Below are 72,089 nucleotides of genomic sequence, written 5' to 3'. Positions count from 1 at the left end.
CTTAATAGAAAATCTGTACTAACCATACACTGAGTTCCAAGAGGGTTTACTGCTTCCCAGCAACATATGTAGCACTGCCGTTATAACTGTAAGGCCTAATAGGATCTTGTAATGTTTTTATGGAAAACAATTTATTTTTAGAGATTATAAATGATACAATGACTGTGTCAGTATAGGTGCAGTCAAACGGGTTTAGTATCATATCAAAATTTATTCTGAGTTTTCTTTTTGTGACTGGCATTCTGTTAAGCCAGATGTTTCTAATGAGTGGCCCTGTATGGTTAACATCCAAAATAAAGCACAGCACAACCTCCCAGGGATCAAGCACAGCTCTGAAATTCTAAGCAATACATGGTGGCCCAGAGATTGTATTCTAACTGCACCAAACCAATCAACACACTAGAGCCAATCTCATGAAACAGGGTTGAGCCAGAGAGCCTGAATTCAAATCTCCACACAGCTATGACCACAGCAAAATAGCTTGCAGGCATGGTAGGTGGGAAAATGAATGGGCATTTTGTCAATTATTCAAAAGCGAATAAAACACAGGAGGGATGTGGGGGCTTTCTAATACTGCCAGCCAGCTAGGCAAGATAGCGCAGGGATGACCACCTTGTTGGGGAGGGGCTTCATACCTGGACCCAGCTTTAACTGCGGCAGGCAAAATCACCAAGCTGAACCACTGGATTGGATTTAAAGCATTATTACAATACACCAGTCTTGTATTACACCAGTTGTATTGTAATTGTACAATACACCAGTCTTGTATTACAATACACCAACCTTGTGCCTTCCAGACACATTTGGACTGCAATACCTAGAATTCCCAGTAAGTGGCTCTGCTGGGTGGGAATTCTGGGAGATGCGGTCCAAATGCCTCTGAAGGCCACCAGGTTGAGGAAGGCTGAGTTACACAAAATTACAGCAAACATGATTTTCTCTTGACAAGGAGTCAGGAGCAAACTAAGTGTCTGCCCTTCTTACCTCAAAATGTTGATGCCTTAGGGCAAGATTCTCCAATATGGTAACCTGGAGAAGTTTAGACTACAACTCTCATTAGCCCCAATCAGCTTGGCTAGTGGCCAAAGATCATGGGACTTGTTGCCCAAAACATTTAGAAGGGATCAGGTTTTAGAATGCATTCTTAGGAGTTTTTGAATTGCACCCTTGATTTAAGATGCCCCAAGTAAACACATGGATATAATTTCAACATCATCAACAAAATTCAACACGGGCAAATGCAGTGCAGAATGCAATGGGACAATGAGCTAGAAATATCAATATCTGTATCTGATTGGAACAACTTATTTTTGTTAGCAATCATACCATCTTTGCTGTGCCTTATACTATGGCTAATACATACATACACATGCATAAACACACAAAATTACTTGGAATCGTTATTGCTGGACTTCATGTGACTGAAACACAAAAGCATTTGTGTTTTTGTGTTTGTATTTGAGTTTGCATTTTTTGTTTGTATTCCCTTCTAGTTGAATACATGGCAATGGCATTGGGACCTTCATTCAAACATTTTGTTTGTGATTGGTAATTCAGTTATTATGGCAGAGGGATGTAAAACAACAATGGGCTTGCTCTACAGCCTTTTGACAATCAATAGTGCATACAGGTGTATTTAACTCGTCGAAAAGCTCTTACTTGCATGGGATGCTGAGTAAAACCAGTGGTCCATTTAGCTCAGCATTTTCTACACTGACTGCAGGTGGCTCGTCAGGATTCTTCTGCTGACAACCTGAAAAGAAGACTCTTTACCAGCCATACCTGAAGCTTTAGGAAGCTGAACTTGAAGCCTCTTGTGTACACAGCAGTTGGTCTGCCACTGAGCTACAGCCTTTCCTCAAACATGAAAGAAAAGTCTGCCTCAACACAGCATTGAGAAGACAAAGAGTAATGACTAATTTTAACAGCAGAATGAAGTCACAGACTTCCTTTCTTTCTAGACAAAATATGAACAAAGAAATGTCTCCATAAGCACCTCCTTTGAAGACAGTGGTGGGCATCTATATGCCAGCTGTTGGGCATATAGAAGTGGAAAGGTGTGACTGCACTTGGTGGCTTCTGGTTGGCCACCATAGGAACACCATGTTGGGCTTGTTAGGCCGTTGGTTGGTCTGTTCCACCATAGTTATGCATAAGTTCTTATGATGCAATTATTGTTCACAACCTACAAAGAAAGGAATCTAATCACCAGCACTGGGACAACTTTGTGGTGTCACTTTTCAGTTGTGATCTTGCAGTTTATTGTCGCTTCTTGCTTATTTCTTCTCTTACCTCTTTCTTCTCCTCTTTCAGCATGCATTTCTTCCTTTAAACCTACTACCTACTCTCTTCTTCTTTGCTCCCCTTTCCCCTCCCCTCCCCTTGCTGGAGACTTCCTCATTCCCTAGGTGTGGGGCTGCTTGCCCATTTGTTTGATTAATAGCTTAGCAAGAACCGGTCACCTAGCAAGCTGCCTTGAGCAAAGTTTTAATGGAAATGCAAGATAGACATTTAAGACCCCAAAACTAGCTGATAGCATGAAATATTAACTAGAAACCTTGCTGCATGAGCCTAGTTATTGCCTTCAAACTATCAGCCACATGTTTCCCACCTCCCCAGTGACTGGCAGTGCTGGCAACCAGAGCGACAATGTCCTATTTTCAGGAGCAGCCCACATCCCTAGAATCCGTCCTTCTTATATTTTAGAATCACAGTTATGCCCCATACTGAAGCACTGTCACCTTTATACACTCACTGTTAAACAAGTTACATAGCAGCCTCCCCACTGATGGAACAGCCATGGAAGGAGTCTCATAAGCAGGGAGGTTCACCTAATGTTAGTTCACACTCATAGTGCTTATTTAGATAGGAAGTCCTACACCATTTCCCAACCAGCATCTCAGCAGCTACTGGTTAGATGACGCTTTTAGAAATTAGCCGTATCTTAAGACTGAGTATAGCCATGTGTCCCTTGGTGAATGTTCTAGAGCTTCTGAAAATGGATAGGGGAAGAAAGGAAAGCTACTCAGCATCCTCTCACTTCTCCCCAGACAAAGAACAGGAGCTCTCTTGGCCACTCTCCCACTATTACAAGCTTACAGATTCGATCTGCTATGTAAGAGGTACTGGGAGAAGTGCAGGGCTGCCCCGGTACGTATAAATGAAAAGGTATGTCTATGAGGGAGCACCTGAGGACTCCAGGCGGCTGTTTTGAAGACTTCAGAGGCTGGGAACTTCCTGGGTGTGTGCCCCACGAGCCCAGGGTAATGCACACACCACCATTCTGCATAGATCACTGATTGTGGGGCCTAACCTGTCTTGTTAGCCTGCAGCTATGAGGGTGCCCTCACTTCCAGATCTGCCCTTGCTTCCAGATGTGTTGGGCTTCAACTCTCGTCATTCCAGCCAGCATGGCTAGTAGTCATGTTGGGTTTTATAGCCCAAACTGCCTGGAGAACACAGGTTCAAATAAGGCTGTCATATAATAACGGTCTCAATTTTTCTAGGGTAATTTTGTAAAGTCACATGCTAGCTGCCAGAATTATTTGCAAAAAATATGAAATATCTTAAAATAGAACTCATTTCACTATTCTTAATTGCTTACAACATATATGGCCAGCTGCTTTTGTGTACAGTTCTATTCCAGAATAAATCTTAGAAACATCCATCGCAGGCTGCATAAATAAACAAACTCAGGAGGGTTTGTAACCATCAAAATGAATACCACCTCTATGGTTTCAAAGCACATGAATGGTGGCCAACTGTCTCTGCCAGAATGTAAAACGTATTCTTCCTCATCGTGAGGCTCTCTCTACCAGCATGAAATTCATGGTGACTGTTTCCACACTCCCACCTCAATGTTGTCAGCATTATTATGAATAGAAAATAAGTTTATTAAAATCAACTTGCAGCCATTTCCATCCAAAAGCTAGTCCTTTGGGAACCCTTGAAGCAAAGCCAGCCTGAGCTCTGAGAAACTGCTTTTGAACATATTCAGTCCATAGCTTTCCTTTCCAGGCCTTCTGTGGTTAACAGGCTGAACCCAAGCCAAGAATTAAAGCGCCATTTCTGCCTTCCATGTCAGATGTGTATTGAAAAACACATACTTTGTTGCGCAGGGTGTCATTCACCACATTGACCAACTTGTACAATCCTCTAACTATTTACTTTGGGATGAATTTAATATACCTTAAAACAGGTTTGCAGGATCTATTTTGTTTTTATCTAGAAACCTGAGATCTGCTGATCAAAGTCTGGTGCAAAAAGTATATACTGTAAAGTATTCTGAGCCCAGAACTGAGGTTTGAGTGCCAAAATGTGCATGGGACTCACATTATATTGTCATAAACATAATTTAGGGGCAATAGTCCTGCTATCATTAAATCATTTGGGTCAGGAATTCTTGCCAACCTACTTCTACCAGTAGATCCTTTTCTACCCTCCTCCTGTTCCTGTCTTGAAAGAGGATTTGATAGGTATTGTTACTATTTTTTGAAAAGTTGTAAATGAGAAATTACTTATCCACTGCAAGGAAGCAAGTCAGTCGAGACTTATTGTCATGTTATGTTTGTTTAAGGCACAATACAGCTTGAAAAACGTATGCTTTTGCTGAGTGTTTGTGCAAATGAATAGTGCATATGATTTGTTTCCTACAGAACTTGTAAACTTCTGGAATTCATCTTTCAGTCCTTGAAACTAAGTTTATTGCTGGAATCTACAACTTATGTAAAGAATCTGGTCTGTCTGATACAAGCCAACTACATAGAAGATAAGGACAAAAAATAAGTATTGCTATTACAAAATGCGTGATAAGAGAGAGTTGTCTATTGGGCAGGATAGAAATATAATGCATTAATATATGAAATAGCATCACAATGTTAATAAATATTTAGTTTATTCAGCTTTTGGAGGATGTTGTTCCAGAGGCTGATGTTTCAAAGCATAGGAAATTTATATCCAATATTATGTCAATTTCAGAGATAAAATAATTAATTTCTCTCTCAATTCTTTTAGTTCTTTTTAAAACAAACACACACACACACACACACACACACAATTTGTAGAAAACAAGTGTCATTCCAAATATTGACCACCTGTGTGACTTAAAAACTACTCACATTGGGAAGGATTTACTGTACAAAGGTAGGCATTTTTCAGGTTTGGAGAATGTGTCCTCATGTTAGTAGAACAGAGTAGCACAACAGAAACTAGTGGGTCCTAAGAATGGCAAGGCAGGGCGAGGCAAGGCAAGGGACAGATCAGTGGTGGAATTCCCAGAAAGGTGCCGCATTGATCTGCCTCTATTCTGGAAAATAGCATTGGCCCCTGTTTCCAAGCTTATTTTAGGAACTGCTAGTTCTATTTTTCTGACAAAACAGAACTAGTGGAAGTGCGGTGGCAGTACAGGATAGGCAAGGATGGAAAGGCAAAGACTCTTATGCCACAGGCTTTTGTGGACTAGAGTACACTCCATAACCAGAATGACTCTTCTGATAAAGTGGAGTCTAGCTCAATTCCATAACTTTTTTTGTTGCAATGAAAGTACAGAGCAACTTTCCAGAGCAGTTCCTCTGGAAATTTGTTCTAAATGTTCCTGTTATTGTTTTATGCTTTTCAAGGGCTTTCTTGCAATTATGTTTTGAACTGAAGACTGATTTGTGATGGATGGGATATGTAGATGATTCCATCATGCAGTACTGCAGTTGTGTTACCTGCCAGATGTTCAGCACCCCAAATCCTTCAGGTTAATGTGATCTGAACCTCAAAAATAGTTCTTTGGGATGTTAATGACAAGCTATAGATAGCTTTTTGGGCTAAGAAGGCCCAGCTGGCTAAAATGTTAAAAAGCAGGAAGGGGCAGTGGAGAATGCCTGTCTTTTTGACAGACCTAGAGGGCAGGGGAGAAGCTCAATGGAGCCACAGCTTCTCCTTCCTCACTTTCTTTGTGCCAAGTGTCCTGCTCCATTCCTTCCTCTCCAACTTTCATCTGACATTACTGCGTCAATGTCAGAAGAAAAGCTATCGCAGAGCATTCTACAGTGGCTGCAAGGAGTAGGAAAGTCCATATTAATATTTTTCCCTCATATCTGCTGCATCTTAAGCTTTCAAGAAGGTTCTCAGGGACTATAGGATTTCTCTGTTAGTGTGCTTTATTTCTTTTTCTTTTGAATTCTTCAGGTCAAATACTTCTGGCATACAGACAAAACTTTAAACACCTTATTCTTTCTTAAATACAAGCAAAGCAAATATGCTAAATTTGCTCACTCTGGGGCCTCAGAAAAAATTTCCAAGGCAAATCACCTCATGCAAATCACCCTCATTTTCATAGGAGCCCTTTCCAATTCAACACTTTCTGGAGAACCCACATTTCTTGAAGACATCATAACCAACCTATATGCATGGCATGAAGTACTGACTTTCCTCTGTTGTGATGCCACTTTCAAACAATGTAGTAAGATAACCTCGAGTTCTAGCCTAGCAGAGCAGCTGAACCTCTTTTGGCCAGAGGGCCAGAGAAGCTCTCAGAGGCCACAACCCAGTAGTGGGTGGGATGGAGGACAAACTGTAAAGGGCAAAAGTTGCCAGCAATACCAGCATACTTCTCCCAGTAATTAAATCTTAGGAGATGCATTTCAGCTTTGCAGAACTGGGGAGAGAGGATGCTGAAAAGCCACCAAATGATTGACAGCCAAGGCATAGGGGTATGGCCAGGGGAACCAAATGTGGCTGCTGGGCAGACCCCGGACCACTGCATGGAACCCCAGGTGGGTCAGACTTGGCTTATAGGCCCAAGGCTCAATCGGCCTCTAGCACGGTGACAAGGAGAAGTTCCCCTCTCACTCTCGGCCCTTTTTTTATTTGAGGCACTTCAATGCACTCCTGTTCTTGATGCAAAGTTGAATGGTTTCTCCATTGACATGAAATCAGAACACGATTTAAGGCCTGGCCCAGTACCATTGTTTTTAAAATACATTTTCAGGTAGTTAATATTTCTTAGGGTTGGCTCACATGTGCACCCATCTCTCTTATAGCTTGGGTGCTTGAGATGGGTGCTCCCATTAGCCAGCACACATCAAATCACAACAGAATGCAAAACTTTTCCTATTAAGGATTGTAATGAGATACTGTGCATGGATATGAACGTTGTGCAACTGGGAACAGTTCTGGGCTGCTTCATCCCCACAAGCAAGCCATCACTTCTTGTTCTGGACCCCTAGTGGCACTCTTGCCTGTGCAATCCGGCCAAACCTGCATTGCCAATCTCTTCTGCTGGCTTGCCATGGTGTAGCAGTTCTGACTTGCCAGTCATTCTGCTTTTTGACTGCAATGCTATTCATCATTCTCTGCTTTGTATTATGTTTCCTAAAATTGTTTTTCCACCTTGGAGTTGGCCGTAAGAATTTTATGCCTCCAAATATAAATCCCTCAGAAATCAACCTTTCCTTGCTGAATCCCTTTTCACTGATGTTACAAATTGTTCTTTGGGAAGAGTCTGACCTAAGGATAATATCCTAATGACTGTAATTAGATACTGGCAGATATGTTCCACCGGCTTGCATAAAAAATGGGCTTGATTTTCATTTGGGTCTCACATCTTCTGGCAAAGACAACACAGGTCATCAGCCTTATTTTTCTTTTCCTGATGGTCTAATATTGTAATGATTTGCATGTATGATTTCCACTATTATACAAAACTAATTTATTGGCTTTGCTTCTTTCCCATATATTTGATTCAACTGCCTTGCGGAAGAGCCCAACACAACTTTGGCTGGGATGACCGTGGTGTAGAAAGCATCCCCATCCATAGATTTATCATTCCACTGAAGATTTATTGTCTAATTCCATTTTTAGCTGTCTCAGACATTAACACAAGGCAGGAAAATTGCTGTTCAGCATTTCAAAAGCAAGCTAATTGGTAATGCAACGGCTCTGCTTTGATATGTATACTGAACTTCTTGTTAAAGTTGCTTCAGTGCGTTGTTCTAATAAGGTGCCGACATCTCCATTTTGACAGACGGCCTGCCTCACTGGCAGCATCGCATAATTAATGCCCTTCATTGATCTTGTTCCGGTAGGATCATTTCTGTGGATTTGATTTTTTGTGACATGTTCTGTGCTGTACCTTGATTATGAGAACAGGAAGCTGATACTGCATCAGACTAATGATCCATTCAGCCCAGCATTTTGTCTCCAAAAGTGGCAGAACTGTCTGGTTTTTAATGCTCTTATAGAAGTATCCAACAGCTCCTTCTCTTTGGGCCATTATGTTTTCTCACACAGAATGCCTTTTCTAAAAAGTATTTAAATTTGATTGGATTTCCTTATGGTGACCACCCAATTCTCATTTCCCATTGACCGCCTATCATGTCTGTCTCCACTTATCACAGTGTTAAACAGGGGAAAACACTCTCATATGATCAGCTGCTCTGGGGAGATATGAAGTTCTCCCCTGTCTGTGGGCACTTCGGCCATTGACTGGAATATCAAGTTATTTCAGCCATAACGTCTTAGCCTATTTCCAGTGTTATAGATGCACCTTTACTTATCTCATCCTGCCAGGTTACATCTTCCCTCTGTGACGGGGACTGAAGGGAGTGGTTGAGTGGTGGCGCCAAGCTAGGTTAAAGGATGCTGTAACTCACCCTGCTATTCACAAAAGGGACCGTTCATCTTAGGGATGGGTCTCTCTGTCAATTTCACTTCAATTTTTTAAAAGAATATTTGCAAGTTGATGGAGACATTTGCAAGGTCTGTAATTATGAAAACAACTCAAAATTCTCACCAATCTGCACCTACCAAATTCAATACATAAGATCTCCAGGATGGAAAAGACCCTGTTACACCTGTCTTTGATACCATTGTTAAATATAAGGAGCCTCTCAGGAAGGGGGGAAAAAAGATGTGACAAAGTGACAATGGCGGTGAGGTGGCCACATCGGTGTGTTTTTCCACTTTGGGCAGTGGAAGAGCTTGTGCCAGTGCTCTGGGAAGCAAAACTTATGCTATTTCCCAGAAGAGCCACTGGGGTTCTGTCAGGAGCCACTTCTGGGAAGGGTGATCCCCCTGCAAGGTCCTGTCCCTTAGCTCATGACATGCAGGGCCAGATGAGAACTCCGAGGCTTCCAGCCAAGGAAAAGGAATACAGTCGAGCAGGAAAGTGGTCCTGTGGATACCGTTTCCTCTTTCCTCACACTGGGAGGCCAGGTTGACCAAGTGATGCACAGGGTATCTTTCAAAAGAATTTCAAGGAACTGAGCAGGGACACAAAGCACATTTAAAGAGGAAGAGAGCCTTCCAAAAACAGGAAGGCTTACTTCCAAGTAATCAGACATAAGTAAAATGTAGTGTAAATGTCAGGATGTACTTAGGAGGACGCATAAATGGCCTTGTGCTATGCTCAGTCTCTTTTTGTTACAGTTGGCTAAGCCGCTTTGAGGCAGAATCTGATAATACTTAGCACCCGCATCAGCAACTTCTTCACAATGTATGCAAGAGGCTCCAATATTTTCTATAGGGAATAGCACAATACCATTGATGTCAGTAAATATGCAATTGGCAATGCTTTACGGGTAACCGCAATCCATTTCTTTGACAGATGAATAACCAATTGAATGTTTTCTTGGATCCATACCAATTAAATATCATAGCAACATAATCAAAACAGAGCAGCTTCATGGCTGCATATTCAACACAGCACAAAGGAAGTTTTGGCAAACAACAACCCTGAATTCAAAACTGTAGATACTTACCTTACTTCTTCGTACCATTGTAATAGTAATGTTGTGTCAAGCACATGCATTCACCCCTTCCAGTTCTGATTCTGCTGGGGAACATTTGATTCAGTTGTTAGTTTTGTTTGGATCCAGATTTTAGCCAGGGATTTTGATGGGTAACTATCTAGAGAATTAATTGTCCTCTTCTATTTCCAGAAAGAACCATGATAAAGCACTGTTAGGAATCCATTGATCCATTATTTGGGTCTTCAAGGGATGGAAATGGATATTTTTTACGCAAATTCCTTACTAATAGAAAGACCACGTCTTCCTTGTCAGACCATAGAATGAATGATAGAGCCCTGCTTTGGCATCCAAAGGGAAATTCGTCATGAAAAATGGTCTGGATCACATGCAGGAAATGCAGTACCCGTAGGTCCAGTACTCCCCTGGTTACCTTTCTTGACTCACAGAAATACGCCATAGTCTTCACCTATCTCTCACTCACATGCATGTACACACATTTGTTTCTGCTTGTTCTGAAAACTGCAGGTTCAAAGGTGTTGTTTGGGTGTGTTGGGGCTTAGATCGCACCTCTGCCTCACACACAGACTTTGGGCAGCTTCATAGTTCTTTGCTATGCCACTCATGGCAGCCATTTGGGAGGACACCCAAGATGGTTTCTCAAACCACCAAATGTGCCTGTCAGGAACCTCCATTTTCTGTAAGGCTCCATTTGGCTAGGGTCAAGTAGTACCTGGTAATGCAACCCCTTTGCTGAGGCTTATCTTGAGATATCTCTAGCTCCAAGCTCAGAGTAAAACTCAGTTAACTGGGCTGAATAATCTCACCTGCATTTTGTGGGAATTGCCCCCTGCTAGCAGAAATCTTGTTGGAGTTATAAGGGGCTTGAACATTAAAAAGGACACCTATAGCCACCTTTCATCTTCATCTACATCTTTGGTCTTGCTTCCAGCTTTAAGCATCACATTTTGGGGTACAGTTCTGTTAAAGACCTATGCCTAGGTGTGTAGTGATAGGTGTAGGTAAGCCTGGACCCTTTCTCCTTAATTCTTCCAAGTGACCTGTATGGTCTGAGTTTCTCCTGGATCAGGCTGATGTGGATGTAAGGGATGGTCCGGTTTAGTGCCTGTCCCTGCAACCCACTTCCTCTTTTCACAATCTCCATGGCCCCAACCTATTGCCTAACCCTGGTCTATCTGTGATATTCAGAGGTATACTTCCTGTCTTTGTAGCTTTTCTAGAATACCAGAAGCTGGAGCCATTCCAACCCAGTCTTTACTGAACACTCAAGTTCTCTCTACACAATATAGGCCTGGTTAGTCAGCCATGCCAGTTCTTCTGGACCTTGAATGAGACACTTGTTTAACAGTACATTTGCTGTGATGAAATAAAGGCATACTCATCTTAGCCAGTAACCCTATGAAGGGTTGCCAGTTCAATCCCAATGAAGCAGCATCTTCCTTATAGACCTCTCCTCTCAACATGGGAAGGTTGGGGATAGAGTGGAAACGTGGGCTGCTTATTGTGCCTTACCAAGTCTGAGTCCAAACACTGCAGGCTGACTGCTTGCACTGGGCTCATGTCTCTACCATGGATTCCTGGAGAACCTCACATACATACTTTCCCCAAGAAGGCGGAGATGCATTCTCCATTTTTCCCCATGGAACAATGAACTCATTTTTTAAATCAGAAATTCACTGAAAACTTTGATGTGAACTTCCAAAGTGATTTGAGCTTCTGAGACATATAATTCTGAATGGTCTGACTTAGGCTTTTTAAAAACCATGCCAAACAGCCCCGAGTTTAAAAAATGGCGTTAACATTCCTTCTAAATGTTATGTTCAGAAGGAATGACATGTTATGAAATTTCAGATGTGATACTCAAGTGTAGTGCAGACTGGGAGTAGGGGTGACACAGCACTACACAGAAGGAAGCTAAGAAAAGGGCCTTATGGGAAAAATAGGGTTACGCCCCTGACAGTCTTCCCAAAGACTGCTTGGTAAGTCTTGCTAGTTGCTTGTAAAAGCCTTTTTATTATAATTTGAGGTGTTGCCTCCTTTTCATGGTCTTCCCCTTCCCCTTCCTTTCTTAGGTTTTGCTTGTTTTTTCCTTCCGTAGTACACAACACTAACGAGAATTCTATTCACTTGTTCCTTTTTCCTATTAATAGTTTGTGGTAATTTAACAATTACCATTACAAATTTCCCTGTTAAGTTCAGTGGGGCTTACTCCCACTAAATGTTCTTAGGATTGCAATTTCAGGGACCCCTGAATCCAATGCCACTTCATTCTGGGTAGACAAGTATGGACTTCCATTGTTTGTTGATGTGCGGATGATATGCAGTGCGAGCAACGCATTTTATTTCCAGCATCTTATGGAACTTGATACTTCTTTTCAGTTCTAGACATGCAGCTGTGAAACAGCGTGTTTTAGGCAGCATCTGTTTCAAAGAAGAATGCAGGCCAGGAAATACCACCTTTCAAAGGCCAGTTTGAACATAGCACATTCATCAACCGCCTAAACAGTGACAAGTGCACTTGGCATTTGGAAAAAAGAGGGGAACTGATCATCACAAATGCAAACGGTGAGGAATCTTTCAGCTTTCAAAGAGATGATCCTTGCTTTATGCAATCTTTTGTTGAGTTCCAAGGTACACATACTGTTGCTGAGCATGTGTCTTTACTGCTGCATCTAGGCTGGGGGACACGTTCCTGAAGGGGTGAACTCCAGAGGTAAGGGAGGATTCAGTATCTCCATCCAATGCCCTTCTGCCATTTATCATCCCCACACTGCTCTGTCTTTGCATGGCAGCATCCCATGCTCCTCCTGTGACTCCACTAGCTCCATGGCCAGTGGAACCAGCGGTGAGCACGGCCATTCCTGAAATATCTCTGGAAATGAGAACTTTTCATTTGCAAATAGGACAGATCAGCAGAACACCACTGCCCCACCCCATACCAGAAATGGGAATGGCCACTTGTTTCTGGTTCTTTCAGGAAGCAGTTATTCCTTTTGCACTAGAAATCCCTTCTACTAGCTTAGAGATAGAATATTGTCCTCAGCAGCTGAAACAGGATATCCCCTAATTCTGCAGAGGATGAAGTCTGTAAGACAGCTGCAATTTAATTATTCTATGTGTTAAGATTGTGCTTCTCTTTCCTGTTAGGTATTGTTCTTAGAGATATGGAAAGCTCTTGATAAAATTAGGTTTTAAAAATAATACAAATGGAGCACAAGCCCCCATTTAAAGATAGAGGTCAGCTGCCATGACGTGACATTTAGGTCTCAATCATCCTTAAATACTGCGGGAGAAATTATGCATCTTGTGGTTCCTTTGCAGATACATGGACCGTAAGCAGCAACAAAGAAGAGAAAGGAAATTTGATTATCCTTAAAAGGGGGACTTTCAATGTGGCCCACTAATGGATAACAGCCTCTCAAGGATGATTCTCTATTTCTCCATTCATGCATTCTGAAGTACACTTTATTTAAGCTGAATTGTATTATTATTATTATTATTATTATTATTATTATTATTATTATTTTACTATGAACTCTGAAAATATAGCCGCAAACCTTGCACGCTGCTTTCTAGAAAGTCTTTCCTGATGAGTTTATTGCTACATATTGTTACCAATTGGTACAATTTTATTCAAACCCTTTTGCAGAATTGTGTTACTTTGCTAACTGCCTTGTGTGTGCTTGTCCTGGAAAGATGGCTTCTCTATGTTGAAACAAACACAGTTCTAATCTGATGCAGAATAGGGAAAATCCTATTCCTTGGTGGGAGAGGAGTGTTGAAAGAGACATGCTGGATCAAGCCACAGATCCATTTAGTTCAGACTTCTGTGGGAAGCCCATATACCGGGCACTGTGCCTATATGTAGGAAGCCTCCCACCCTTGCTATCGGTACCTCCAGAAACCAGTGCTGAGCATCGCACTGCCTCTGATACAGGAGGTGATAGGTAGCCGGCATGACTGGTATCCATGGATGGCCTTATGCTCTACAAATTTGTCTAATCCCCTTTTAAAGCCATCCACATTGGTGGCCATCCCTACATTCTGTGGTGGTGAACCCCACAGTTTAACTATGTGCTGTGTGAGGATGCATTTCTTTTATTGCTCTGTTTATGTATTCAGCTTCATGAGGTGACCCCTGGGTTCTGCTGGTACATTCTCCTTGGTCTGTGCAACCACTTGCTAGATTGACTTGGCCAGGAAAGGAGTTCATCCATCCCAAGAGCAAATGAACTAAGGCTGAAATCTCATTACCAGGGGAGAAGCTCTCATTTAATCCAGTAGGGCTTATGTTTGAATGAGCATTTTAAGATTGTGCTACAGATGATGAAGGGCTCCTTTGAGCCCAAAGCACCAATTCTTACAGAAGACCCTGCTGTTTCTTTACACCAGCCTCCCCCAGCTTGGTGTCATCCAGATGCCTTAGATTACAAATCCTATCATCTCTTTCCAGACCATGCAAGTAAGGGATGAAGGCAGCTGTAGTCCAACACATCTGAAGGGCCATGTGGACCAGGGCAGTCTGCTTTACATGATTCATGGTCCAGCCTTGTATCCTTCCAAGACAGCCTCTGGTATGAAAGTTAATATGGCTATATCAGATCCATCCGTCAGTCCTGGTGTTAAAGATACAGAAGAAATATCCTTAGAAGAAGCATGCTCCAGGCGGTTCAGCCAGGCCTGTGAAATCCAGAAGTGTACGTGTGAGAGAGCAAGAGCAAGCTGCTTCATGAGGGCAGTTTTATTTAAAAAAAATATATAAAGTAAGCTTTTCCAGTTACAACAATTAAACATGCATCAAATTTGAATTCGGGGATAGGGGTGGGGGAGAGATACCAGAGTTATCAGAAGTTTAGAAAATACTGCACTGTATCAGCACAATACATAGCAGGTTAAAGGCTTTGTTTTGTTGAAAAAAATCTTCAAATAAGAAAGGCGACAAAAAGAAAGGTATGCATCTCCATAAAAATAAAATAAAATCCTGTTACAGATCATTAGTTTCCCTAATTTTAAACAGACTTTTAATTGCATAACTCATGAAGACTCTTTATCCATCAGTGCCTCAGCTGTTATCATCACAGCTGCTTCTGGAATTTATTTTAGGGTGCCAAACCAAACATTAATCTCTCAATCTACAAAGGTTTCTCATTTGGCTGGTGACGTATTTCTGACACTTCCATGGTTTCATTTATTCTGGATTTGGCAGTAAAGGATCATTGAAAACACCATACCAAGAATCTGGAAAAGAAAGATGTTTATGGTATTATTTGGCAGCTTGAGATATCCCCCACATACAGTCAATGTGCAGCAAGAACATTTTGTTTGCAAACTTTTTGGATTTACATACAAATGAAATCTGTTATGCTGAAGACCGTTTCCAAAGTAATTTTTGAAAGTCAGACTCTCAAAAAGTGGGATTTAAATTAAACCCATATATACCACCCTAGGGGAAACTTAAATTTATTCATAAAAGATGGATTGCTCTAACTGGTGAAGACATCTCCTTCTATGGAGTTCTTGTTGCTACTATCCAGTGTATATTTTCCCAGCAGCTAAGAAAGTTTCTGCAGACTTTTTTGTCAAAGCTAGAACTGTCTCAGACTGAAACTGTTCAGCAAAAGTGACTCATGAACTTATTATAACTTCTTACAAAACAATAATAAGAGTTTCTTCAACTTTTGTGCAACAGTTTTAAACATGCAGGCTTGTAGCTTTGGGTTTAGCTGCTCCTCTCACTGCTCTTTCAAATTGGCTAGTAATCAAAGCAAGTTTGAATTAATTAATTCAGGTGTGTGCTTGCACTGAGTGCTACTTCTCAGCAAAGACTGGAAATAATTAATTTGTAAGCTACCAATGGTCCATGAAGAGCGACAAAGACAAGGAACTCTCTGAAAGGGTATGAATATTCTCTTCATAGCTACATGTATCTGAATGCCTGTAACCAATTGTGAAGGCAAAGGGTAGGTGAATCTATCCAAATTAAGAAAAAGCATGGATACAAGCAGTTACTAAGCTATGGGTGCCGTTCTAGGGTCCATAACATAGGCTTGCTGAATTGCAGTGCAAATCTAAATTGAAGTTTGAAGGCTCAAAGTGAAGAAAAAAATCTTCAAATACATAAAAATACATCAAAAACACTTCAGACTGAAGTTATGTATGACTAGCAGCCATAGAACTGTCCACGGAGCCAGTTTCTTACAAACAATTAGCGGTAGAGTTAGGGTGATCTCTCATGCATCTCTAGAAAAGAGGGCAGAATTTAGCACATGCTAAATTATATGTATAAAAGCAGCACTAAAAATATTCCTATTTCAATAGAAATGCAATACACCCCAGTGGGGGAGACTGTGGCTTGGAGAGATGCCTACTCAGTCTCCTGTCCATGTGCTAGCTCCTGGTGGGCGGCTATAAGACTCCTGGGCTCTCACTTCTCATTTATCTTTGGACCAGGCATGCAGAAGGCACACTCTCAGACATGGGCTGCCTCAGGTTGCCAGTGCTCTATGCTCAGATGCCAGGGAGGAGGGCTCATCGGCCTCCACAATATCTCTGTCAGGACTAATAGGCATGTCTCTGCTCATTCACTGGTCTACGCTAAAGCAACCACATTTGAACAGGCACAATGCAATTGTCTAAAACCTAAATGTCAATTAGCTCTTGCAAGAATATAACTCTTCACAGGGTAAAAAGGATAAAAATGGGACTTCCATCCTTAGCTCTTTAGAGAAAAGATGAAGGACAAATGTCAAGAATAGTATACCTACCTCAATGAATGCCAGTCCAAATGCTACTCCCATAACTATGATCATATTTTTCTTAATCAGCTCAAGTATTACTTCACTGCAAGGCTGAAAGACAACAGGGAAAAAGACAGAAAGAATAAAATTAATACAACAAATGCATTTGTTGGTGTTTCATTATCAGTAATGCATAGACTTCTAACATGAACACTGAGTAAGAATTAATGAAACTTTTGGAACCCCTTCTCTGGCCCTGTGACAAATGTTATGCAAAGCAGCACTCTGTGAAAATTTGTCATTTTAAAGGGTTAGTTCAAAGTGGTCTCCCTCTCTCCTTCCCTCTCTTTCTGGATGGGAGAGTGGTTTATTTCCTTTTTATATCCTACTTCTCTTTCATAGCAGAGTCCAAAGCAGGATGCAGAATCTTCCCAGGGAGTCTCCCAGACCAACACCATTTTAGCTTCAGCAAAGTGACACAAAGTGCCTTCAGACCATGCCCTGCGTAGTTCCTGGTTTCATCTGGGTTATTTTTTAATTTATTTGTTATTCTTTTTTTTTTAAGAGTAAACCACCTTGAAACTGAAGAATATAAATGCTTCCTGATGAACAAACAACAAGGGTAAGTTACTTAGTGCTCTATCAGAAAGATACAAGAGGATCAAACATATAAAATTAACCTGTGTCAGGAAGACCAGTATTTGTAAAGATAAGCCTGGTGGCAAACATTTTGACACCAGATGTCTTAAAGGGAAGTATAGGTCAAGATAATTATGTACAAAAAGTAACTGTTTTCTGCTCTGACATGTTCTGTTGCTGATCATCATAAAAAGCTAAACATATAAATTAGCTGTGCCTCATGACTGTGACAGCTGGTCCCAACTGGAGATGGGCTCACTCTTTATTGTTAGTGTGCACACACAATAAAGAGCTTTTTAGATATAGAACTATTTTCTGGTGTTTCCTGTCTGTCTTCCAATCAGACAATGAACAAGAGGGACCTTTTTGTCCTCACCAAAATCATTTTGATTTAAGAGGCAGTGTGCAAATTAAATAAATAGTAGTAGTACTACTAGCAGGAACTGCTTCCTTTGGACCTGAGATTGACCTAGACTATCCTACAAGATTCTGTCTTGTTCCAGGTATTCTTCAGTATCTGCATGGAGCCACTGGGAAAGGTGATTGACAAGTCTGGAATGAAGTGCCATCAATACTGAAGTGACACTTAGCCTTGCTGCTTTTTATCTCATAGCACTAAGGAAATGGCTGGTATTCCTGACTGCTGCCCAGAATCAGTAACAACTTAGATAAGATTGTACAGGTCAAGACTAAATCCAGACAAGGCTGAAATATGTTCTCCTCCTTGCAGGCAGGGGGGACTGAAGCACTGCCTGGATTTGGGGGGAGATGATGGAGGTGGGATCTTGTGCATCCCCTCCCTGCAAACATCACCCAGGGCTGCTCTGAGGACGGACTTCTGTCTCTATGTGTCAACCAGCCAGGAAAAAACTACTCTGGCTATGAGGTTAGAAAGAGTCCCTCTGAAGGTAGAGTTCTCACTTCAACATTGGAAGGCTTTTCCAAGGTTGCGGTGAGAACTGCATCTTTTCCTATGGCTAGCCATAAGGTTGTGCTCTTGATATTGTTATAATATGCTAATTAAGTTACAGGGATTTAGACCATAGGCATGTGATGAAGAGACACTGTGTTGTATCCAATGTTAGTCTAACTTAATACCTACATATTTCAATGACTCCTCTGCTTTAGGTAGGAAGTAGCCTTGATACAACCCAATGAGCTTTACTTCAAAGTTAAAGCTACTATTGTTTCATTCATATTTATTTGGATGCAAACATGTTTCATTTTATAGCAGATAAACATTTCCCCAAAGATTTATTTTTTTTCTTGCCTGAAAAAGTACTCTTATTTTAAGAATCAGCAACGTTGCTAGCTTAGTTCACTTCCCTAATTTAAAAAAAAGATGTTATAATGTCCATTTTCCTACCATCATCCTGGTTTTAACCGTCACATAATAGCTCAATAGTCTATGCACAGAGTCTTTCCTCTGATCAGTAGCTCACTGGACACAGCACTAGAGAAATCTCTCTCTGCAGTTTTTCCCCATAGACTTGCAGCTTCCGGAGATTCATGTTTTTCATCTTGCAAGATACAACCAGCTTCTTCTGAAATTTCCATTCAGGCCAAGAACTGGCTGTCAGGATTGCAGTACCTGCCTCAGCATCTGCACTCTAGAGCTGCCTTCTCTATACTGACTGAACCCTTTGTGACCACCCTTCTATACTTTTCAACAAGAGCACTTTCTGATAACATTTTCGCACTTGGCTACATACCTGGCCATTGGTCTATAATTGAGAGCTGATGAAAGTAAATAAAATATCAGTAAAGGACATATTGTAGCCTATGCTTTTTAAATTCCATCTGCCAGTAATCAAACAATGGGGCGCAGCTATAAACATTTGAAGACCTATAGCTGCATACTTAATAAGGGCAACAGTTACTGCTGACTTTTGACACATGACTCTTTTATCTTTGTTTTTGGTTCAGTTTTTGACTCAGAAACTCTGAATTAAAACAAAAATGAAAAGATGCCGACTCCCAGTCAGTGCAGCTTTTCACATTTAAATCACTAATCAAATAGTTTTTTTCGAACATAACAATATTTTTACTTATAAATGTGTGCCATATTTATATAACTTTACCTCAGAATGCACAGTTTTTCCATGCATTCCAAGAGTAATATGTGCTCTTACCCATCTCCACACATACCAAATTACTATGAGCTCTCTAGGTGAGAGAAGATGACAAGAGTTTAGAAAAGGAAATAGAGCAAACCTGTATCCATGTGTGATTTGCTTGCATTTCAAGCAATGCCTTGCTCAGTAACCCCTCTGCAGAAAATATGAAATGCGGTAATATTTTTCTTACCGTCTTATATTGAGAACCTTTACAGAAATCTGTCCCTTGGTCTTGCTTTTCGCATGCACAGCCTTGATATTCCTGTTTATTATTTCCCCAGTCTTCTACACCATTCAAAACACCACAACATTTGTTCTGTAAGAGAGGACAGAATCAAAAACATGACAGAGAAAATTGCTAAAGAGAAAAATAGAGTAAGATGATGAACATATCAGAGGGCTGGACTTTTGAGAAAGCAAACAGTGCAAAGAAGGATGCATACACTGAAGAGGGAAACTAGGAACAAAATGCATGAATAACATCAGCACCCAAACTGAATGACTGTTTATCACCCTTTTGCAGTTAAACAATATTCACTAGAAGAAATTTCAGTGGGAAAAAGAACTAAATTCAACATATCCACATGAATTGTCTAGAAAATCAGATATCTTGGAATAATAAGTATCCCTAACTTGTGTAATTCACATTATTTGCAAGGAAAAAATGTTGTCTACTAGACACATTTTTGCCCAAGGTGGATTATTTGGGGATTTATTTGGTGTGGGAAAGTGTGGAATTTAGCTTAATTGGAAAAATTGACCCAGCAAGTTAGGTATCTACGCGTAAAAGAACATCCAGGTATTGATACGTTTGAGCATACACAGTCAAAATTTATCAACTTTGTTGAACAAGAAGAAGATGGACTCCAGTCTGTTGTGGTGACACATGGCAAACTGTCTGGTCAGTGCTGGGTGCCAGGTACGGTAGTAGCTCCATTGCCTCGCCTCACTCCTGCTATTCAAGGCTTGCAACTGTACTGTACCCGTGGAAGCTCTGGACACCTAGAAAGCATTTGCTTTTAAAGCAATTCATATAATGTATGTGCCCCCCTCCCCGCCCAGACTTATTTAGGTTGCTTAGTATGTCCTCCCATTTCCTGCCATGGAAGCTCTTTTTTAGTTTTGCAGTCTCTCAATACTTGCTGAAAGAGGTGACTTAAGTCAAAGTTGCCTCTTCTCACAGTATATGCTGTGCTCAGGCTTAGAAAAAGATTCCCCAGTGGCACCAGAGAGAGGTTTCTTTCTGCTCCTGACTGAAGCACTGTGTGTTGGAGGAGGTGCTGTTTACCAAGACTGCAGCTTGGGGAAGAAGGTTTAAACCATCTCTTCAAACACACTGAGGTAGCAGTTACTATAAGCTAGCCAGCCTTGTATGCACCTGGTATTTATTTGAAAAAACAGTTGAGGGTAAGCATGTGCCCTCTTTTATGGAGGATAATCCTTTGTTTCAGGGGCTGCTTGAGTGCAGTCTTCTATTCAGAGATTTCTATTCATCCATTTCAGAAGGGCTCTCCAGTTTAAAGATCAAGAAACATAAGACATGGTGCCTATATCTGTTAGCACCTGAACTACAGGCTTAATTAGGTGGACCCACAGGCTACACAATCACAGTCTTTCACTTTAGGAGATGAACCACATTTCTATTCAATGTATAGCAATCATTTTATTTTTTTATCCATACACATATATTTATGTATATGTATGGATTTATGCTATTTAATATCTACATGAAACCGCTGGGAGAGGTCTTCGGGAGGTTGGGCTACGAAATCATCAGTACGCTGATGAAACCCAGCTCTACCTCTCTTTTTCAACTGATCCAGGTGAGGCAGTGGCTGTACTGAACCGGGCTGGATGAGGGCCAATAAACTGAAACTTAATCCAGACAAGACAGAAGTCCTGTTGGTGGGTGGATCGAGCTCCTGGGTAGGTGACTTGGGCCTTGCCCTGGATGGGGTTGCACTCCCTCTAAAGGACAGGGTCCGCAGCTTGGGAGTGCTCCTCGACCCGGAGCTGTCCTTGGAAGCCCAAGTGACTGCAGTGGCGAGGAACACTTTCCTTCAGCTTTGGCTAATCCATCAGCTGCGTCCCTACTTGGAGGAAGACTGCCTAGCAACAGTGACACACGCATTGGTTACTTCCCGGTTGGATTTCTGTAACGCGGTCTAAGTGGGGCTGCCCCTGAACACAGTCCGGATACTTCAGATGGTGCAAAATAGAGCAGCCAGGTTGCTGACGGGGACTGGGCGTTATTCTCATATAACCCCAGTCCTCTACCAGCTTCACTGGCTTCCCATTGAAGTCCAGGAGTGATTCAAGGTGCTGGTTATTACCTATAAAGCCCTTAATGGCTTGGGACCTGGATACCTGAAGGAATGCCTTCTTCCATATTTGCCCTCCTGCCCCTTGAGATCGGCAGCAGAGGCCCTCCTCCAGGAACCCTCCATGAAAGATATTAGGAGGCAAAGTACCCGGAGGAGGGCTTTCTCTGTGGTGGCGCCCTATCTATGGAATGCGCTCCCCAGAGAGGTCCGCCTGGCACCATCGTTATTTGTTTTTCGGTGCCAGGTTAAGACCTTTTTATTGCAGCAATATTTTAATAAGTTTTAATATTGTCTTTTCTATGTTTTTAACTGCAGCCAGTGTGAGTCGGGAATTTATTTATGTTATATTTTATGTTGTAAGCCGTCCTGAGGCTTTTTGCGACAGGACAGCATATAAATATTTTAAATAAATAAATAAATATTAAGATATCCTTTTAAAAAGAGACTGTCCTATTTTGACCTCTTTGGGGATACATTTATTCTGTTCCAGAAATTAATAAGCAGACACAGCATCACTGGAAAGCACAGCGCTGCAGCAAGTGGCAGTCATGCCCTTTGTTCGTCTCAGGCGTTTCTTGTATTCCTATTCACTGAGCTATGAAATTTTCCTTTAAATAAAAGGAAGCAGCACTGAAATGAATGGTTTGTTTAGTTAAAGTTAGAATACTGTGTTCTAAACGAACTCTTTTCCACTGGATAGAAAGTCACGCACTCACCTTTAAAACAAAGCAGAATTGAGATGTTTCAGGCACAACATAAGTAAGAAGCCAAGCCCTCAGTCTTGCCATAAGCTAAAGCAGATGCCTGATCCGAGCCATCACAGAGGGTGTGTTTGTGGGCCCATCAAAGCCAACTCAGCAGGTGCTTATTATTTTAGGCATTTCTTTAAGGTTCTTATTAAGCAGACAAACACGAACGTATGCTTTGCTCCTAACTCGGAGTTCAAGCCTTGTTTAAGATGCTTACATACAATCTGGCCATTTTCCTAAGAATTTCCACAATACCCCGCAATCAGAACCATTGCATTGGCTGGTTTGGTTGGGTAGCCAAGCCTTGCTTTGAGTTCACTGCAGATAAAGGCAGTGAACTTTGGGCTGCAGTTCAGGATGAGCCTTTGCTGCACTCAAGTTTCTAATACGGTAAGCTTAGCATGTTATCTCTTGTGTCAGGTATACTGAAGAAGCTTGGCCAGGTAGAAAATGGCTCCCTGCCACCTGCCCAAAAAAACCGTCACTCAAGATGGAAACTCTACAACTCTATGCTTTTGTCTTGGCTTGGTTGAGAATGGGATGGGATTCCTGATGCCCCAGTACACGCGCACACAGCCAAACTACCAGTTACGCTAATCACATAGTAGGTGACGGAAGCTTTTTAAAAAGTTTCTTTCCTTTTTTCACTCTGTCAGCATGCACAACCCAGCTTGTCTCAGGACCACTGCATCTTAGGAAGGGAACTTTCAACCTCTCCCCTTTTAGCTTCCTTCTAACTCTAAAGAAGTCTTTAAAATGAAAATTCTCCATGCCCTCTGAGAATGAGGGGACTTGTAGTCCAACATAACTGGAGTGGAGGGCAGGTTGGGGAAATCAGCTCTAGAAGTTTCCAAAGCACCTTCCGGGAAATAAGAGCACCAGCTTTCAAAGTCCTTAAAAACAAAACCCCCTCACAAACCCCTTAAGGACACCTCCCCCCCCCCCCATTCTATTGGCCCAGTCCTCTAAAACTGCAAAACTATATCTGAAAAGATGGGAACATCTAAAGTCTAGAAAAATCTCTTGAATAAACCACATTGTGTGGGGGTGGGTGGGGAAGAAACATAATAACCTTTCTGTGTTCCATTTCTACAACCTCAATGAGGTTGCCCAGTGCAGCATTTTTGGCAGAGAATGTTTGGATTATACTATTAAAGCAGAAAGAAAATCCTACCAGTTTTTCTTTTCTAAAATAGGGAAACTAGGAAGGAGCATTTTCTAAACACAGTTTTTCATTGTGAACTTCTGGAATAATGCAATTTTGAATGCAAGTAAAATTCTGATTTACCTCAATCTCAAATTTATGAAATTCCTCCCGAAACTGTTTATTGATGCCCGCAGAGCTCTGCAACAGTTTGATTTGTTCACTCAGGGCCTTTTTCATGGTGTCTTGTACCTGGAAAAGCAAGCAAAAGAAATCAGCATCTTTGATGCAACATATGGAACTGAGCCAGCAAGGCATGAAAAATGCAGTACCTGATTTTTATAGACTCCTCCCAAGACACCTGCTGCAATCTGAAGAAGCAGGATTATAAGAAGTCCAATGAAAAACTAATGGGAGGAAGAGAGAGAAAACAGAGAAAAATTAATCTGTGAAGGAACAGGCAAAATATATTACTATTACTGTGGCCATGAACAAATATTTGTATGACTGAAGTGCAGTCATTTGGAAAGCTACATTTCTTTTCATTCCATAGTTCTTGCTTTCAAAAAGATCAGAGAACTTCTTCTTGTGAATCTTTCGTAGTTGTGGAAAGGGGAGAATTCTGAATGCTGCAACTTCCCATGCAAGATGAAAAAATTCTATAGGCTAACAAACAATTCTCTGTGTATGCAGGTGCCATCACTGGGGTTGAAGGGGCTCCGGCAGCGTCTTGGGGATTCCATGTTTCCTGCACTTGTACTATGGCGTTCTGCAGCGCAGAGCCTTTTCCCATGTCACTTGTGCCACATAGCAGTGGACACGTGCCCAGAGACACACACATATTGCTTTCCTTCCAAGAAGCTGATGAACTGCTTCTTTCCAGTGACACATGACTGTGCACGTCACCAGCCTTGACGCTGTTGAGTCATTGACGGAGCTAGACCATAGGTATCAAATCGTGAACCAGAGGATTTAATGGATTGGAGCCACACTTCATAAAATAAAGAGTAGACCTACTGAAATCCCATTGATTTCAGTAGGTCAGTTCTCTGGAAAGGGTGGAGAATGAAGGATTATTGGAAGAAAACCATACTTTGATACCAACAAGCCACATACTTTTCTAGATCTTACTTGAATGTTTGGGGTCATCAAAACCAAGCAGAAAGGAATAAATAAAGAATACATTACTTTAATAAAGAAAGGGAACATTCCACATCACAGTTGGCTCAGCTACTTCAAGGTTACCATTGTGGTTTGCGTATGTCTATGATTTCAGTTGTTGTCAGAGCAAAGCTTCCAAAATAAATATAATTGCTAATTCTGAGCTCACTTCCCAGCTTGCTCTGTCGTACTGCTCTATCCTGTCCATGTGTTCAAATGTGCAGAAAAGAATTCACTGAGAGGGAAACAAGGTTACATGCACTGGCTCCGGCTAGCCCTCCATGCATTCAAGGGCCCCTATCTGTGCAGCACCTGTGATCAATTCCTTAGATAAATGGATGGTACAGACTGCACAGAGGGTAACCTGTGCAGGTTTGAGTGCATATGCATAAGTTGTGTCCAAATAGGGCCCTTAAACAGGGAGACGTCAGGTGTGAAGACAGAGGGAATGACCCCAATTCTTTTCCACGTGTGCTTTTCTAAAAGGGGCTCTAAAAATATCATTATAACACTTAGGCACAATTGCACTCTTTCTGTCTCTCAGTCTCCCAGGAGATTGGAAGCATGCAGGAAGAGGCTACTGCTAAATGGCTAGTAAAAAAACCCCTGTTTGCCTTGCGGACTTTCCTGCCAGTTCAACAGCAAATGTGAGTGGAAGCACTTGCTTGCATTTTGATTTCTGCCTGGTTCTTGTTCGGGATTGCCAGCAGGTCCTTCTGGGTACATCTATTAACTGAAGTATCTTTATTTGACTGTAGGCCTACCAAGCCATGCAGATAATTATTTTTGAACAATAGTAAGAATTAGAAGGCTGTTTTGGATCCAATACTGGTCAGCTGCAAACAAACAGAAGATACTAGCAGAATGGATTCCCCTCCCCACACGACCCGAGGGGCAGTCCCTGGGGAAGTTTCAGGACACATGAGCAGTACTGCAGGGGAGATGAAAGGATAGGAAAGTTCAATGCATTTGCAGACTTCCACTCACATTATGGTTCACCCCAACCCCTTGTCTGTATGCTTATAAATAGAATTGAAGAAGTACTCCCTTTCTCTTCTTTTTTAAACTGTTTTGCATGGAATGCTGCTCAAAATTATAAGTCAGTGCAAGGCAATTTACAATAAGGAAACTTTAAATGCAACAGGCTTTTGCTATATCATTACTGGCCATAAACTCAACCTTAAAAGTTCCCTGGTGTATGCAGTTATAAGAAATCTGCTGGTATACTAGGGCTATTCCATAGGTCAGTCTGGAAATATTGCATATGGAAATGTTTCTGGAGAGTCTCAAAAAATCAGAAATTCCATCTGATTGAAAGGTGCAAATTTTGTTGCACCTTTCCATCTCACGCTTTCTTCATTTATCAAAAAGTTCACATTGGCAAATATTGGAAATGTTTCCTTTTGCTTTGGAACATTTAAAGGCCTGTGGACAAAAATATCTCACTGCAAGTAATACCCCCAATCACCAGTCTGAACTTTGGTCTGGATGGCTTAGTGTACAAGGGTTAATACAGAAACCCTACCAGGAGGAGCATGCACTTGCTTTCCTTCATGGCACCACAGCAGCCCAGAAAACCAAGCACCATTATGATGGATCCCACAGCAATGAGGACGTCAACAGCGGAATACAGGCTGCTATCGATGTTGAATTGCTGTGAAGATGGAACACAAGACCACAAACAGACAACAAAGCAGTCAATAGGGATAGGAATATTCTTTTTGTTTGTTTGTTTCAAAGTTTTATTGTTTTCTACTCACTAAACAAATAATTATTCCAAAGACTTCAAACATACTGTATACGAAGTCTTATTAATCTCTACAAATGCTATGTATTTCAGCCCATATTAGAGTTCCAATTCTGTAGCCATTGATAGAAAAAGTCCCAAGTTTGGTAGTAAACTGTATCTTCTTAGGGATTGGAATATTCTGTTAAATGCACACACACACACACCTCTGAGATGTGATTAACAACTTAATCCACCAATCTGTTGTGGATGGAATCCATGGCAAGATGGAGGGGAAGAAAGTGCAGTTCTATCAACACCAAAGCCTATTCACATGACAGATCCACAGACAAGAACATGTCATGAGCAGAGAGCAGAAATGTGGTTGCTGCTACCATATCCATGGCCTCCACACCTTGACCTGGTTCACAGGACTCGAGGGTACTCAGCAAGCGCAATGGCTTCTTACCCGCCCTGCATGTGTCTGCTGGATTTACATCATTACCCCTCACAGTGATGACTTTTTGAGTTGTCTGAACTCGGTGTGGGTGAAGTGGCTAGCAAACCACCCAGAACCCATGGTTTGTTTTAGGGTTGCTGGATGGTTTGTTAACCACCCCAACTGCCCATCATTGCCTGGTTGCAATGACATCACAGTAGCACCAGTGAGGGGTAATCATGCAAATCCATCTGGCGCTTTCAGAGTGGTTAACAAGCCACCATGGTTTATTGACCACCCTGCAATCATGCGAAGTAGCCTTCTTTGAGTACAACTTTGAGTGGGATCAAGGGACCCCACTACCAGAAGGGGACAACCTATGTGCATAGGGTTGGTCCTACACAAAATGTATTATAACTGTCTGCTAATGAGCAGCGGTTCCAAGTGGGGCCAGTAGGCATGATCCTGCATGTCTCCATCCACATGTTCATATTCAGAGCAACATTGTGTGAACAGGGTCCAACAGAAGCAGGATCCCTTAGCAGGAACACACCATCTCAGAGCACAAAACTTTCCAACTAGGAATAGTGTCTATTTGACTTACATGAACCATTTATACCTTGAAAGTTTGATATAAATTTATGTTTCTAGGTGGCTAGCAGTCACCTAGTCAATAAATGTACAACAAAAGCAGAAAATAAGAAGCAAAGCACCCAAACAGGAAGCCCAGCTGTCCTTTCAAGTCAGATCAGGGGTGCTGCACCTCTTTTCACTGGAAGGCTACATTTCATTTCTTAGAGAACACATTCAGTGGTGAGTGGGGATAAAACACAAAAACTCAGCATATTTTGGCATAAAATTCTTCCTGCCAATAATTAAGCCCTAGAAGACACATGCTGCCCCTTTAGAATAGGGAAAAGCAGCACAAAAACTGGGAAGCCCCCAAATAACAAAGGGTTGGGGGAAAGGGATGGGGGCAGCGGAGGGGGTGTGGACATCTGGAAGAGAGCTAGATTGGGACCTGGGACCCAAGGTTCAGCCACCCTGAACTGGGGGGCGGGAGAATAAACACCAGCATTGCTTGAAGGAAAAAATAAAACCCTAGTATTAAAGCCCTTAACATCTAGGAAAACAGAAACCTTAGCAGGAGAACATGGCTACAGTACCATCACTGGTAGAGCTGAAGCAACAGTCCAGAGCTACAGTCCAGGATTTGGCTGAACATGAACATGTGCATCCAGCCTTTGTACTGAATCATTGTCATCACCATCATCCTCCACACTCTTTTCAGTGGGAACCAGGTAGGGATAGAGTGGACCCAATGAATAGAATGCCCAACATAATTTTGTCCCCCTCAAAGTTACACTCAACTCAACAGGATTCAAGTGCATAACTTTAAGAACTTAAGCCTGTAATCCTATGCACACATGTGAGGAGGTACCAGTGAATAAGGGTCATTTATTTCCAAATAACCATACATATTTGGTTGGATGTGTATGTACATTTTCAATCAACTCTAAAATACATTTCTTTTAGTTGAAATTGATTCAGGGAGTAAGCCAAGAGAAAGCTCATGCTATAAAAATAATGAGGTTTTATCACCACTTTAAAAGCATTCAGAAGCCCAACACATGGGCTCAAGCTTTGCTATTGCTCATATACCTTGATCCAGATAGGAAAAAATATAGCTATTATCTGAAACTAACTTTCTAAACTTAAAATGAGAAAAACTATTTCCTGCAAAATGTAACAAACTTTGGGATGGTATGTGTGCATGAGCCAAGTGCATAGTTTGAAATCAATAATACTAATATGTATAAAACACACTTACACCTTGAGCAGATTTGCTTACACGCAGCCATATGGAGACTCCTAGAATAATGCATCCACACACCTGGTTAGAAAAAGACATTGATCAGCACTCTAAAGGAACACATGACATTTTGCAAGAGATGCCTGCAAATTCATACACTTAAATAAGGTTGACATCATAATACCATATGATCCAACTGTGCTCATTTACTAGAAGCGTCTCTGTTTGCTGGTATCTGTTGCTGGCAAAATGCTGTCTTTACACACATTAGGCTGCATGTCCTAATATATATCCTGTATCTGTATCTTCTTTTGGTTTTGCTGCAGAACTGAGATCTGAGCATTCCACAAAGAGCATTTCATTTCCTGTTTTTCCACTGCATTACGTACCTTGCTAAGTAGCAGTATGGTGCAGCGTCATAACACAAAACTAGAGGTCATTCCATCATCTAAAGCTCCATAAATGACTGCAAGTAGCCGCCATACAACCTTATGTAAAAAAGCTCTTAGACACAACCTTTGGGTTCCTGCATTTTGCTGGACTACGATGTCCATCCTCCAGACAGCATTGCCATGGTTGGGGTTATCTGGAGTTGTGGCCCAACACTGTCTGGGGAGCTCAGTTGGGAAAAGGAGACTGAAGGCACAGTGCACTGCTCCTCTGCCTCTTCATCGCATGCATTCCGGTGACAGGTCAATCCCACATTATTTGGCATGCAAGAAGGATGTGGGCAAAAGGCTGCCACCGTGTGCAGTGCATGGCCAGGTATTCTCTTCTGCATGAGAGCAGAAGTGCTGCACAAACACACGTGCTTTCTAAGGCAGACAATGCAGGTGACTCAGTCTTGCCGAGTCTTCTCCTCCCATCTCCCTGCGTTACTCTACCAGCCTGCAGTGCTCCAGTTGCCTTCTGCTTCCTGATCATGAAGGGGAGACTGTTCTTTGATGCTCTGAGCTGTTGCAGGTCTTCTGCTGTGCACTGAAGTGCAGTATTTGGGAAGCTAACAGCACGTTGGAGATGTTAAAATGTGCTGTCTGGCATGAGAAGGATAAGAGGTGTTTCCAACCTCTGTCTCGCAACTGAAGAACATGCAAAACACACAAACAAAATTCCACAGGAAAAGGGAAATGTTTCCCCACTCCTTATTGAAATTATGATCAAATGCTTTCATATAAAATAAATGTGTGAACTCTATTCTATATTAATAGAATTGTTTTACTTTGAGAGTAGACTATCTAGAGAGAATACTTTGTTCCTTTCTTGGCACAAGACACAGGGAAGAGAAGGATGCATGCCTATGATTTCTGGGTTGGATTAATCATCAAATTAAAATGCCGACCAGCCAAAAGCCCTGCTCAGTGCAGTTCTTTGAGTGATAGAGTGCTACCTTTTATTGTGTTCCATTATAATTAGGAACACAGTGCCCATTTCCTCATCACATGGTAGGAAAGCAGCAAGCCCCTTTGTTTAAAACACTGGTAACCTGCCCAGGAGCATAATAGAATGGCAGGGCTCTCATTTGCATGGCAGATTTCAAGAGAGATTAGCAGGAGAAAGCAAGAGAAAGGGACCCCTTATCCTTACTCCTTTGTGGTGGTACTAGCATTGCTGAACAATTCAGGGCTGGCTCCTGGTTTTGGTGGACCCTGGCCAAGAGGACTGCAGTGAGCCTCCCTGGTCTTCACACAAGCACGTATTTTGCCACACGCACACAGCTTGTCTCTCCCTCTGGCTCCTTCTGGCAGAGGAGGCAATGAGCACTGAGCACAGTATTTCCTTAGAAAAACTGAAGGGAGGATGGAAAACTCCCCTGTAAATTCTTTTGTTCCTGCTCATTGTTTTCTTAATGGGATTAAGAAAACCACATAGTATTTACACTTGTAATATGCATAATATGTGTTTCCCCCTCCTCTCCCTCCCCAAAACACAAGAAAGTAGAAGTGTAATAAAAATATTAGAGTTAGATTAATGGAGGGAGCAAAAATAATAGAAAGTGAAGAGTGGATTTAGATAACAAGGAATAAGATTTTAAAGCGATTCAAAAGTTAACAGAAGAAACTCAGTCCTGATATGAAACTACCACCAAGACCTGAACCAAACTGGTCCTTAATTTTGTCATCCCATATACAGACAGTGGAAGGGAGCCCCAGAGGAGATGAAAGGTGCTGCCAAATTACCCTCCAGCAGCATCAGTATCCTTCGGAATCCTGGTGGCTAGTGTCTGCTATTTCCCTTCTCTCCATCATGTAGACTGATGGTGGAAAAGATGCCTAATAAGCTTCATGGCCGTGCAATGTCATCAAGCTGCCTCCCCATATAGCCCATGAAAGAGAACCCTACCTTTGTTCTACAGTAGAAGCGAACAACATGGGGCCTTCCAGATGTTTTGTCCTACAAGTCTTATCAGCCCTCGCCAGCATGAAAGGGGGTGAGAAGGGGTGAGAAGTCATCCTGCAGATGTTTTGGCTTACAAATTGCCCACCTCTGCCCTGTAGCAAGATGGAACCTTTAAAGGAGTTATCCATCGGGCTGAAGTGAAACCCCAAAATAGGTCCACCACCATGGAGCTCCACGATAGCTCCACTGGATGAAGAGCAGTCACCAGCCTCCCTTGATAATGGCAACAGCTGTGTTGGCAGCCTGGGCAACATGTTGCATCCTCCACAATTCTGAAGCCCTAGCTTCATTCCAGGGCACAGGGTGGGGGGAATATGGTCATGACCAATGAAATTACATTCTGAGAATGAGGACAGTCTTCTGGTCAGTTTTGTCCTTCTTCAGGGTTTAGCAGCTTCCCCAGGATCTCCCAGTCAATAAATATCTGAAGGAGGACTCTGGATACATACATCTCTAACACAGATGCTTATAATACTCCTTCAATGGACTGCCAATGCCCCTCTGTGGGGATCTGGATCAAAATCGTTACTGCATCCCATGAGTTCTTTGGCCAGGCTCCACAACATCTTGTCGTAATCTCATGGAATTCCCACAGCCACTCACAAGAGCAGCAAAGGTTATTGGGGAACAGGAGCTTGTGGTGGCAGAAAGCCAGGAGACATGGAAGGACGTACAGCAGCACACTGGCTCCGAGAGAGGCCTGCGTCCTCCACGTGACATGATAGCAGCTTAAGGGAGCAGGACAAGGTGCCTGCAACACCCAGTTCTGTCCTCGCACTGAGGGAAACAGTCAGGGACTGACCCTGCTGCTCCTTTCACACCAACCAGTACCTGCCACCTGAAACAACCATTCTTCTGAATGGTTTTGCCAGCCCTGAAAATGTTTATACAAGCATTTCAAATGCTCTACTTAACCTATATTTACTTCACAAGCTCTCAAGATTTAGTCTCCCTGAGAGGTAGCTATTTAACACAGGTATTTTCAAGCTAGCAAGAGGCCACAAATGGATTCTGTAACAGTATCCCTCTCTTTGTCTTGAACAGAAATTCTCCACCAAGCATTTCAGTGATGGGGACCTTCCTGTCTTCTCTGAAAACTCCACGTTATCAAAACTGATCCTCATTTTTAAAACAAGATCCAACTCCCAAAATGTTTTGCCAGAAACATTTGGATCATTTTTGAAGAGGGCAATGACAGAGTAGTGGAATACAGGGTAATAAAAACGAGCTGAAAGGGGGCTTGGAAATAGAAAGGCGCTCAAAGCGCAATTGCCCAAGTAACTGCTGGAAATTCAGCACATGTATGCACATATCTATATCTCCGTACCCTGCAGTCTATTTTGGTAAGAACCAATGAACACATTAGGAGGCAAACTTTTAATTATATCAGTACATTTTCAGCATTTGGATAAACCCACACATTATCCAGATTTTTACTAAATTATTCCCTGCATTATTCCCTGATGATTGTTGCCACATGTGTTTCTAACATTTATGCCCATATAAGGTGTCTGATTGCTACAATCCAGCAAAGACAAAGCTTGCACTGGAGCAGATTTCACTGTACATATCCCAAACTCAGCTGGAAACCAGGTATGTTGCAAAAGGAAAGCTGCATACAGTTGTCAGTGCTCAAGGTCCAACACTCAGAGCTGCCCCACTCTCTTCCCATACCAGTATTAAAAATAGTATTTTAATTGCACCCAAGTTCTTTGGAAGTCTAAGCTGTGTGTCTGATACAGCATGATGTACACCCACCAGAAAGCAAGGCAATCCTGTTAGTCTTCTGGACAGGTGATTGACATCTGACAGCCGAAAGGCTTCTGTATTGAATTACTGAAGCCAAATTTTGGTCACATTGATTTTAGTGGCCAAAATCCAAATTGCTGATTTAACCTGGTTTGGGGAATCTCACGGTTAGAATTCCATAAAATATTACATTTTTTGCTAAGCTACTGCTTCAGTGCCACTTGAATTTGCTCTGGTTCATGCAATGATCATTTCCAAATTCAGACTTACCCAAAACAAGAAGTTGAAGATGAACATAGTGTACTTCATGCAGCTACTCACACCAGCCATTTTCGTGTTTTAATCCAACAGCAGCAGGGACAGGCAAATGGAAGCAAAACCTCTTAGAAGACTGCCTCTCAAAATATCTATATTTCACAATCTTCAGGGAAACTCATAGACCACTTCCTTTACTTTGATTCCACAGAAGGAAGTCCTGAGGTAAAATGTTATTCTGCTGATTATGCAAGCCATTCATATCCTGTAGACAAATATTAACCAAGCTATTTAAAAAGTACCTGCTCAGGCCATCTCTGACTATGCCTGTTTTACGAACCAGCATTATCTACAGTTTTTCAGCTCTTGAGCCAAAGCCCTAAAAGTAAACATGCACAGAGGCATAGATATGACTGTAAGGGTGAGAAGAAGTATTGTAGACTGAAACTCCAATGAGCTCTACTATTAAATTCAGTGAATATGTTAAAGTTCATGTACCGGTTTTGAGATTTCCTGTCTTACATTCCATTTGGTTTGTTTGCAGAACTTCCTTCAGTTGAGTGGGACATTTAGTTTGCGTAATGGGATATTTGGTGTGTTCTCCAGAAAGAGAAAAGTCAAAAGCTAGAACGTATTGCTCTTGCCTCTGTTTCAGTATTTTTGTTCACTGTTCTCTAAATTACATCTGTTCTTATCCGCAAGCATTTGCAGTGTATATATCCCATTTTATCCCTTATTTTATAGTTCCAGAGCAGCAAAACAGACATTCTGCCGTCTTGGATACTGTCATAGCCCACTTAGAGCTATCTTTTTTTAGAGGAGCAGCTAGAGTTCCCAGGGACAAAGAAGCAGTCCATGCCAGAAGACAAGGAGGCACATGGACCCCCAGGGAAGATGGTCATGGGTCCATAGCCACAAATGGAAAGGAACACCACCCTGATACAGGAAATGAGCAACTCCTTAGCCCCCCAAGAGGCAGATCAGGGATCTGTGTGCAGGGAACTCTGGGACTTCTAGCCTATAAACTCCAGTCCTAGGGAGGGAAGATTACAGGAACAAAGTCTATTTCAACTCCTAGTATTCTGAGACCTTGCCAACATCAAAAGATCTTACATAGAGTAAACCTAAAGCAAAATGTGATAGTTATAGCTCACAGTCAAAACCACATGGGAGCGCATTGTGTATAGCTGGACTTACTTATTTAATAGATGTATATACAGCTGAACATATTTGAAACTATCTCAAGGATTATAATCTACATGAAAAAGCAGTTAATATAACACAAATTTCTAAATCATTAATAAAAACTGTTAATGGAATGTTAAGATCAATTGAAATTAATTAAACACGATAAACACAGACAGCCAGTGTGGAACACATTCAGTTAGGGAAGGCCTCATGAAAGAAAATTGGTGGCTGAAGCAGGCCATAGCAGGAGCCTCCCAAAAAACAGAGTATAGAGCATCCCGTAAGTTTTGTCCATCATGAAGAAGGTCCACTTCCTGGTTCCTGCAAGATGAAAGTCTGCAGATCACGGTACCACTTACAAGGCCTCCTCCACTGATCTTCATAGTTATGCAGATTTATATTGGGGAAGGAGATCCTCTGTGTTATATGCTTCTAGGCTGTTCAGGTGTTTATATGCTAACAGCAAGTCTTTGCATTTGACATGACAACAGAAAGGTTGTAAGTGCAGTTGCCTTGGTGCTGGTGTAATATGGGTTATACCAGCATCCACAGCACACTCCACTCAGCATCTAGGCTGCCGCCTTCTGTACCAGCTGCCACCACAAGACCAAGCAGAGTTACTCATACCATGGGCACATTTCTCGCCATGCAGCTGAACTTGGTCTCAGAAGGAATGTCTCAAGCTAGAGCAATATGGATTAGAATACAAAGTGCAGGAACATCCTGCAATAAAAACAGGCTTTTCTGGAAAGTAGGATGTACTGGTTGGATCGTCAGAAAGTTAGTGCGATAACAACAGAAGGAATGTACTAAATTAGAATATGGTGGGGGATTACCTAGTAATTAGTTAGCAGACTGGATCAGATAAACCCTCAGGAGCCATTGTCCCCTCTCTCTGATGTCATACAGGAGGGATGGAATCCAAGTACATTATAAAGAGAAAGAAAGTTTGGTGTACAACTGTACTTTCCCTGACAAGAGATTCTTCTAAGCAATAAGCTTGTAGTAAGAGCCCATGGCAGAAGTGGTCTCTTGAACGAATCCAAAGGAACTGGCTTCCTTTAACACCAAATGCTCAGGAGCTCCCATCACATTTCCCCTCTGTTCATTCACTGTATGAAGGGGAGGAGGAAGATTGTGTGAAATGTCAAAGGGGCTTTGCATACCGAAGCCATTTTGACACCTAGTGATCCCCTGGTCGCTTCCAACTCTGCTATTCTATATTCTATGTAAACAGACAGCAAGTGACCCAGATGAAGGAGGCAAACCAGTAGGCTCTTCCAGCTCCCCATAGGCACTTGTTCCATGAAAGCATGGGAAATATCTCATGGCAGAAGTACAGCATCTCAGGTCCTTGAGCCAAATCTGGCCCTCCTGAGGGCTTCAGATGACTATGCCCCCACCTCCCCAGGCAGTTTCCTGGTTTTGTGCAGTTCACCCCCACCCCCATCCCCCACTCACATTCTAAAAGATTGAAATGTTTCTCCTAAGTAAGACTTCAGGCTAAAAGCTTTAGCTGGTACTTGTGGCCTTCAGCCCCATCCACCACCGAGTCTCTCTTTTTGGCCCCTGGTCCAGAAAAGGTTCAACCCTCCTGAAATGATGTGCATACCAGAACTCAGAGGCTTGGAATACAAGCTCTCACAGCTCAGAAATAAATCCACAAGCCTCTTATATATGACAGTTTAAAACTCAAAACAAGGATATAATGGGGGGTGATTGCCAGTCAGTCTTTCACTTATTTATAAAACAAGAGTGTTGGGAAATAAGAGCAGGGAGAGCTCAATAGCTTCAGATGGTAACATCTGAGATGCTCAGAAATATATCAGAGACATGCTGTTCTCAGTCCCATCCAGTCCCATTCACTGGATCCAGAAATTAGCTTTTCTTGCATCACTCCACATTAAACTGTGCCATTGAGTATGCCCATGGTCCTATTCCACCACACATTCCATTGCCACTGGTAGGCAACAGAGGTAGCACCTGATAAAACAGTTGGCTGAAGTAAGCCTGGACAGAACTGTGGAGATGACCCTACGGACTCTGGGCTCAAATTCAGGACCACGGAGAGTGCTCCTGCAGCTAAGGTAACTGGTGGACTTTTAAGGCAAAGACCCTCTGGCAGTTCCACCTCCTCAGATCCTGTATTTAACCTTCAAGCAGTCTTTCATGTGGTTTCTTGCTTCTTCTGGGAAAATGAGGAACAGCTGGTTGGTGAATGCTGGCCATGACCCATGCTGGCTCTTGTAGGCCTTCAGAGACCCTTTCCTGCTGCCAATCCCCCCCCCCCCTTCACAAGTTTGCTCAGAATGTGAGCAGGGGTTGGGACATGACTTTGAGGTTTGGAAGGAGAAGCAGAAGCAATTGGGGAGAATCTTCCCCACGTTTGCCTTTTCTGCTTTGGGTTAAAATAAAAAGGACTCTTTTCTTTATCTTAAAAATTCTCTGGAAGGGTCTGAATATCTTCCATGGTGAGTCAGAGGGAAACTTGCCCATCAATAGGAAGGATAGAAATTTGTCTCTCTCACAGAAATCAAGGCCTCTGCTAAATGATTAACCAGAATTGTATCAAGTGTCATGTAAGAAACAATAGTATTTATTATAAGAGGCAAAGGTCGGCACTCCCCACAACTTCCACAATGCCGTTTCTGGGTCAGTTTCAACTGAATATATTTTTATTGTTTCTTCCCCAGCCAGTCATTGATTCTTGCTTTTTTAAAAATATACACACACCTTGTCATGTCATAGAACTGTTCACAAGAGGACATCATACCTCAGAATAGGAAAAGGTAGGAAAGAGAGCAGAGTTTGAAATCCAGACTGCCCTGCCCTGCTTCCCTCACAAGAAAACAGGCAGGGGTGTGGTGGTGGGGGAACTTTGCACTCGTATCTGTCCAAAAACTATCAAATGAAATTAGGGAAACAACTGAGAGAAAGAAAATATAAGACAGACAACTCAGCTTACAATCCCCAGTTTAAAAGTGGTCTGTTTTCTGGAACTGTGACTGGAAAAATTGTCAGGTGTAGGGTAGTGGTTACAGGGTTGTACTGGGACTCTGGATACATGGGTTCAAGTTCCAACCTGGCCATTAAGTTCACTGGGAGATTTTGAGCCGGTCACCAACTCTCAGTTAGAGTGGCTGTGGGGATAATATAGAGAGGAAAAAAGAGGATTATGCAAGACATCTTGGGTTCCTTGCAAGAAGGAAAAGGCTTTGATATAATAACAACAATAATGGTGGTGGTGGTGTCAGTACCAGCTGTATCTTCAGAACATATATGTCAAATCTCTTCTTACTTTTCTGTGCACAGGTCATCAGTAAGGAGCATATTAAATCTACCCTGATCCATGTGTTCCATAAAGTGCACCACACCAAGAAAGCACATAAAAATTACATAAAGATTCAGCCTTGTTATATGACTAGTCTTGGATCACTTTCGAATAATTTTCTTTGCAAATTATCATCAATAATTAGGGAATCAGTCCACTTTGGATCTTACAATGAAAGGGGTCTGGCTCTTTCACCCTTCCTACTTTGGCTTAAACCACAAATATCAACTCCCTCTCTTGAAGTTTGACATAGCCCTTTTCCTTCCAAAATGATGTCTTTTCCCACTTTGACTATGCTGGATTGGGGTTCAAAGTTTTTCTAGCAAGGTAGTGGTTCCCTCTATTCTGGGTGTGCTGGGAGAATAATTCAGATAAGTCTTCTCTAAAGTTCACATGTTACTTTCTCCTGACAGGTAGGTTTGGTGAGGCTGGGGTAAGCTCACCAACAAATACCCACCTGGGTATTGGTAGAGGCAGGGTGGTCAGTTTATGTGACACTAATACTGCCACTGCATTTGCAGGCCTGATTTAAGGTGTTGGTTTCAACCTTTCAATAGTTGGACCCAAGTTATTTGAAGGACCACCTCTTCCTGTATAGCCTGGCCACACTCTGGGATCATCAGCAGAGACCCTTCCCACCTATTAATCATGAGGAGCAGTTAGGTTAGGAAATACAATCTTGCTCAGTGGTGGTCCAGCACCTCTGGGACCTACTTTCACCAGGGGTTCATTAAGCCTCTTCGGGCTCTGAAGGTCTTCGGGCTCTGAAGAATTTGCTTGTTTTCACTGGTCTTTCCATATCATTGCTATCTCTTTCTAAAGCATTATTACTTAATATTTGTTGATTCATTTTATACTTATTTGTTCATCACAGCTATATATTGTTTAGTATGCCACTTCTAGAAGTTTCTGCCTAAAAGGCAGCCAAAAAGAAAATTATGGTGAACACGTCCCCCGCCTCTCCACCTGCCTTCCTCCTCTGTTTCTGCTCCTCTCCTTTTCTCTGTTTTGCTTCCCTTCCTCCTCCTTTCCATTCCCCATTTGGTGCTCCCCTTTTAGCTTCCCATTCCATAGTGACCTGCCACACCCTTCTACCACCACCCACTTGCAGCTGCAAGGCACCCGGTGGAACCTTATGGCCTGCAGAAGTACAAACTACTGAGAAATAAAATACAGTTCATAGTGTGCCAAGTTTTCAAAAAGTCCAAAAACACCTGGAAGAGAAGGTGTGCCTGTATACTATTGCAGGTAGAGGTATCTAGCGGTCATCCGCATGTTCCAAGTCTAATAACAGTTCTTTGTTCTGTGCTTTCCCACCCTTGTGACTCATACGGTTTGGACTGTTATCACGGGAAGATTAGATAGGAAGATACACATGTGAGGGAGTGTAGTGCCCTAGCAGGTACTGATGAGAAGCATTTCATTTTGCCTCTTCCAAGATAGGAGAAAAGCTTGTTTTTCAGAGCTCCTACAGAATGTTTGGCCTCATGGTGTCTGAATGCTGCATAACAGGAGAACTGAGGAGGGTTCTCAGGAGTGCTTCCAGATGAGGCTTTTAAGCACCGTTGCAATGTCTCATTCACAAAATTTGACAGAGAATCCTGATGTCATCATCTTCCACTTGTAGCCTTCCCATGTTCTCCTGCTGCTGCTTCCAGCTTTTATCTTTCTACGAACAAACACAAGCAAAACAAGTATCTGTTTTGCTTGGTAGTGCCTGTGGACCACCTCAGTTCTTCCTGACCAAGCAACATTCCTCCATCTTTTAAGCACCCATTGAAACTACAATTTCATTCCAGACATGATCCTGCTTGATAATGGCTGAAGCTGCAATCTGATATTTACTTGCCTGGGAGCAAGCCTAATGGAATTCAAGGGGGTTTACTTCGGAATAGACATATGTAGGTTTACACTATTAGTCATCTAGCTTCCTCAAAGGAACAAAAAAGTGCTAATTTTGTATAAACTATTGTCAATAATTTGTCTAGCATTCTAGGATAAGAATACTTGGTTCAATGCAGATTGATTCTCACACTCTGTTTCTCTACCTGGAGCATCAGCAACTTCAGCCAACAGTTGCCTGAACTATTTATTTTGGCTGGGTCTGCATGTGTATCAGTGTCACATATTATCTGCACTGGTGTGCTTGAGCAACAAAACTGATACCATAATGTACAGTTGGGCATTGTGAGAATTATGAATTCCCAGGAGTGCTAGGAAGTGTAGCTTTAAGGCTTGGGAAGCAGCACCCTGCACCCCTGGCAATTGGGTGCTTGTCAAAGCAGTACCATGTCTAGAAGAGAAAAGCTTCTGCTGGAGGCACAAGGTAGACAAACAGATGGAAAGGAAGCAGCAAGGTGGGAATTTGGTGGGTTTAAGACCTAACGGACCGGGAGGAGTAGATGACTATGGGCTAAACCCCGTTGGATTGCCAGAATAAATACAGCCATTATTCACATTTGAGGGAAATTAGAAAGGCCCAATTATTTATTTCATTCACTATATTTCTGTGTTGTCCAACAGCTAAAATTGATTTCAAGCCTGAGGAAGGTTCACCCATTCCTAATAACTTCTGGTGTCTCTTCCTGAAGCAAAGGATTACTTATAGGTCCAGAAAGGCCATATCCACTGTATCCTTGATGTGGTGTGGGGGCACAGATTCATTCTTGCCACTGTACACCCTGCCCAGACCATACCTGACAGATAACTCTGTCAGCAGTATATTCTTATTTGCACTGTGATTATTTGGACAATTCGCCATAAACACAAGCACTCAAGCATTCTTTTTTTTAAGAGCAAGGTTAGCGTTGGAGAAATTGCAAGGCCAGTTCACAGATTATGTTAACGCACACGAAAGAATAAGCATCCGTGGATTCATTGCTCTGTGAACAATCTGCACTTCTCCCAAGAGATGATTGGTTGCACATTGGGGTGGCCTCTTTCTTCATCGTTTCTCCAGTCCACTCCTTACACATATCCCAATGTTCTTTGCATGGCATTACATCCTCATCCCTACAGCAGGACCCTTCTCTCCACTAGTCACTACACCTTTCTGCAGCACCTCATTTACCCATTTTTTATCAGTGCTGTGGAAGTACACAAACAGGGTCATATTATTTTTTCCCAGCCCATTCTGAGTGATCATGTGGGCAATATTCACTTGTCCTCTATATCTTGTCCTGTCTTGTCACTTTCCTTGTATATTACAGTGCCAAATTTCAGTAGGAAATATACTGGAAAATTGACAACACAATATTGCACATAGACTAATATGCTTGTGCTTGCAAATAGAAATATACATCCATTTGCACAATTCGGAAGCAACAAAAAGAGTAAGAAAGTAATAGGGAAGGGTAATGGGATGAGAGAGAGTAAGCTGGTTATGCCACTGCTGGCATGTGGCCTGATGGCGATCTGACCCTTGGGCCGAAAAAGTTCCCCATCTCTGATTTAAATGACCATCTGAACTATTATGGTCATATAGCACTCTGTCCCCAAGGACTGGATCAACACCATGTCTTCTAGCTGAAATTTTTAATAGTCTATTTGAAAAAAAATATTTTTAATATTTATATGTAAGCAGCTTAAGAATTTTATTAAGTGGTATATAGGTATTATTAATAAACAAACCCATACTAACCAAGCCAGTTTTCTCTTTTGTAATGTATGTCCTTGTGTTAAAAATAAAAACTTGTAACTTCAGGCATTGTTTGAGCTGGTTTCCCCCCATTTTAGCAGTACCACTTTCCACCCTTGTTGACGGACAGTACATGCATCTGCAGTGTGAGCCACACCTCTGGCTTGGTCCCTTTAGTCCCACATCATTGTTTGCATGTATGTATTAATGGGGATGCCCAGCAACTGGGGAAGAAGTGGCATAATGGCCATGCAGCTGTATGGTCATGGCAAATTGCATCAAGTTGTGGAGAGATGGTCCGATTCACACTTCTCTATGCATGTAAGATTGCCCGATTCAGGAATGAGTTGCTTAGCCCTCAGCCACCTCATAACAAATCACTCCAGCTAAACACATTTAATACACAGGCTGTTTCATATATGAACAGATCAGCTACCCTAAAACTTTACCCCAAAATGCCCACACACACAGGGAAAAATGCACAAATCTTGATAAACATTTCACAAACAATGGTTTATGTGTGTGAAGGAACAAGCCTCACAAGTTGAAAATCAAGTAATGAGGAGAGAAATAATTGCCATTCAAAATAAGCGTGCATAAATGACATTCTCCCCACACACCCTTTGTTTAGTCAGTGATTGATTGTTTAGTTTGCATGGTCTCCGTATTTATGACAAGCAGTGCTTTGCCAAATATAACTGTTGATTAGGTATGTGCAACAATAAATAAAAATATTCCTGAGTCAGCTGGAAAAAATGTCTGGTTTCCACTTAACTAAACTATTGTGGTGAGAATAGAAAGTTCAGGCACTTGATGGAAAACTTTTATCGCCATAAAAATCTCTCATAGATACATTGCATGCTTTGCAGCTCACATCCATTCCTCGGACTCCTGAAAAACAAGCGAATTGGAACTGGAAAGTGCTAATTGGGGGAATCCAAATAAAGAGCTCTTTCACCAGGGTGGAATTATCTGAGAGAACAATAGCGCACATAAAGTAGTATCAATCACCTCGGAGTATGGTGGAGAGGGAAAAATTCAGAGGGGATGGGATGGTGGGGGTTATGTTATGAGGAAATGAAATGCAAGTAAAATTTAAATTCATCTGTGGAAAAAATGGGGCTGGTTATGTGGGGATGGGGGTTAGAAGAGTATGGTTGGCTCAGTGCCCCCTATTTGGCCTCTTCCACAGCAGAACTCACCCTCATGCTAGGTCATTCACTCATTTATTTATTTATTTATCAATTTATATCCTGCCTTTTCCTACAAAGGGCTCAAGACAGCTTACATCATTCTCCTCCTCCATCTTATCCCCACAACAACCACCCTGTGAGGTAGGTTGGGCTGAGAGTCTGTGACTGGCCCAAAGTCACCCAGTTGGCTCCATGGCTGAGCGGGGACTAGAACCCAGATCGTCTGAGTCCCAGTCCCATGCTCTTAACCACTATACCACACTGGCTCTCATCCCCCCTCTCTTGCAATGGGATTCTCCAGCTGCAGCAGCTGAGTCTGGGAAGCTGCCTGCCATTTCATTGTCCCATAATGCAGTGCCACATCAGCCACTGCCATAAGCCAACAGCAGGGGAACCAGGGAGGCCAAATCTGAAGACCTAATGTACCTCTGTGGGCAATTGGCCCCCAGCAGTTGCCTGAGGAAATTTTGTTCTGTTGTAGGGCCTGACAAGGAAAATATTAATTGTAGTAACACAACTAAATGAGTAAGTAGTAAGAAACATACAAGTCATCACATGAATGAAGCTAGAGCCCTGGAATGTGTGTGAGTGCCATGCATCAGGCCTGGACGTGTAGACTGGGAACAATGAAGAATAGCTGGCAGGAATGCAGAACCTTGGGCCTGGGGGTCAATGCCTTCCTAATGTTCCAATCTGGCCTGTCAAGGTCCCTCAGAGGGCCATTCTCCCTTCCCCTTCCCCTGGCCCTTCCCCTTTTCCTTGTTCCCTTTTCAGCTGGTGGTTTCCCAACTTTTGCGAAGTTTCTTCCTGATTTCTAAAAGGTTGAAATGCCTCTCTGAAGGCTTAGGTACTAGCAGGAAGGGCTTTAACTTGCTGTATGTTGGTATTCTAGCCCCATCCATTGGCTCTGGCCACCACTGGAACGTGGCCATGCAAGCTTCTTCATGGTGGCATTCTGTCCTTCCAGTGAAAGAGGTTCTGCATCTCTGCTGTTTAAAATGCTTTGTTTTCAAAGTGATAAATCTGAGATTAGAGAGAAGAAATTTACAGTTGGAATCTATTACTTTTGGAAAAGGAGGGACCCAAGAGTGCTAGAAATTAACCCTTGTCAACATGGCACAATTGCAAGGTTTTCCTTGAGGAGCATGTGGAAATGGATATGGAAAGTTCAGAAATATTACATTTACAATCATATTATGCATGCAAATACATTAAGCTCTGTGCATGTACTTTGCTTACAAACTGAGAACATGAATAAACTGTTCCTGGCATTATACCAATTTCTGGAAATACATCATTATTTCCTAGTTCTGTATCATGTCTTGAATCAAATTTACCCAAATAAGTTGTTACAAAAGCCCAGAGGGGAAGCAGCCCATTCACACCATTCAATGAATTTGTGTGCTTGAGAATAAGTGTTTTCCTAGACTCAAATACACACTGTTTATCAAAACAAAAAATGATGGGGAACTTTTTCATGCATCAGCTCAACAGATGTGCAAATCTACAGTTTGTGACTATACTTCAACCATCTCGAACTATAAATCATTATAACTTTGAAGGGAATTGTAATGAATTCAAGAGATTTGGGAAGGGAAGGGAAGGATCAACCACCATTAAAAAAGCACTATGCAGAAACAGGAATGACATTTGCAGACATTACAAACCTTGCCATCTGTGAGGCCTTCCTTGCGGATTCCTATTTTAAGGTTACAAGCAACCCAAAATAATGTCTCCTATTGATTTCTGATACCTGTATTAGTAAACCATGAATTAGTGCTCTCTTCTTTCAGAAATCCCTCTTGTGCAATTTTCCATCATGAGAAAGAATGTTTCCTGCACACACCCTGTACTTTTATTTCTTCTTTCAAACTTGCAAAACTTCCTTATGTGGCTTCCCCTACTTGATATAATTTGGTTAACCAGTTCAGAGACATCTGTAGGAGTCTCGTCTTTGACTCCTTATTTAATTTCCCTGCAAACCTAGTAATAAAATGGGTCTAACCCCATCAAATCAAACGATTTTCTCCAGGTGTTTATTTGCCTTAGCTCTCTCAACCCATTTCTTCAATATTGTCACTAACTTAATCCTAAACTCCTTATAATATTTCTCTCTTGTGAGAGTTGAACTTCTTTCATTAAAATATTCAGGCTCCAACCTGATCCTTTTACACACAGCATCTATTTATTCCAAATAAGTAACAGCACCCCCTTGAGGCATATTGTTATATATTCAAACAAATGCCCTTTGACCAGGTTTTGGATATATTTCATATAATCCTCTTCTAAAAGGCGTCACTTTTGTGCTGCTCTCTTGAACTTAGACAAAAACACCGGTGAGTCATCACCAGGAACAAAGGAATAGAGTCCTTGGAAGACATCTGCGCCAGCTGTCGCAACTTCAATTTCATCACCTCCATTTCATGTTTCATCTGCTCCTCGTCCAACTTTTGCTGTGCTCTCCTGTCTTCCAATTCCACCTTCGGCTGCTGCTGCTCCAGGCTGTGCAGCTTTGCTTTTCCTACAAAGTTGTTCCTTGTCACACTGTTCTGTTCTCTCAGCATCTGTGTGTGGAGTTCCTTTGCTGTCTCACAGTCTCTCTCTCAGTCCTTTATCATCTAGGTCCTCTCATGGAACTCCTGGGGCTTGATGTGCCCAGTAATCTCTACAGATTTGTTTATATAATTCTTGCTGTCACAGCTCTACTCTCACCTGTTCTTATGCAAACATCTAACCAAAAATTGGCACCCCACCCCCTGCCCTGGCTTTGTGGCTTTCAGATATACAAAGCCATGGCTTCTTCCAACAAGTGGTGCTGCCAGTGAAATCAAATCCCATCAGCCTTGAGAGTAGGAGGTCTGTTGTTGGTACTATCAGCCCACTACCGGCACCTGTGGGCTTTTCTTTTCTTCCCCTGCACCCTCAAGTATCCTAAGGTACTGAGAAAACTGTTAGTTCTGATCTCTTCATCCAAGCCCCACTGCCAATGTAGGTAAGTATTTAATCCTCCTTTTAAATAGCAACATCTTTTTCTCTCATAAAATCAAGTTACTAATAAATGTGGGCTAGACAGAGACCTCTCATTCCTTTTACCCTAAAGCCCCAACTTCCAACTATCTTAACTACTCCCTTCTCAAATTGACCAGTGTCCAAGAACCCCAGTCTCATGTCAGGAAAGAAGCCCAATCATAATGATGTAATATCAACATTACAATCAATTAAATCAGTATCTTTCTCCTATCTATAGCTACAGATTGATAGATATTTATTTGAACCCAAAATGTATTAAACTCATACTTTAATGAACTGAAAAAACCCTCAGTTTCAGAAAGAAACTGAGTTCTCAAGTTTTCCTGGCTGGGGGTCACACCAGAGCTATTCATATTTTTAAAAAGCAAATAACTCTTAGATGCTGAGCCCACTTCTGGATGCTGATGCAAGCATTTCATAATCATATTGTCCAGTGAAAGAGGACCTTGAAAGCTGGTGTGTCAAGGGGAAAGGACATCCTTCCCTTGAAGAACTTTAAAGGGAGGCAGTATTCAGAAGCTGGGACTCTTTCCATTATCCCGGAACAGCCCGAGACATTTTATTGTTTTACTGCCAGAGATAAAGAACAAAATTGTGCCTTTCCCCATTGCATGTACCGAAGCTCCCCAGACTGGTAGCGGAAGCTTACCTGCCTGAGGTCAGAAAGCACTACGGCACGGGGGTGGGGAGCAGCAGGCTAGCTGGGGGGCACTGGGCAAAAGGCACTTTGCTACCACTTCCGGTCCCTCAGCATTTGCTGCCTGAGCAGCTGTCTCACTCCGAGGAGTGGGAATCCAGCCTGGCCATTACCCCAAACAGTGAATCTTCCCTTGATCTCTTAGAAGGAAAGAGACTTGTCCCTCTTAGCACGCAGCCTCTTAAGTTCTGCCTGGCACAGTGAACACACTGTGTTGGAACAGCTAACCCTGCAGGCCTGATGGGATTGCATGCCTGTGGCAATTAGCAGTTCTTCACATGGTTTGAATTAACAGTGCTTGCTGCCTCTTTTTCGCTGGCCCAGGATACTACTCAGATACAGTAGATGGCAAGACAAAACACAAAAATGGTATTATTAGCACAGGTGTTCACTGAGTGCCAGGGTGCAAGGAAGCCAGAAGGTTGCCATCATTCCTGATCAGTTACTTTATACAAAGTTTAGCCAAGCAGGTGGCCTGGCATCCAGATGTTTTGGACCAGAACTCCCCGCATTCTTGACCACTGGTCATGCTGGACGGAGTGGATGGAATTATACAGCTTATTCCTGCTTTATTCTTGTGCTGTATCTTTGCTTCAGTAGATTATTGAAGTGGGATAGAATGTGTTTCAGCAGTTTAAAAAGATGTTTTAGGCTGTGTGCTTTTTAAGATACTTGTAGGATATCAATTATCCATAGGCACAATAATGTTGAAATAATATTAGACATAAACAAAGCAAAACAAAATATAATGTAGTAAAACACCAAGCAGATCCACGTACTGAAGACTCCCTATTCTGATCAACATTGTACTGGATGAAAGTTTTTCTTCTTGTCTGTTCTTAAATGAATAGGAGCCCTCTCAGGGTGTGGAACTATTAATCTTAACATTTAGTGACTGAGCATTTATCATTATCCTGGATTTCTCTGTGTATTACTTTAATAAATTACTTAAAACTCATTTTTTTCTACCATGCTTTTTTCAGTCTCAGTGTAGCATTTGACTTCCCTTTCTTTTTATTCTTAGGTTAATATTTGTATTCTTTGATTCTATTATTATTATTATTATTATTATTATTATTATTATTATTATAACATTTCTATGCCGCCCCTTGCCGAAACCTCGGGGCGGCTTACAACATGATAAAATACATTGAAATACAATAGTACATAATAAATTACCATTAAATATAAAAATACAAAAAATACATTGATTTACAAATACAAAATTAAAATTATCAGTATAAAATAAAAATATAGGAGGAGAAAGAGAAGGAAGAAGAAGTTGCCCTGGCCAGATCATATGTTTTAACAATTGAAATGATGTTTAAATAAAAAGGTCTTTACCTGGCGCCGAAAAACCAGTAACGACAGCGCCAGGCGGACCTCTTTGGGGAGTGAATTCCATAGGTTGGGCGCCACCGCAGAGAAAGTCCTCCTCCGGGTACTTACTCTCCTAATTTCTTTCATGGAGGGTTCCCGGAGAAGGGACTCTCCCGCAGATCTCAAAGGGCAGTCGGGCATATACGGATCCTCCTCTTGCGCAAAGCTTTCCATTTTCCCTCTAACCTCACTGTCCTCTTGTGCCTTTTATTTATTTAAGATTTGGAGTCTTCGGGCAGCATTTTGTGCCTTCTATTTTTGTTCAGTGCCTAACATGTGTATAAATATTTACTCCTCCTCCTCCTTGTCATGATAGATTTTCTTTTAATGTGGCAGTTTTAAGATAATTGGCAAAAACCCAACATTATGGTGGACAGTAAGTGGAGGTGATTTGCAAGATGTGTGTTGGACCTTCTTCCATCTTTCTGATTCATTTGATGAGCAGTGTTTCCCCACCTATTGTTGGGGTTGGGTCAGTACAATAGTACTCCAGATGTGTGGTCTGTTTTTACCCAATTTGAGTGAAAGATACCAATCACTGACAAGGGATTATCTGTTATTCTGTTGGGTGGGAGACTAAAATGTTCCCTGAAATTGAGAAGCCAGCCTCCTCCTTCTTGTGTGGAGCCTCACTCTATGTTGTAGGTAGTCTGTGACATACAGGTACAGGCAGTGCTTTTTTTGTAAAAAAAAAAAAAAGGTGCCGGAACTCACATCTTGTTCATCTTTTATTTAGGGTTTTTTAAGGGTAATCTTTTATTAGCAGGACTGGTGGTTGAGAAGTAAGTAGTAATTTTTTTCATTTTTAAATTTGGGGTCACACTTTTACACTAAAAATTAAAAAAAGTTTTTCAATTCACCAACTTTTTTTAAAATAAAGAAATTATTTACCTTTTGCACGTAGGCAGTCACTCTACACACACCAACACTGTGTAATGAAACACAATAGTTGCTGCCGGCAGTAAGCACTCAGTGCGCGACCACACGACCAATCACAAGCCGAGCAGCGCCATCACAACCAGCGCGGACACACAAGCAGCCTGCATGCACTATTTTAATGATTTTGCTGCCGACCTGCTACACCTGACAGGGCGATTCAAAATCACGTGGAAAAATCCATCAAAAAAAGGTGCCAGAACACCGTTCTGGTGCGTTCTATGACAAAAAAACGCCCTGGATACAGGTATATTTCCACTGAAGTGGTGAAGTGGCTTGTTAGATTTGAAGTAGTGAAGCCTTTTGCTTTGTAGAGATGTTGCCTCAGCCAGCTGTAACAATTTCAGAGTCATTAGTGTGGCTGTGCCGAGTTCTCTTGTCTGCAGTACAATTATTCATTGTTTCTTTTCTGTGGATCACAAACTTAATTGCATTTGTTAATTCCACTTTTCACAGGGCTTTGAAAGCCAATTCTAGAAGTGTTCCAGGGATGTTGGCCCCTACCAATATCACTTTAAATTGTTATTGAAACTGGAATGGAAACCTGCTCATGGAGTGCTCAGATCTCAGTTCTGTGACAAAAATGGAAATAGATACAGCAGATTAACAGCTGATAAACAGTCTCATGTAGAAAAAGTCTTAATGTTTTTAATATAGTTGCAGGGTTTTATTTTTTTAAATTGTTGTACACCTCCTTGATAGCTTTTTAATAAACAAGTCACTGTAGAAATATTAATAATAAGTCTCAGATAAAGAAATATCTGGGTCAAGTTTGCATGAAGTACAGTGTTCAGGCAACATGATGACACACACGCGAGGGTTGAGTGCCCTAGAGTTATTTGTCATTTGAACCTAGTCATCTGGTATCCTGGCTACCATAACAGAGCCTCTATACAAAGAAAAAAAGAAAACGAAGTGTTATCTCATTAACCAAAATTAAACAAAAGAATCAATAAACACAGCTATGTATATAATATAATAAAAACAGACCAACATAAACATACATACACAAAACTCAAATTCCAAGTTTACGATAATATTTTTTAAATACAAGCAATTTATTACATCACCCAAATGCTGAGCATGAACATAATCAATATAAAATACACTAAATGCATTTCAGTCGTAAGAACTTCCTCTCTAGAACCTTGCCCAGGAAAGGCATACCTGCTACCACCCTGTAGTTCTTCCAATTTTCCTGGTCACGAGATGGTTTCTTGAGAAATGGTCTCACCACCAGCTCTTCAAGGCACCATGAAAAGAAGCAAAGAAGCACTGTGGCCCAACCAGTTATCCCTTCCTTGCTACTTTACAAGCCAGGAGAGCAGGGATCCTTGACCTTGTCAAGCTGTTCTGACTGAAACCCACCCAATAAAACTGAACCAGACTGTGCTCTGGATACTTCCACTGATTCAGCTGCTATAACCGTGAAGTCCAAACCCTGGCAGATGCAACAGATTTTTTTTTTTCTTGGAAGTGCCCAGCGAGCAATTACTGTGGGCACGAGATGGTTCCAAGGAGTCCCTGTGGCCAGAGTATAATAAGTTTTTGTACAGATTCGATGGACTCATGCCAAACAAAAGTTGCTATCTTGGCTATAGAAAAAAAAAATCCAAAATCCATACAAAGGTAATATCTTGGATAGGCCAAGCAAAATGTCACAATATAGCATGGAAACTTTCAAGATCTCCATAGCTCTTCATCAGGCTAGATAAGCAGCAGAGAGAGGGGGAAATGGTAGCTTATGTTGAAGCCCCATATTCAGATGGGTTTTTCCTCTCCCTCTGACTCTTTGCTTTGTTTAATCCTCTCTGCATGCCCACCATGAACTCTATTGTGTTTACAAACATTTGTCTGTTATTTCAGTAATGCACACTTGCCATGTGATGAACTATTCTCTTAGTCCAGGCTAATCTACTTAAGTTACCCTCACCTACCAAGATCTAACTATTGGTAGTGCCCCTAGAACTAGAAAAGGCAGGTGACAATACTGCCAACAGTTGCATCTGGATAGGCCTTGCTGTTGTATAAGCTGTCGATCATACAAGTGCTGTAGTGGTACATTTTAAAATATGGTGCATCATGACAGTTCCTGTTGCAAAGATAACAGTTCTTGATTGCTCATTCAAGAACAGACCACCCCAAAACACTTTGAATTACAACAGAGAGAACTCAAAACTATATAATGTTGAAGGAAACTTCATTAATCTTCCAGGAACATGAGTTCAGGTGGGGGAAGCAGTGCAACCTAAGAAGTCTGATTGGGTTTAGACACAGAAAACCCATACTCAGAGGTTGTGTATGGATTGAAATGGGGTTTCACGTGTTGTCTGGACCCAGCTATGCTAACAAACCATGGCTTGTTAACCATGAACAAGCTTGTTAATCATGGTTTTTTAATGATATAGAAAACACATTCATTCCAAACATTTATTGCTACTCTGTTGTTAACTTTGGGTTGCTTGTCATGGTTTGTTATTTCAGCTGGGTGGAGACAACATGATAACCCATGTTTCAAGAACAAGCCATGGGGCAGCAACAATCTACACTTAATTCATACTCAGCTTTTGAGTGTGGGTTATCATGTTGTCTGAACATGGCTGGCTGGAGCATGCTGGGAGTTGTACAACTTTCTTTTCTTTTCTTTTCTTTTCTTTTTGCTTAAACATGCACCAGTATTCATTGTTAACCATTTGAAGATTTAATTTATTTTAAAGATTTGTGAAGTTTACTTTCCTTTAAAAGCATTTCAGTAGAAAGAGTTAGAAAGAAAAGGAGAGAACGGGGTAAGGAAAAGTATTTTTAATCTTCGAAAGAGGAATTAAGTAGGAGACATTAAAGAACAAAAGATCTGAAATAACTGGATGGTGTCTTTTCAAGTGAACATATGTGAGTTAAAACCACTTCCATATGCCCTACAGGTGCTTTACTACCCAACCAAATTACAAAGCAGGAGTGCATGGTTTTCTTCTCCTAGAAAGGTTTACTATAAAATGAGTTGAACAGGTTAGCTCTTTCTCATGAAAGTGAGCACACAAAACACTTGCTGTAATTCTTTTACTGCCAGAGCAAAATGAGATATAAAGCATGTAATTCTTAACACTGGCATTCCTGTAGCAACCATCACAAGCATGAAGAATTATTCAAAGCACCTTATAAACTGCTCTCTTGGATCTTTCAGGTTCACTCACAGTGCTTGGAGAATCTTGTTGACCTGACTCGAAAGGCAAATAGTAAGAATGTAAAAACTTAAAGGGAAAAGAACCAAGCAAGAAAATGAACAAAGAGCATGTGCTTCTTCCTTACCATAAGTCCAACACATGAGATTTTTATGTACTTGCCATGCAATAAGCTTAAAACATAAATAAAGGATCCTTGATCCTCATTGTGAAATTAATCTTTGGAAGACAATGGGGCTTCAAGCTGTAATATAACTGATTACTGGTAAAACTGGTAAGCTCTAGAAAGTTGTTACCAGAAGAGATTTACCAGAAAATGTCAGATAGTTGTTACGAGAAGAGATTTACCAGAAAATGTCAGAAATCATCTGCACCATGACATTTCTTTTGGATATGTCCAACTTGGCAAAGTAAATGCCCTCATTGACTTTTGTGTAATAAAACTAGGGATATTCGCCTTGCCAAAAGCACCTACTTGGCCTTGAGAGATTTCTTTCTGGCCAAGGGATAATAAGAACTACTGTCAATATTCAAAGTTTTTGACATTTATTGTAACATATAAACAAGCAGTATTTAAATTGCAGCTGAGAGAAATCAGGGGCATATTGTGACAAGATATTGAATTCACTGGCCAGGTTTTTGAAAGATGTATGCCAGAGACCCATATTTAAACACTGAATTGTTTTGCATGTTCAGTTCAGGTCACAAATACCTCCTCCTTTGGCCTCCATTTTGTACTTGACTAAGGACCTTGTTAAATTTTTACAGAGAAAACTCAACGGAACACCATGACCTTTCCAAATCTCCCTCTCCCACTTATTCTTTCTGACTCTTATTTTGCCAGTAAGACAAAAGCTAAACATAAAAAACCCTCCTCAGTGTTCCTCACTTCTCCCCTCCCCAAACTCTCACCTCCACCAGAGAAAGCACAGCTCATGAACGCTATCAGAGCCTTCCCTCCACATACTTTTTAGAAGTATGCACATATTTTCTCTTTTCTCGCCTTAGAGCTTTGAAATATATCGAAACCACTGATCACAACCACTTCCATGTCCATTCCTTAAGTTTTTAATATTGGCTCCTCCTGACGGCCTTTTCATCTTTTTTTATCCATCAGTATTGCTTTCAGAATGACTAATTTCGCTTTGTCTGACAAAAACATAAGGTTTTCTAACATTCCAGCTCCCTCATTGTGAGAGCGGGGAATGATTTGAGTGAAGGGCATCACACGGGCCCAAAGGTACTAATTCTGGAGAGCCAGTAGTGGCTCTTTCACATGACATGATGTTGACCCTTATATGGGTACCATGCATTGGTTCCCAGACCATTTTCAGGCCCAATTCATAACTTAGGATTTACCATTTAAAGCTCCAAAACAACTAGCTCTGTGCATGCCTCTTCTCATATCTACTTCCCAATACCTTACATTTTTCTCTGGAGTCTCTACTCCAAGTACCCTTGCCTAACGAAAAGCAACCACTGTGCAGACGCCTTTTGGTACTGACACCTGTTACAGATCATCCTCATGAAAGCTTTGCCTGGTGCTACCTTTCTGCTCTTTTCTTTAATTTTTTGTTCATTCAGGCCTTTTAAATATATTTTGTAGTCTAAGCTTCCAAGTTTTAAAATTGGTGCTTTAACTCTGGCATTGCTGTGAATTTTGATCTCTTTTGCTAGAGTAATTTTGTATTTGATTTTATGGTTTTATGTCACATTTTGTATCTAAATTGTTTTTATATCTATTTATTGCAAATTGCCCAAGAGAACATTATGCTCTGCGGCTAGTGTACAAATGGCATAAGCAAACAAACAGTGTGGTTTTCATCAAGGAAATCTAATGGGAATGAATGCAGAATTCATTTTGAACTTGATTAGTTCTAGGATACTGAGATGGAATTGCATTTTATGCTGAAGTGTATAAATGCACACACACACACACACACACACACTTTTCAATGTAGTTAAAAATCCTACTCAGACTCTACTGAGTAAAGTTCAGTTATAAAAGTTTATAGATCATTAACTTTTCTTTTTATTTACCCTCTGAAATATATCTTAGCAGCTGCTTGGTGTTTTTTTTTGTTTTGTTTTGTTTTGTTTTTTGCTTATGGAACCAATAAAACTGCACAGGCTTATTTTCAAAGGATGCTATGAAGTGCATTTTTCTATATAAAATTTGGCAGCCTGATCTTATGCATACTTACTCAGAAGCAACCCCTACATAATACAAAATATGGTTTATTCACATAACAAATCTAATCATAGACACGTCTGCTCCAAAGTAAGTCACTCTGAGTTTGATGGAGCATACTCCCAGGATGGTGGGCACCATGTTTCAGCAGCCTAGTAAGTGTGTATGAGGTTTTGGTGGCTTCTCAGCAGGATACCTTGTGCATTCACCAAACTTTTGGTGTCCACCAACAGGAAAATTTCCAAAGTAACAAAGTTAGTTCAGTATTGCGAAAGCAATTTTGCATAACAGTAAGCTACTGCCAAAGTTCAGGCATCTTTCAGTAATGTAATTGTAATATAATTCAAAAGAAGTGTGAAAGCCAACTCAACTCTTAGCCAATTGTTGACTCGTTGAACAGCAAAGAGCCCCTAGTGTTTTCCCTATCACTGGCTGGGGAGCCATATCGAACTTTTAAAATAAATGGAAGATAAAATTACTGTCCAAAATTCTTTACACTTGCTTCAAAAGACAACCGTCCATCTCTCATTACTGTCTTTGTTTCCTGCACTATTTTACATGGTCCCAGAAGTACTAGTTAGATTGTCCACAGGTTAGAATGGAAGAAGAGATTTACACAATGGTAAATCTGTGTCTTTCTATCACAGTGTGGTTTTCAGGCATACAGAGGTGCAGTTAGGTAGTTTTAGACTATGGACTCGGTGGTCTTATGGGGATCAGGCCTTCATTGCCTCAGCTGTGAGGCACACCACATGTCTCTTCTCCCCCTCCCCATTCTGTGCTTTTAAACTGCCTCTATTGTCCTAATATGTTAGAATGACCACCACAACAAAACTGTTTGCCAAACCTGCTTTTAAAAAATACTCTGACCACATGCAGTTTTGCATTCAGGATCAATAAGATCAAGACACCATCCTGGCCACAGAAAAAAATGACATTTACTTCTCCTGTCCAGGGGCTTTCCTCACCTGTCACTCTCGGGGAAATCATTTAGAGGACCCTTGAGCTGTGCATCGCTTGGGTTTGGCCCCAGGGTCCAGCCCTGACTGTACCACTGCAGACAAACATGAAATGATGAGATGTATTGCTTCTTTCCTGTAAAATAAAAAGAAAAGTGATGGCTTCCTTTTTCTTGGTGCTTGTTGCTTGTTCCTAGACATATCTATGAAAGGGAGCGCTTCATTTCTCACATCTGTACCTCTTTTGTGTGGCAAGGAGCATGAACTGGAAAGAAAGCGATGCACTTGTAAATCTTTCGTAAGATGACACTGTTTTTTCAAGCTTGGATCACCATAAAAACGTAACCATATAAGGTCCATTTAGAAAAGAACTTCTGCTTCCAACCTCACTCCGTACTGCTACTCTCCATGAATGCACATATCAGTTTCCTAGCAGCAAGGCTTGGTGGCTGGTCAGTTGCAACATCAGTAAACCTGCCCTGCCCCTGCACGTCCCCTAAGGAGAATTTTGGCATGCCAGCTCCAGGATCTGAGGGCCCTTGTGCAAGACATCTTCAATGCGTCCTCTCCCTCAGGGAGTTCTCCTTAGCACCTCCATTGTCACTGGCAGCTACTGCATCTTACTCTCTTTTTCACCACTTCTCCATATTCTTGCTTGGCAGGGCGAGAGCCAGCAGGCAAATAGGTAGTAGCATTTGCTCCACCAGTGTATGGATCAAAGCAAGAGGCAGGTGAAGAAACAAACTGCAATGGTGAAGAGGAGGAACAAATCCAGGCGCTCTTGTTGGTGGCCCCTGCTGGGCTGTGGCCTGGCAACATGTGCCCATTCATCTCTACCCTTGATACCAGCCTGAAGCGCACACACAGCACTAGACATACTTATTTCGAAGAGTGCAACCTCTTTTAAAAAATAGTATGGCATAGTAGCTATGCATTGTCCTATAAGCTGTTCGAGAACTGATGCAGACTTTAAGGCATATTACTGCAGGCTGCCTGGTACGGACATTTCTCCCCATGTTTGGATGGCAGAGTGTGGGAGCCAGCAGGGGACACAATGGTGATGGCCGGACCAGTTGGGAGTCCCCTTTCTCCCTCCTCTTACAACCACCACCATGTGGAGAACACTGGAAGAGTGATCTTCTCCCTAGGAGATTTGCAGAAAATCTGGATTGCACCTAGAGGAGCCACATGCAGTATCACTAATTTGTCCACGAGCAGCATCCGTGTATCATGTTTTCACTCTGTATAACCTTCAGAACAACCATCTTGGCCTGGTGATTAAGCAATAACTCTTTAGAACAGTTCACGACTTTTCAATTTATCTCCACTCTTGTAACAGATTGGGGTCGCATTATATTAGTTGAAACTTAAAACACATTGGTTTGTTTCAAAGTTAATATTTTCCAAGCCATGTCATTTTTGCTACCTAATGAGACTAACACCTGCTTCGAGTTGAACTGCTTTAGCAATATATTCTGGATGGTGCATCAGTTTTTCCTTATTTCTTCATAAATCCATGACCAAATAGACTTTGGAGATGGCACTCGACTTTACAAAAAGTAACGCTTGTATCTAATATATTATCCGAATGAGGCTGACATGTCTTACAGAGAGATCTGGAAGCCATCATTTAGGGCTCAGTGATTTTGAGATTCACAAGTCCCACCAGGGTATTACTACAAAAGTGTTGGGAAAGAGGCATGATTTGTGTATTTCCCTGTGTCTTTATAATGTTTGGACCAACTTGAAGCATCTGATGAGAGAGCATTGCTGACCATGCTGGATCCCAGCCTTAGGTTAATAAAAAGCTGCAAAACTTAAGCCAGTACTGCTTGTTTGCTTTTTAAAGCAGAAACAGTTTTCACATGGTCCTTTTTAACTTACTTTTACTCTCATAGTTGTCAAACCCAAAATTCATCTCAGAACACTGAGCTACAGTGATCTGCCATTCACCTGCTTCCATTACAACCAATAACATGGTTGGCAATATATCGGACCATGAAAGCAAGCAGCTGCTTGCTTAGAAGAGGTCGTGGTAGCCATGTCGTGGAAAACCGTATCAAATCTGAATCATGTGCACCCCATTCCACAGTTCCTTCCATGCATGGTATGTTAGCGCTCTGTAAAGGAGCAATCCTAGGCAAGCCTAGACAGAAAAAGGCCTTCAGTTCCCAGCATGCCCCAGCCAAAATAGCTATGACACACTTAAGGCTTACAGTCAATGTTAGGCTCCCTTCTCTCCCTTCATGGGCTGGTGCCAGAGGCTAAGGGCTCTTTTGCATGAGAAGTCTGCTTTTTTCATTTTTCTCAATCGAACATTAAGGCATCCTTCTCACAAAGATGCTTTTGTGTTTCATGGGGTGGGGTGGGGTGGGGGTGGGGGGGTCCTCTCTGCCTTTCTTAGTGTTTTTATGTGGTCCATGGAAGAACATAAGGTGGTGGTGTGGTATAGAGTGGAATTGTGGCCATGCATCAGGTTCCTGTTGCAAATAGCATGTTGTTGTTGTTGCTGTTGTTATAACACTGCATTTATATCGCACCTTTTTTTCCTCCTGTGAAGAAACCATGGAGCCTTACATAGCTCCATTTTTTTCTCATAGCAACAACGCATTAGCTGGTTAAGCCAAGAGTGAGGGACTAGTCCGAAGTTATCCAGTGAGCTTAATGACTGAGTGGGGAGTGGAACTTGGATCTCCCAGGACCCCAGTCCAGCACTCTCACCACCGCATCGCACTGGCTCTCTATATTAACAGGAGAAAGCACAAAGCTTTCTCCTCCAGTACCACAAATTATGCAGTTGTGCTTCCCACATTTGGGACATTGCAGAGATCAACACACCCAGAGGGCAATGGATGAGCATCACACTCAGAAAGCATCCTTCATGACCAAGGTGTCTCCCTTGGCAGGTAATTGTTGGTTGCATCCAGGAAAGTATAGCATTTTCCTCACTCAGAAAAGTCATGAAAATGGCTGCAAAACACAGGAAAACCTGTGGGGGATGACACCATTGTGGAAAGGCCCCACAAATTTCTATGAGTAAGGGGTCATGAAAGCACAATAGATGCCTCATGCAGGAACCCCTAGCCCTGATAAGAAATGGCATAATAGTAGGATAGGATTTCTCTCCTGCTCACTCAGGATGTATCTTTAGTTAACAACCAGATAGCTGCTGTGGAGACAGGGCCAAGAATGGACTGGGTGCAGAAGTAGTAGGAATCAACCCACTAAAATCAGTGGAGCTTAAGGCAGTCATCACTTACTCTGTGCCATTATTTCAGTTTGTCTGCTCTAAGTATGGCTAAGTCTGGATTTAACCCAGCAGCTCAGGAAAAGTGTTAGTTTCTTTGCTTTGCCCCAACCCTGCTAGCTCCTAACTCTCACTTGTAGTGGCCAGCGATTGCACCCTGGGACCTTGCGTGGGCAAAACATTTGCTCTGTGCTCAGGCCTTCCTCAACAGCAGCAAAGCCAAGACTGATACGCAAGGCTGAACTTACAAGCATAGAATAAGAAATAGAAGAGATGACATTGATGGCCACTTAGTCTCCTTAGAAATTCAGTGGAATCAGATAGTAATCGCTGTAGTATACATGAAAGCAGCCATTAGATTTATGGAGATAGCCCTGTCCTTTGCCAATAGCCATAACAGAGAAGACCACTGGTACGTGCTCTGGCTTTATCAGTATAAGAAATGGGGGGTTGGAAAATGGTTTAGGATTTTCATTTTATTCAGTGGGTGTCTGTTTGGAACAGGGTTGGGCAATAGGTTATTGGTCTACAACTGCCATAAGACACAGCCAGCAATAATTATGGATTATGGGGATTGTCATCCAAGAACATCTAGAGAACCACTTATTTCTCACTCCTGCTTAGGGAAAGAAGGGTTATGTGGGCTGCACCAAAATTCATAGATATCCTGAATATAGGGGTCAGATGTATCCATGTGAGGGGGAAGGAAGAGAGAGAGAGAGAGAGAGAGAGAGAGAGAGAGAGAGAGAGAGAGAGTTGGACCATTAATTTAAAAAGATAGCCAAATCTATCTCAACTTTTTGGCTTTTGAGATCTCTGGAAAACTTGCAAAATTAAGTTATCCCATGAGAAACTTAATCCTTCTTTAACTGAGGGAGGCCAATAAAAATACCACAAAGCAGTCTGTTTTGCTTTCATGTCTTAACTGAAACTGGAAGAGGCAAAATAAATTAAAACTTCCCAGTCTCTAGAAAAGATGCATTTATATTCACAAATGTTTAGATAGATTTTTCTTTTTTCCCAAACAGCCAAACAATAACTATATTATTAATAACGTAAATAAAATGCGATGTCTGATCCAAGCTGTAGAATTCAGAACATTTTCATTAATTACAAATGCCAGTCAATGACATCTTTATCAGCCATAGTTTTTTGCAATAACTTAAGTAGGGAGATGACGATAAAGAACAGACTACTTTATGGAGAACTTTGTAGGACAGATAGAAGGAAATATTTCTTCACACACTGCATTGAATTATGGATTTTGCTGCATCAGTGATGGCCACCAACTTGGATGTCTTTAGGAGGATATTAGACAAATTCATGGTGGATAAAGCTGTCATTGTGGTTACATGCTTCCAATTATGGAGGTAGCATATGCCTCGGTATACCAATTGCTGTCCTGGCTCCTAAAAAGAGGTCAAACGATGATGCAGTTTTGCATAACATTTGCATGTGCTAATCTGTCACAAGCTGGTCCTTCACTCTTTCCTTCTGGTTATCAAACTCAAGACAATCCTTTGACACATAGTTATTTTATTGAAACTCAACAGATTACACAGTATGAATATCAAAGTTGATGGAGAAGCTGCTACCCATGTAAAGAGTTGAATCCAACCTGGAAACTTCTGTTCTGTACCTGCCTTTCAGTAAAACTTCTGAATCCACTGTCAAGGGTGGCTCCTGCTGCTTGAGGTCAAATGGTCAACAGTGAAGCCCTTCCAATTGAACAGCTTGTTTCTTCTGATGCCTCCTTCCTGGGTCAAGGACTGGGTCTTGCCTATGCTCCCCCTCCCCTCCTGAAAACCCTTCCATACCTTCCTAAGTAGGCTAATTCTTATGCTGTGCCTGAGAACCTTCACTAGGTCACCTTCAAAGTCCTCTCAAACTTCAAACTAGGTAAACTTCAAAGTCCTCTCTGCATCCTCTCTCCTCCACCTCTACCTCATAATCCAACAATAAATCTATCTGAACAGATTGCAAGGAGCAAGAGACAGGTCCACTCCATAGTCCACCTTTTCCCAACATAGTGATCTTCAAATATTTTGAATTTCAGCACCCATTGGATGCTGCCAGCATGACCAATGGTGAGGAATTCCAGGAATTGTAGTCCAAAACATTTGGAGAGCACCTGGTTTGGGAAGACTGTGTAATTATCACAAATTAAATATAAATACAGTATATCTCATCTCAAGTGGAAAAGACTGACCAGGTGCTTATGTGCCCGCTCAGTCTGCTGGCCAGTTGATGGACAACTGCAAGGCCCAGCTCTTCCTTCTGATGAATGCCTACCCACTTTGGCAGTCCAACTGCACCCAGAAACCAGCAATGTAACAGTCTTTGAGGAAAGGGATTGTCAGTGGGGAAACTATGTCTCTAAGAAGATTATTTAATAGGAGGGGAAGTCCTGATTATTCACACTGATTATCCAGATGTGAGTTTCTTTCTAACAGAGTGGCCACCCAGAGAGCCCTGTGACTTTGAGTCATGTGGCACTGTGATTCTGGCTGGCTTGAGAAATATTCACATTACAGTTGCTAGTACCACACAACAGATATCAAAGCCTTTCTGTGCTTTCTGCTGCAGAAATGTTAGGCTGAAGAGATTAGGTAAACCTATAGTTAAGGATAGGTATTGGTGGCGGCGGTGGGGCACTGGACAATAGGACTGTTCTCTCAGTGAATCTAATTTCTCACCATCATTGTCACCAGTTCCCATGGCCCATCCTCCTCCTTTTCCTCAATGCAGACTCTGGCTGGCTGGCTGGCTGGTGGCTGGCTTCCTTCCTTCCTTCCTTCCTTCCTTCCTTCCTTCCTTCCTTCCTTCCTTCCTAGGTAGGGAACCAGTCAATAGATAGTCACATCGCTGTCTTCTTCTCACCACCACCATTGTAAGAGCCAGAGGAAGAAGCAGGTGAATAAGCAGGTTGCAATGGTAAAGAGAAAGAACAAGTACAGGAGTGTCTTCAGTGGATGCCTGCTGGAATGTGGGCCATTGGCAGGGGTCCAACAATCCCTACCTTTCCATATATTCTTTCTGGTTGTTCAAAAGAGAAGTTAAGTAATTAAATGCATGTTTCTATGGATTCCCATAAGAATTATACTGTCACTTGTACCACCAATATTTTACCCCATCAAAACCTGGATTTTAAATGCTTACACTGAATTATTGTTTTCTTATAAGTAAGAGGTTGCAATGGAACAGGTGGCTTATTTTTTACTATGTAACAAAGGATTGCTGGCTTGCTATGGGGAAAAAGATTCAGTCTCAGGTATCCAACAAAGTAGGAAATAAAAAATGGAATGAAAAAAGGCAGAATATCTTGCTTTTACTGGCTAAATTATGCTTATATAAGACATACTTTTCAATTACACTGTATCCTTCCTCACACATAATAGAAAGGAAGCACATTTTCCATGGATGAATCAGTGGTGCTAATAGAAAGTCTTACACTAAGTTAAAGTTTCCCAGAATCTCATCTCTTCTTCATCCATAGCTGATTTGCATTTATAAAGACCTTGTATAGCTGATTTGCATTTATAAGGATCTTGCATTGTTTCATAAATATTTTCTCCCCACAAGTGTTCCCCATGAGCCCTTTTCCATTCCAGAATCAGTGTTTAAATTCAAGACCCTTTCTTGGGTGGCATTTCATAGACACAGGTATAGATCCATCATCCTTGTACATCAGCAAATAGATATGGAATTGCAAAATAAAATTTCAATGCTAAGCATTTCTAGTTAGAAATTACCATTGAATTATTTTTTTAAATTCATAACTCAGCACCCTGCCTCTGGCTAACCTGACATTCTTGGGGAAATTCAGAAGTAATTCCATGGCATCTATTCCCAGATTAGTGTGAACAGGATTACAGCAATACAAGTGACTGGGGAATAAATCCCACTGAATTCAATGTGATTTTCTTCTCTGTGTGTGGTGAAATACAAAGTCAAATAAGATCAACTGTTCAAGGAAGGTTTCATCTGGCTTTTGATGCCTTACATATATGAAGAGTGCATTGAGAAATCCAGACTGATAGGAAAATGTTATGTTCTACAATATTCCAAAGTGCCCATTTGTATTGTTTTATATTTCACCTGCTACAAATCTTAATTAAAATACACCTTGCATTTTCTGGGCTCAGTTTTATTGGTCTATTCCTGCCTTTCCCACCAATGATGTAATGCTTAAAAGTGGAAAGTAAAGTCTCTGTCCTATTTTAGCACACCAGACAGCAAGAGTACAAATACCATCATCCTGTAGCCAGCAAAAAAGGACTACTTCTAGGACCCAGAAATCTCTTCTCTGGAAGCTTTCTCTCAATTTCCTTCTGTTTTCAGAGGAGCTTCCTAGGGATTATCATTGCCCTGAGAACTGGAAGAAATTGGCTCTTGACCACTGGGTGGTTTCCTCTTTAATTCATGTGAAGGGTCTACTGAGGATGTACTGCAAGCCTCGAAAACCAAGCCCAGGTCCTCTCAATCTCTGGCAAAAAGACCTCTTTGATCTCCCCCGCACAGAAAGAGGTTGTTGAAACTGTGTTGCTGCCAGTGAGTATTTTGGAAGGAATCCTGGCCCCACTCAGTCGTTTCCATTGGTCTCAGAGAGTATGATTTCATTCATTGTGTTTGCTCTGTGATACTCTCACTGAGCCATCCACAGAAGGCTTCACAAGTCACCCAGAGAGGGGGAGACGCTGAACTAAAGAGGCTGGCATGAAGTTATTCATGTAAGATGATCATTAGAAGCTTCTCATGTCTCTGAAGTCTTAGATGCATCATCTTTTGCAGAAGCTTTTCATCACCCTGCGATGTTTTTCTGCTGAGAGAGAGAGAGTTTGGCTTTTCATTCTATCTATCGACTAACTGAATGAAATAAATCAGGCCGGCATCCACTGCTCACATACACCAAGGCACTTTTCCCCTACTTGTATCTTGAAATTGAAGGAGGAAACTGCTCAACATGCACATTATTTAACAGCTAAATGTTCTTCCCAAGTCTAGTGTGTGGTCAGCAGGATAAGTAGATTCAGCCCCACAGAGACTCTTTGGTCACAGCAGCTTTGCAGTTGATGGATCCTTTTTCTTCATTCCACAAGTATGCCCTGAAGAAGCAACTAAAACCAGGAGCATGGGGGAAGGCACAGCTGAATTTCCCCATCCAACCAAGAATGCCAAGTCAGCCAGTGGTAGGCTGCCAAGTTATGAATTTTAAAAAATATAGTGATGTAATAACATTTTCATATGCTCATCTATACCTGTAAGTGAACATTTTTACATAATTATTATAATTTTACATAGAAATACAGTATCTACAGGTGACCAGTGTACAATGTTCAGTCTGTTGCCTAGGAGTAAAATCCAGCATCAGTCCCACTTGGAACAGGCCCACTGAAATGAAGTTAGTCATGACTTAAATCTTAAAACTTAAATCCCATTTACCTGAATGGGTCTGTTCCAAGTAGGACTTATGTCAGATTTTACCTGAGTGGCAACTGCTGATGGAATTGGATAGGACTGGTCCTTTCAATAGAGGATTGCTCTGTAAAGGAGGGCACTTGGCCATAGGAGTAGCTTTGAACAAGCCCGTTTCTCTTAGCTTACCTGCACTGATACACTATCATTGGATGAAGGTAAGATAATGGCTAACTGATACTTCCCCAGAGGCTTTAGATTAGGGCAGGAAACAAACTAAATTCTGTTTTAAAGTCAGGTTCAACAGACCATCAGCAGAATTCTGGAACTTCTCTAGATCTCCCTGAAAGAAAATTAACAACATTAGTCCAGTCCCACTGATGCAAATTTCCCCAGTGAAATCTAGCAGCTTCCAACACCCTAATTTAGGGTCAGTCCTTCAAATGCAATTATCAAATAATAATCCTGCAGTGTATCAACTTTACTCAAACTGTTATGCTTTCTGCCTGATTGGTTTGGGATTTTCCAAAGCTCTGAGTTACTTGATCAAGACCACATGAGATTATCGAAGTGTCAAAGGACACTGGCAACATCCCAAAGACAAATCTTCCCTCTTTCCTTGCATGGTCCATTTAACTAAACACCCGTATCAGTGGCAGATGTGTTGCAAAACACATTTTTCACTTTTATGTCCTTCTCATCTTTTTTCATGAACACTGTAAACTTATACGCTTAAGTGACTTTGGCTAAAATGTTTTATTGTGAAAATTGATAACATTTACTTTTCTTGAACTGGAGCTAGGGCAAAATGTTCATATTGTGCACAGACTCACACATTATGACTTTTTAAAATGAATGTTCCTATTGTTTACAAGTTATAGCCAGATGCTGATTTGAAATGCACTCTTGGAAGAGGAAATGAAAATTATGAGAGGCCTATGAATTTGACCCCCTCTATTTCTATATAGCAGGTACCTGATCAGTATTGGAGGGAACTATTTTATATATGGATTCTGGCACTTACCCCTCTTCCATTGTACACCAGATGTGCCAGGTTCAAGGCTTTCGCAAAGACTGATCTGAGCCTCCAAAATTCATTTGGCTTTCCTCCTTCCCCACAATATTGGCACCAGTGCTTGAGGACCTCACACTAGGAAAAACATGGGCCTGTGTCTTTACAGAAGCAACAATCCCATTGACGTCAATGAGAGTTAAACCTGGCTATGAACATTTGAGAGTTGGCCCTATGTGCTTGATTGCATGAGACAGTTCTCCGGAAGTCAGCTATGTTTTGTCATCTGATCATGAGGAGGGAGCCAAACTGGAAATGTCTCCTTTATTTGGAGACTGTGGATGAAAACATTTTCTACTACTTCTGAGTATTTGTGCAGAAGGAAAACAACAACAACTATCAGGCTATTGTTCACTGAGCCATAAAAATTCCAGTGCATCTTTCTACAATGGAAAATATACAACATTTATTGATACCAATACTGAAAAGTTAGAAATTCTATAATTTTGACTGAACCTAATTATTTATATCCCCAGCTTGTTGTGAACCATGCCTCCCCTTTTCAGGGGACCACAGCCAGAAACAAATTCAAAGGCAACTGTCTTTCCAGCATTCATTTAAAGTGAGACCTATGTATTATCATATAGCCAAATCTAATTTTTTTTTTGGCAATGTGACATCATCCAAATGGCTGGGGTCACATAATCAGCAAGAGCATGCTCCCTATTGTGCCCTCTGGGAGATGCCCCTTTGTTCATACCTCCATTTCCCAGTTCTGAGGTCAGAGCACCATCTTGCCCTCAGATCTGAGAATCTGGACTATCTGATGGGCCCTCAGACACAGACTAGGGGCCATGGGATTGCTCCTTAAGAGCATCTTCCATTCATCACTAATTAGTCCCAGCAGCCCACATATATCTGGGATTTACCTAGCAAGTTTCCACATTAGACAATGTAACTTTAATTCAGGCCTTAACTCAAGTACCTCTTTTTGGTTCAGAAACTAAGCAACAGAAAAGGTTAATGAAGAATCTGCTGGGCCAAAAATATGAAATAAAACAAAGGTAGAGTAGGAATAGAAGGGAAAAGAAAGGAAGTGAATAGAACAGGCATCAAGGGTAGGGGCCAAAGACCCACATTTAGTGGAGGCACACTAACAGGAGTGCCTTGGACTTACTTTTCCTCTTTACTAGTGCAACCTGCTTGTTTACCTGCCTCTCGTTCTGGTGATGAAAGAGGAATAGGAGGTGTTGCTGCTGTTTGCCTGTTAAGCAAACAAAAGATGAAAGAGGATGAGAGGCAGTAGCAGTTAGTGAAAATGGTGGTGAGAAGGTAGACTTACTGTGGGTCTGCCTTGGGGATATCTTGGCCCTCAAAACCAAGACAGGACTGGGACTCAATGCCTGAAAGAAATCAGAGGCAGAAACTAAACCTACTTGCATATAATCTCTGTAGGTGTAGCAAGGGATGTGTCCTCCATTGATGTAGAACCACCATGTCTCTGTTCATACCGGTGCTGCTTCAATGTCCAGGCTGTGGGAAGGAGGGAAGGTATTGGGCAGGTCATCAGGCCCCATCCTGCTTCTGATGACAGGAGCACAGCACAGTCCAAACTGAGCTTAGAACAAAGCTGTTTTCTGCTGGTTTGGGGAAATAAACTGGTTTGGCAAGCCTGATTCTTGAACCAAGATGAAACACTGCTTTTATGCTAACAGGAGACTAGCCTATTAGAATGCTGATCTGAGGGTCTGCTGTGGCAAAATCTTCACAGAAAGTGGGGAAATCCATAGATGGATGATGCTTTCCATATACGGGAGTAAGGATTAGCTTGGGAATTAGCCTATTAGTAAGACAATTGGGGTACCAATTGGGATTCCAGTATCTGAGTGTCACGTCTAGCTGAACTGCAGAGTTTTCTTGCTATTCATTCACAACTGAATACATTCTTGCAATTAATTGGGTTTATAAAGGCCAATATCATTACTTACAGAGCTAAACCTTAAAATACTGGTGCCTAGAGATATTTCTTACAAGATCAAACTAAATATAAGTTTATTGCTGGGAGAAATACCCCTCAGTATCCCCATATTACCATGGATAATTTGTGTTGTATAATATTCCTTTATGTATTCCCAAAAATGTATTTTCCAAAACTTTATAAAGCATTACATAAGTTTATTGAGATAGGAGTGTCTCCTTCCTAGTTTTTGCTATCCTGCACCCAGGATTTAATTGTCCAGATCTTAGTCCACACCATAGATCTTATCTTGTATAAATGAGTGGAAGATACTTTTTTCTTTACTATTCCTCCATGGGTTGTTATGCATTCAGCTTATTTGACACCTCTTTCTTGCTGAATTACATTAGTATTTAGACATATTAAAAAAGAGAGGAATGGCTCCACCAGCAATTTCACTAAATTATCTCTTTATCACTAAAGAGATAAGACATATAATGCCCCACCAGTTGCATCTTGATTCATATTCTCATACTAAATTAATATTCTGGGGGCATCTTGATTTGACAAGAGAGAGGCAATCTTTTTGTGGAATTGATAGTGGAGTCATACATTTGATAAGCTAATACTGACTGGAGAGTTTTTACCATTTTCAGTATTTTGGCTCTGATATCGGTTTCCATCTAGTCCTAGATACTAATATGTTGAACTATACCACCTTCTGAAGTCTATATTTTAGTTTCCCCTGAACCTCCATATTGCTGCAGGAATTACTTGGCTCTTTACAGAAAGCTAAACTTTCCAGGTGAGTTTATGGATGTAAATGTAATGAAGTAGATGTTCAGAATGTTCAGGGGGAACAGAATGGGAAGTCAGAATGTTCTCTATGGCTCACTCAAAGGAAAGGCTACACAATTTCCATATGTATTGTTTCTGTACCTGAATCTGATTCAGTTTTTTAAAATCATGTATATTGGACACTGCAATGGGTAAGAAGATAACTACTATTTAACCTGCAATGGCTGCCACTTTGCTTATCCAGCTCCTGCTCAGGGATTGTCATGTTGTACGAGAAGCTGGCTAGCACTGAGTATGCAACGTCTCTACTGTCAAAATAGACAAGCAAGGTTTATACAGGGGCTGTTTAACCCTCATACTGCCTACACCACTGTGTTCATACAGTTGCATATGGGGGTTGCATATTCAAAGTGGCAGCTGTATGTGCTTGCTTGAACTTCATCATGAGTTAAATAACTTACGGTGTGCTATCATGTCATGCCAACCAGCCCAATGCTTCACTTATGTATATGATAAGCACATCTCCTGAGGTGACGTTTTGCTGCTTTGAAGCCACTGCTATAGTAAATATTGCCCTTGAAAAAAATCTGTTATAATTGCAGATTTTTGTACACTTTAAATTATATTCCTGTGATGTAGGTATTAACAGACAGACAGTGGAAATGGATTTTGAAAGCCCTTACGTTCCTTTCCAAAGAAACTTCATAGCTGGATAGATAAATACCATCTTTCAGTGGTCCAAAGATCTTACTGCTCTTGCTACATTTGAATGTATATCCTACTGCTGGCAATTTCATTTGGACGCTTGTTTACATATATGAACTACTAAAACTCATTAAAATATAACTGAAACAGAAGTGTTGAATTCTTCCCTTTCCTTTTTGTTAATGGTATTAGGAATGGTTATCATAAATGGACATTTTTCTTAATGAAGTTTGTTTTTTGATTTTTCCACAGTCTTGGTTTCTTTCTAATTGCAAATAAAAAAGAAAGAAAGAAAGGGGTGTGGGGGGGGGAGGTGGAATTGATGCTGCACAGAGAACCTACTCATTATTATCTTGCCCAATAAAATACCCAGAACTGATACATAATTGAGAGGATACTTAGATAAGAATCTTGGAAGGAACATCTTGTCCTCTGTGACAATTTCACCTTTAGAGTTCATCATGTATCTACAGTCTCCTCCTTTAGGTGGGTGGAGGAAGTAATACACAATAGTTTTAGGCAAAGCTCCATTTCCAAGGTATTTAATTGGGCTGCTTTTCACTAACATGGATAACCTTATACGAGTTACATATGACTACCCTAGCATCTAATCCACCTCATCTTAGCTCAAAAAATAAAAAATACATTCTCGTGTATTTACCAAATCCATAAATGGATAAATACATAAATCCATTTACCAAATGGATTTGATAAATATGCATAGTATTTTCTGAGCATGCAGTATAAGGCTTCCACTTACCCCTCCCCTCCCCAGCTTTTTATTATCAGAAATCTCACCTGGCACTTCTGATGCTTTGACTTTGATGCAGGGACATGAGAAGATGGCTCTCCAAAATCAGAAATGATGTGAGATTGGAAATCAGTACACTGCTATTGTGCCTGCTACGATGCAATTTAGAATAGGTAGACAACATTTGGTCCTCCAGATGCTTTGAACTGCAATTCCCATCATCTCTTATCATTGCTATGCTCGTTAGGGCTGGTGAGAGCTGAAGGTGAAAACTTCTACAGGGATACAAGGTTCCCCACCCTCACCCTATATGACTCTAAATGCAAGAGCATTCTATATTGTCAATAAATAACTTGCAGCCAGAATATTCATTGCTTAATGGAGAAATGCTGGTAGGGCAGGAGACATGTAAGGTATAGCTCTGTGACCGCTAAATGTCAAAATTCTGCTAAATGAACTAAATACCTAGTAATAAAGGACTTGTTACATGTTAAGACTAAAAAATAGTGAATGGCCTTAGTAAGGGCTGAAAACACAATGCCAGGCTAACAGCTCTCCAAATGGTCAAATAGAGACTTAATACCCACTAATGTGGCACTTATGGAAAAATTACATAAGTGAGTGAATTGACTTCATAAAAGCCTCTCTCTCCTATTCATATTGCTTTATACAATTTAAAAGGCTGGGCGGTGGGGGGTGGGGCAGGGAGAGAATCAATTCTCTGACTGTTAAGAGGTAGAACAGCTCAGTTCAGAAATTTCTTTATGCAGGGCTTTTGCAGTTCTACACAAAGTGTGCCATTTCATGACACATTTGTGCCATGCTAATTGGAAAGTTGTGTGGTTCTTTACTAGTGGTCAAATGAACACAAAATTAAAAGCAAATTTCTTTGTTCAACAAGCATGTTGCAACAGGCATAACTGTGTTTTGTTTCTTATTGTTGTGCTATTGGGATTCTTAAAATATCTTGGCTTACCTCTTGGCCCAAGAATGTTGGTTTTTCCATTCCTGCTGGCTTTCTCCTTGGAAGTGACAGGTTTAAACATTAAAAACATGTAGATTTTCTGCAAGTTCAATCCATACTATATAGGATCTCAGTATAGTATAACTAAAAGTTGGCTGACGTATACAGGGAAACAAAAAATAGGCAGTGGGGAATGCCTGTTATTTTTCCTGCCCTGAATTTACCAGAAGCAAGTTAGGGTAGCAGTGAGCAAAACTCTTAACATGCTTTGAGGTACATCTTCACTATTTCTTTAAATACTTCTTCACAAGACCACAATTTATCATGGAATTCACAAGGTATAGTGACGGCCACCAATTTTCAAAGCCATTTAGGTTAGATTCCATAATGTCTTAGATATACATTTCATTTGACACAATTTTTCAATTACCTGAAGACAAAATATCACAGTACTAGCATAGGATTTGCTAGGAAATTACAGTAGTACTACAAGTTTCTATTGGGTAGTACCAATAGTAGTCTAGAATAGTTGATCATGAAATCAACCAGTGGGCAGACAATCCTGGATTTAATCCTGATGGAGTTGCCCAACAACATCAAGGTTAGCAATGCAAAATTCCTTAAATGTATCAGAAGAAAGAAGACAGCTAGGGAAGCAGCTGGACTTTCAAACAACAATGGAGTTAAGGAATACTGAAGGAGGATAAGAATATTATGGAGAAGGTCAATGAATTCCTTTCATTTATCTTCCCTACATAAGATATAGAACATAAACCTGTGCCTGAAGGGATGTTTTCGGGAAATTGGTCTGAGGAATTCAGGCAAATATTGGTGATGAAAGATGCAGTTCTTGAGTTTATTGTCAAACTAAAAGTTAATACATCATCTGGCCCAGATGGTATCCATCCAAGAGTTCTTAAAAATTCAAATATAGAATTGCTGATCTTCTAGCAAAAATATGTAACTTCTCCCTAAGATTGCCCTCTGAATCACAGAACTGGGGAATGGCCAGTGTTACCCTAATTTTAAAAAAAAGTGAACTGAGGGGAATGGGAAATTACAGACCAGGTAAATTGGTTGAAAGCATTATTAAAGATAAAAATGCCATATGGAATGAAATGCTCCACTAAAGAATTATCAATATGACTTCCTACCTCATTATTTTTTTAAAGTTCTTTGAGAGGATCAATACATATGCAAACTCAGTGATCTGGTAGAAATTGGACTTCCAAAAGACTTTTGGCAAAATCTCCCACTGAAGACTCATGAGCACCTTAATGCTCATGGAAGAAGAGGAGAGGTGTTCTTATGGATCAGTAACCAAGGACAGAAAACAGGGCAGAATAAATGCTAGTTTCTCCCATTTGAGGAATGGAAACAGTGGGATCTCAGCAATCTGTATGGGACCAATGCTTTCCAACCTATTCATAAATGGTGTGGAATTACGTACTAATGGTGACATATAAAGCACTAGACGGTTTAGCGCCTGGTTATCCAAGGGAATATCTCCTTCCATATTAGCCCATCTGTACCTTAAGATATCTGTGGAGGTCCTCCTCTGAGAGCCCTCCTTGAAAGAGGTGAGGAGGGCTAGAACATGGGGAAGGGCCTTTTCTGCTATAGCACCGATTGTGGAGCTCGCTCCCCAGAGAGGTGTGCCTGATGCTGATGCTCTCTTTGTTCCGGCACCAGGCCAAAACATTTTCATTTACCCAGTTTTTTAATTGGTATTTAAATTTTTATATCAAGTACTGGCACTAAGGAGATTTTAATTGTTCTATCATTGATTAAATTGTGTGTGTTTTTTAAAGTATGTAAACTGTCATGAGATTTTTAATGAGCGTATAGAAAATAAACAAACAAACAAATAGGAGAGAGCAGTGAGGTGGCCAAGTTTGCTGATCATGCCAAATTATTTACGGTCGTTAAAATGAAGAAGGGATTCTATAGGGCACCAAAAGGACCCTTCCAAACTTGGAGAATGGGTGTCAAAATGGCAGGTGCTATTCAATGCAAGCCAATATTAAGTAGGGCATGTTGGCGCAACAAATCCCAACTGCACTTTGCTAATAGGAGCTGATCTGGCGGTGCCTGACCAGGAAAGATTACAGCAGCTAGAAATGTTTGGCTTAGTAGCATGGTTAGTCAGAGAAGACATGATAGGGATGCACCAAGTTATGCATCAAGTGGAGAAAGTGAGTGGAAAGACACTTTTCTACAATCCCATAGTACTAAAAGCTGGAGTCATCTCATGAAGCTGATTGGTGGGAGATTCAGGACAGATGAAAATAAACATTCCTTCACTTAGTACATAGTCAAACTATGAAATTCACTTCCTCAAGATGTAGTGGTGGCGACCAATGCCAAGGGCATTAAAATGATACTGAACAGGTTCGTGGAGATGAGGCTATCAATGGCCATCAGCCCTGATGGCTATATGCTTCCTCCATTATGCCTATGTACACCAGTTGTTGTGATCTTAGCTGTGATCCTGCTTGTGGGCCACTGTGT

The 72,089-nt window shown here is 41.3% G+C and overlaps 1 protein-coding gene and 1 non-coding gene across 2 annotated transcripts; both read right to left on the bottom strand.

Annotated features, from left to right (window-relative positions):
- Positions 1–14,488: 14,488 nt before the first annotated feature.
- TSPAN8 (tetraspanin 8) lies at positions 14,489–33,131 on the bottom strand. Its single transcript, XM_044449886.1, has 8 exons — positions 33,024–33,131; positions 28,626–28,688; positions 26,155–26,283; positions 23,801–23,875; positions 23,613–23,720; positions 19,442–19,567; positions 16,523–16,606; positions 14,489–14,996 (listed from the first exon to the last, which is right to left on the bottom strand). The coding sequence occupies exons 1-8, from the start codon at positions 33,081–33,083 to the stop codon at positions 14,943–14,945; spliced, it is 699 nt and encodes a 232-aa protein (XP_044305821.1). The 5' UTR covers positions 33,084–33,131; the 3' UTR covers positions 14,489–14,942.
- Positions 33,132–57,479: 24,348 nt separating this feature from the next.
- Positions 57,480–57,643, bottom strand: LOC123033338. Its single transcript, XR_006416605.1, has one exon. It is a non-coding gene; the product is annotated as a U1 spliceosomal RNA (small nuclear RNA).
- Positions 57,644–72,089: the final 14,446 nt, after the last annotated feature.

The sequence above is a fragment of the Varanus komodoensis genome, unplaced genomic scaffold, assembly GCF_004798865.1.
Source record: "Varanus komodoensis strain SLA01 unplaced genomic scaffold, ASM479886v1 scaffold61, whole genome shotgun sequence".
Lineage (NCBI taxonomy): Eukaryota > Metazoa > Chordata > Lepidosauria > Squamata > Varanidae > Varanus > Varanus komodoensis.
Note: the sequence above shows the minus strand (reverse complement) of the source record. Positions and strands in the feature narration are given on the sequence as shown.

What these genes read in the sequence shown, in the direction of transcription:
- TSPAN8 (XM_044449886.1), bottom strand. Translation starts at nt 33,083, where the DNA reads ATGGCTGGTGTGAGTAGCTGCATGAAGTACACTATGTTCATCTTCAAC. An exon ending in TAAGCAAATCTGCTCAAGGT is followed by an intron (nt 26,284 to 28,625) that starts GTAAGTGTGTTT and finishes CCATCTTCACAG; the next exon opens with CAATTCAACATCGATAGCAG. An exon ending in AAGGTTCTCAATATAAGACG is followed by an intron (nt 16,607 to 19,441) that starts GTAAGAAAAATA and finishes GTTGTCTTTCAG; the next exon opens with CCTTGCAGTGAAGTAATACT.